Source organism: Saccostrea cucullata, unplaced genomic scaffold, assembly GCF_032062105.1.
Source record: "Saccostrea cucullata isolate Sc308-1 unplaced genomic scaffold, CSIRO_AGI_Scuc_v1 ctg822, whole genome shotgun sequence".
In the NCBI taxonomy this organism is placed as follows: domain Eukaryota; kingdom Metazoa; phylum Mollusca; class Bivalvia; order Ostreida; family Ostreidae; genus Saccostrea; species Saccostrea cuccullata.
The window spans coordinates 156,931-229,019 of record NW_026928146.1 but is presented as its reverse complement, the minus strand read 5'-3'; the positions used below and the strand labels follow the sequence as shown (position 1 = coordinate 229,019).

The 72,089-nt window shown below is 31.6% G+C and overlaps 3 protein-coding genes across 5 annotated transcripts in view; all 3 read right to left on the bottom strand.

Moving 5' to 3' along the window:
- Positions 1–20,955: 20,955 nt before the first annotated feature.
- Positions 20,956–22,781, bottom strand: LOC134276567 (uncharacterized). The gene is made up of 5 exons (XM_062758811.1): positions 22,722–22,781; positions 22,484–22,621; positions 22,258–22,410; positions 21,817–21,924; positions 20,956–21,194 (listed from the first exon to the last, which is right to left on the bottom strand). Exons 3-5 carry the CDS (start codon positions 22,343–22,345, stop codon positions 20,986–20,988), a joined length of 405 nt encoding a protein of 134 aa, XP_062614795.1. The 5' UTR covers positions 22,346–22,410; positions 22,484–22,621; positions 22,722–22,781; the 3' UTR covers positions 20,956–20,985.
- A 30,280-nt stretch (positions 22,782–53,061) lies between these two features.
- On the bottom strand, positions 53,062–68,817 carry LOC134276575 (multiple epidermal growth factor-like domains protein 10). Its single transcript, XM_062758815.1, has 8 exons — positions 68,399–68,817; positions 60,803–60,858; positions 60,563–60,709; positions 59,839–59,953; positions 54,060–54,124; positions 53,822–53,959; positions 53,589–53,741; positions 53,062–53,313 (listed from the first exon to the last, which is right to left on the bottom strand). Exons 1-8 carry the CDS (start codon positions 68,815–68,817, stop codon positions 53,180–53,182), a joined length of 1,227 nt encoding a protein of 408 aa, XP_062614799.1. The 3' UTR covers positions 53,062–53,179.
- Positions 68,287–72,089, bottom strand: part of LOC134276579 (uncharacterized) — an 8,951-nt gene continuing 5,148 nt past the window's right edge. Inside the window, exons 1-5 of one of the 3 annotated variants that reach the window (XM_062758819.1) lie at positions 71,590–71,868; positions 70,219–71,448; positions 69,886–69,948; positions 69,362–69,566; positions 68,287–69,020 (exon numbers count right to left, since the gene is read on the bottom strand). In XM_062758819.1, the coding sequence (XP_062614803.1) occupies positions 68,818–69,020; positions 69,362–69,566; positions 69,886–69,948; positions 70,219–70,836 (1,089 nt within the window). In that variant the 5' untranslated portion in view covers positions 70,837–71,448; positions 71,590–71,868 and the 3' untranslated portion in view covers positions 68,287–68,817. Of the gene's footprint in view, positions 69,021–69,361; positions 69,567–69,885; positions 69,949–70,218; positions 71,449–71,589; positions 71,869–71,921 lie in introns of those variants that run through there. The other 2 variants (XM_062758818.1, XR_009994079.1) reach the window with 2 other exon arrangements.

The window sequence follows — 72,089 nt, the reverse complement described above, 5'->3', positions numbered from 1 at the left end:
ATGTGTTTTAAACAGCGTGGTATGTTGATGTGATCTTTTTTTTCAATCAAAATGATTTGCTCTGATCCTATTTCTTACAGTTTTTATGACTGTTGTGCTTCAATACTAGTACTCTTCGTTATGTCCATGTAATTCATTTAAGCCATTCTCGTTTCTGCTTGTGCTCTTAGTTTTTTGACTTTTTTCATTAAGCTGAATATTTGTCTTATCAAACAGAATACAGAAAACAATCATCTTCGACATCTTTTGATATTTTTCATCAAATTAACACAACAAACAATTATTTGAAGATACCCTCCGGTGAAATAGGCAAAAGGAATGGACAAATGGCGTGTTCTCCTTTCATAAACATACAATTTCGTGATTGCAAGCAAATTTAGCTTCCTGTTCTGATGTCAAAATGCTATAACTCAAGACCCTATGTCAATTTTCAGGTTCTGTCTTTTGTTTCATTATTTTTTTAATCGAAACTTGACTATATTCCTTTCTTTAATATCATTGAAATTACAACATTGCTTCTAATTAAGTATTTTAACAACTTTATGAATGAATTCCATTTAATTAAATATATATATTTAGATTGCCGAGTAGAGAGTGAAATATTTGAAAACGAAAAGCACGAAAACTCACAATGGCATTTTAAAAAATACAAATAGGGGGAGAACAAGTATGGACATCTAAAACATCAAAAGTGTCACCAAAACAATACAATTAGGAAAAATACGTTCATCTTAAAACATCATAAGTAATATCAGGTGTCATAAGGACAATACAATCAGAAGAAATACGTACATTTTAAACATCATAAGAAATATCAAGTGTCACTAATACAATACAATCAGGAAGCAAAAGTACATTCCAAACATAATAAGTAATATCAGGTGTCATACAATACCATCAGAAGAAATACATACGTCTTAAACATCATAAGTAATGTCAGGTGTCGGACAATACAGTTAGAAGAAATACGGACATCTTAAACAACATGAGTAATATCAGGCATCAGACAATACAATAAGAAAAATTACCTACATTTTTTATATCAAAAGTAATATCAGGTGTCACTAAAACATTACAATGAGAAGAAATACGTACTGTGAAATCACAAATTTTTGTGGGGTTTAACTTACGTTTTTTTCGGGGTGTTAAGAGACCCACGAATTCATGTCCATCACGAAATGTAAAATGCGACATTCATAATTACTAAAGAATTCTACATCCAAGAAATCAAATTCCCATGAGCAAAGAGTTTTTCCTCAAGCCACGAAAATCTGACTCCATGAAAATATGTGATTTTACAGTATCTCTTGAACATCATAAGTAATACCAGGTGTCACTAAAACAATACAGTCAGAAGAATTACGTACATCTTAAACATCATGAGTAATATCAGATTTCACCACAGGATGAAAATCCACCATTCAGTCGATTGAGTGGTATCTGAATGCCCACTGAATGGTCACTGAAAAGTCACTAAATAGACCCTTTACCGTGACCTTTCCGTGATAATTCAGTTACCACTCAGTCGACTGAATGGCACATACATTTCAGTTACCTTTAAGTTAACATTCATTTGCATCTTTTATATTGAATAATTGGCTTATTTTTTAACTAAAGAAATTAACTTTTGCCTGGTACATGTATAATAGCATTAATTTTATCTAATTTCAAATAAAAATGGAAAGAAAAAATTAATGCAACAAAAAAAATTGTGCATAAGGTCATCATTGAACCCGGGTCTACTCTTCATTGCCCGCGACCTTATCAATTACGCTACGAATTCTTGTTGAAGAATGGATTTAAAAGCAATCGATTTGTAGAAATCGATGTAACAATACGTTTACCTGTTGTATCGAGGAGCTGCGATGTGTATATATCTTGTATATCTTTTTTATATTGTCCCCCGCTTGAAAAATGGGGATATTCATTTGGGTCTGTCCGTCTGTCCGTATGTCCGTCCGTCTGTCTTTCTGTCTGTCTGTCTGTAACGCTTTCGTTTCCACACGATATCTCGAGAACCCTTTGAGCTTTCGCTATGAAATTTTGCATAGCAACTCCCTATGGACCAAAGAAGAAACCTTTTGATTTTGAGGTCAAAAGAGCAAAGGTCAAGGTCATAAATTCGCAGATTCTCTCTGTTATAACTTTTTCGTTTCCGCGCAATATCTCAAGAACTCTTTGAACTTTTACAATGACATTTTACATATCAACTCCCTGCGGCCTGAGGAAGACCTCTATTGATTTTGAGGTCAAAAGGTCAGAGTTCAAGGTCTTAAATAATACATTCTGTCTGTGTGTAACACCATCCTTTCCGGGTGATATTTCAAGGAGATTTTGAGCTTTTTCAATGTAATTTTATACCAAATCACCCTAGACTTCTCTCACCCCTCTCAAAGTGTCCCGCCCCATTTGTTTTATTTATTACATGTCGCTATTTTTAGTACATTGGCATGAGAAGAGTTATTACATATAAAACAGGTTATCTGCGGACTTTATATTCTTATTACATCTATTAGAACTGTTTAATAAAGTCTAAATTAGACACCATCAATTGCGTAAAATTTTGACAAAATCGAACTTTAATATGTTTATGTATAAGTGACTTTATCTTCGCATATAGTTTTCGTTCATTTCAAGCGATTCCACGGTGTAGTGGTATATCTCTAACTTCACATGTGAAAAGTCCCGGGTTCGAATCCCGGACGATCTATTTTTTTCGAAATACTTTATTTAACTAAATGATAGTATCTAGCATGTGAAATGAAAAAATTATGAGGCTTGGCTTGCACAAACTCATAATATCATCATTTCAGTGTGATCAATATTCCATATAAAAAAACATACTCTATACACATAATAAAGAAAAAACAATCAAATCTTTATATCCATATTGGCATATTTTATTTTTTCTTCAGCATACATGTATACATTTAATAATTATACAAAATCAGTCCTACCCCCCTCCCTTCCCTCGAACTGCGCATGATTTACTTTTTTTCCCTAAGCGGGGACGCACATTCTCTGAATTAGCTTCTTCTATGTTAGTTGCGCCGATTTTGGGGACAGACTGATTAATAACACATCTCCTATCGGGATGATGACAATTATCAGCGACAGGCACCTGTTCTTGTGTCAGAGATTTGAGATCGTTGTAAATTCTCTATCTCGAAACTTAATTAGTAGAATAATTTTAAAACAGTATCATTCAAAAAGCTAAAAATCTAAAATATCTAGTTTTTATCTACAATAGGCATGTATAAATGATTTATTCTATTCATGCAAAAAGATTTTAAAATGATGTCTTTCGAAAGTTAAAATAATTATCCTGCGTTATTGACAATTAAGAAACGAAATTAATAATATTAGGGTACTTTCGGAAAAGGTGTAAATAATACAAATTCAGTCGCATCATTTAACACTAAATATTTCCATCAAAAATACACGTATAAGCACTATAGAATGTGTTATGCGGCATTATTTAAATTTTTATTCGACTATCGGATCATCAATTTTAATCACTTGAAGAATTTGGTTTTTAAAACTTAATTAGAAAATTAAAAATCATTTTGAATTAGTATCATTTATTTTTATAAAGTTATAATAATTATTTAGACATATTTTAAGGTACCCGAATTTAATCACGATTAGAAAAAAAGACACAATTAAGATTGAATAATAAATCTTTATTCAAAATAGTGCTTCAAGAAAAATATCTGATTATAAATTGAAAACATTGCTAAATTGAGACTAAAATGTCACTGGAAGGTGAGGGAAAGTTAACTGAAAGACGACAGAAAGGTCACTGAAAGTTGACTGAAATCTGTCCGCTGTATGGTGACTGTAATGTACCCGATATTTGACTGAAAGGGAACTATAAGGTCACTGAAATGTTTGTGCCAACCAGTGGCTGAATGGCCACTGAAAATTCACTGAAAGCCGCCTTTCAGTTTTAACTTAAAGGTCTTGTTTCTTCCTGTGCAATACAAGCAGGGTTCAAACAAAAATGGACATGTAACATATTAGACGTGATATTGGGTGCCATGTAGGAATGAACATCACTAGCTTCTGTTTTTATTACGATTGATATCCATAAAGGTTTCGTTCATTTTCTTAAGCTTGAATATGGAAACAGATATATGAGAACTGAGACACATTCTTAATTCTTATAAGGTTGAGTTTTTTTCTTCATCATATTTGAACTTGCCTATCGAAAGACACAGTTGCGGAGCCTGTCAGTTTGAATATTTATTTGTTTTCATAAAAATCTTTATTTCTGTATAGTCAGGAAGTCCGACAAATAAGTTTATAATCCCGTTGTCTTTTTCATAACTAAATCATTTACCGATATTCTTACATTTATCAAATGAACTTTATTTATACTATTTAATATTAAAGTGCTTTTCAAGAAAACACTGACTTACACATAGAGAATAATTTCGATTTTATCTGTTTCATCCCAGTTTTGATCCTATATTAGGGATGACAACGATTACTTGAGTATCGACTAACATTTCTTAAGTCGGTTATTCGTTAAACGTGTGTTATATAATAGTAATTTTAAATTCAGTGTAACAATCATGGATCCGTCCGTTTCATTTATTTACAGTTCAATGTTATTGTAAGACTTAGGGTAATGTTAACTGTTCAAAGGAAATTATTTGTATATATTATATAACTTTGTTAAATCCGGTAATCTGATTGGTCAATACGAAGTACTTATTTTTTTAATAACGACCGCTGAAAGCGAATAATGACTCGCACGAGCTGCCTCGTTTTCACTTTCGCTTTAGACAAACATGGAAGTTCGCAAGTTGTAGGTGAGAAAAATTTAAAACATATACTGAAGAACTCTGAGACTGATAATACAAAACAATTACTAGGATATTTGTGAATATTTTTCGGGAATAATTAGCACATACCATTTCATTGTTGAGTTCGACCTTTCCACTCGGCGAGCAGAGTTTTGACGCTGTTTACGCGATTACGGAGACTAAAGAAAATATAAACAGGCATGCCATGTAAGATTGTATCTATTCTTAGAAGACATAGGTATTTATATTTTGTCAGTGCATTTCGTGTGTAAGCGACAGCGATTCTCAATCTGGGGAAGGGGGTACTCTGTGTTATTCGGAGATAGATATCTTGCGCCATTATTATGATATGGGAAATTTATTGCCGAAACAATTTCCTCTGATTAATATTCATTGAATTCTGAAACATTTATATTCATCTTATTTATGGATAATACTATCTCTGTAAATAATAGGATGATATTCATTGCACTAATAAATCTGGGAAATTATTATTTATATAATATAATAAATATGGACTCAATGCACGGTCAATATGCATTTATAATGACCCAGGATGACAGATATTGACCTCAGATACATGAAGTATATCGACCTCGGGCTAGCGCCCTCGGTCGATATACTACATGTATCTTCGGTCAATATCTGTCATCCTGGGTCATTATAAATGCATATTGACCTACATTGAGTCCATATTTGTATATTGATTAATGTTCGCCAAACATGCCTCCTGAATCTACAGTTTCATGGCATTCGTCAAAAGATAGGATGAAAAAAAAAAAACAGTTGAATGTACGTTATCAAGATTACATGTATGTGAAATTGAACTTCTATTCTGCAATAAACAACATATGCTGATTCCGTCAAAAATATGCAGTATTTCCTAGTAAGTTCTTCATGAAAATGAAGCAAAAAGGCATGGTTTATGTACAAGCGTTATTAAAAGAACGGGAAAATGAAAGCATGCATTTCATATTCTAAAATCAGATAAAATGTACAGTAAATATTTCATCTGAAATCAAATTCATTTTGAGATACTTTTTATACCATGCGGTACTGTGAACGATTCAGGAAATTCGTTTTATAATGGTGATAGCGTAGGTTAAATATTGTAAAACTACTCTATAAAAAACAGTGAAAATGACATGAAAAATTAATTTAAAATTCAACGAATTTTTAACTATCGTTCAACTAAAGCTTCCGACTATTCGACTAAGGCGTCCGAATAAAATTGACATCCCTATCATATATACATGTTTTTACTACAACAGAAAATTAAAACTCGCTTGAGATTTAATTAGAAATATTTAATATATTAGTATTCATTAACAAGGAAGCATATATTTAAACTATCACAGATGTGAATAGATATGAGTCATTTCTCGTCCGTATTTTTGATTTCTTTACACAAATTACACTCTCACTCCCCATCACTAAAGCAGTTGTAGAATTTATCCTCAAAATCCATATACCAGGTATAAATCAAACATATTGATTTAACGTGACATTATTACTTATTTTAAGAACTGTATTATGCGGTGTTGTTTTCTCTTTTAATTTGAACATTATGATAAATAATAATGTTATAGAAAGATAATATATAAAGAGAAAAAAGTCACATTTTCATTATTCTTTAAAATTACCTATAATGCTTATTTCTTAAAAAATAATTTTAAGATTTACAAACTAATAAGTAGACTCGGGGCAAATAATATTAATTTTTGTATTTTTTTTTTCATCTTGACACATTATTGTATTGTCTTAGTGACAACTGATATTACTTATTATGTTTAAGATGTACGTATTTCTTCTGATTTTATAGTCTTTCTGACACCTGGTATTACTTATGATGTTTTAAGATGAACGTATTTCTCCTAATTGTATTGTCTTGGTGACACTTTTGATGATTTAGATGTCCATACTTGTTCTCCCTTTAAATGTATTATTTAAATGCCATTATAAGCTTTCGTGCTTTTTTTCAAATATTTCACTCTCTACTCAACAATTTTAAGATATATATATATATATATAATTAAATGGAATTTATTCATGAAGTTGTAAAAATACGTAATTAGAAGCAATATTGTAACTTCAATGATGTTAAAGAAAGGAATATATACAAGTTCCGATTTAAAAACAATAATAAAACAAAAGACCGAACCTGAAAATTGACATAGGGTCTTTAGTTATAGTATTTTGACATCAGAACGAATGCAAAATTTGCTTCCAATCTACATAATTGTATTTTTATGAAAAGAGAACACGTCATTTGTCCATTCCTTTTCACTGAAGGGTATCTTCAAATAATTTTTTGTTTTGTAAATTTGATGAAAAATATCAAAAAATAACGAAGATTTTTCTCTTTTCTGTATTCTGTTTGATAAGACAAATATTCATTTAATGAAAAATTAACAAAACTAAGAGTACAAGCAGAAACAAGAATGGCTTAAATGAATTACATGAACATAACGTAGAGTACTAGCATGCAAGCTCAACAGTCATGAAAAACTGTAAGAAATAGGAGAAGAGCAAATCGTTTTGACTGAAAAAAAGATCATGTTAACAAAGTACATTGTACAAAACACATATATGATACATTAAAATAAAAAAATGAAATGTTAACAGTGGGTAATACTATTCAAAATCATACAAATTTCAGTAAATCTAGCATTAAGTGGTGTGCCGACTGATGTTTCTCACTCAACCTGTTAGATCATTATTTATTCACTGATTTTCTTTCGTTTGTTCGACTATCATAAGGAACAGAATGCGTGTGATACTCTCAACTGGAAGGCTCTCTTATGCAGCGCACCCAATCCAAGCTCTGATGGATTAAGGTCTTTGTTTGATACTCAATTTGCTGACTTTCACTTTTCATATGTTTTGTTAGTCCATTATTTATACACCTAATTGACAACGGATTTTTCCGTTAATTCCTGATCATGACAAGGAACACACGGAGGGTGTGATCGGTCAGCAGGGGATGCTCACTTCCATTGCACCTGATCCCACCTCTGATGCTTTAGAGGTCTGTGTTTGCTTTACTCCTATTATGTATTGTTTTATGGACTCCGATATTGAATACTGTTCGTTATTTCCATATCCTTCTTCAATCTCATCCATTCATGCTGCAATATTTTAATATATTTTGTTTTATAAGATTTTCCGGATATTTATTGATACGCAAGAGCATGCTTTACAATGCAATGGAAAAAAAACAAAGGGAAGCTATTGATCAATAAACGGATCTTGCAATGATTTTTAAAAAGATTTTGACAATTTCTACGTTTCTTAATTAGTGCCTGCAAAGTCAATGTTGACAATGTATAAGAACGATACATTATAAAATTATTCAACAGAGTAAAAGAAACATTAGTCCCGACACTAACCTTTCTGTAGGAATTTGCACGACAAAAATAATACACGAACGAGGTCATTAATATTTCTCAGGCTTCGTGAACGATGTCTCACCTTACACAAACAATAAAACATACTCCAGGAACGATTCTTCTCAACCTTTACGCTTCTAGTCACTGTAATATCACTTTCTTTATCATTAATATTGTTTATCTATAATAGGTATTTTCTCTGCCTTATTTAATATAATTGTGTGGATCATTTACATTCCTGGAGATCACAGTGGATATGACCTGTAGACACATTTTCAGCAAATATATAATTTTTAGTCCCCTACCGGTGAAACCGGGGGGGACTTTAGGTTTCCCCCTGCGTCTGTCCTTCCGTCTGTCTAGCTGTCCGTCTGTCTGTCTGTCTGTCTGTATGTCCCCGTCTCTTTGTAAGTCTGTCTTACTTTGTTTTCCGCAATTTTTTCTAAACGCTTGCAGATATAAAATTGAACTTTGGTATGTGAAAGTATCTTCATGAGTTTCAGATCAAGTTCGAATGTCGTTTGGCTTCATTGATTTTTGACAATATTATGGCATTTTTAATTTTTCATAATCATTTAATTAAGATCGGGTTCGAGATGCGTTAACTTCCGATTGCCGACATAAATATGAAACGAGAAAAAAAACTTTGGATAAATAAGTTGAATTTTCGTCTTAATAAGGATTATTTTATAAGATTAAAGGCATCCACAACCTCAAAATCAAGCAGTTTTACCTTGGTTAAACTTTTGCATATTACCGAATAAAATAATAAAAAAGGGGGAACTCGGAAGGGGGGCATGTATTGTTCATGCAATACTCTCAGAATGCTTGTTTATTGAGTCACAGGCTGACTGATGTTTTTCATACCAATTCTTAGTATTTTTTCACTGACTTGACGATGGACGGAATTTTCCATTATTTCCGATCATAACAAGAAGCACAGGTTGAGTGTGACTTGTCAGAAGGGGAGGCGCACTCCTAAATGGACTTGATTCTACATCTGATGTTTTGGAGGCCCGTCCTTCATATGCTCTTATTCTGCATTGCTTTTTCTGACTTTTAATTTTGAATACTGTTCGTTATCTCAATTTGTTTCATGTTTCCTTAGGTAACAGGATCCTACATCTTCTGTTTTCATGGTTCCGTGTTTTAACGTGTTAGCTGTTATATCTGTATTTCGAAATTATAAATCACTATTGGTATATCTTTTGCTTATGTAAATTATTGGTATTATTTCTATGTATGTAATGATAACCGAATCTCTCTCTATCTTCCCGCACTTTTTACCAAGTTATGCGTCAGCGTATTAATATCTGGCTACTGATGACCATGCGATCTCTATAAAAACAGTGAACCGAATAAAATCTTTTTTTCTTTCAACATTCTTTGAACAAGGATAACATATTGATGATTTGTTTTGAATTTTGAATTGGATTGACGAAATTCACCACTGCTCATATCCCTTTCCATTTTAAAACTACAAATAATCTCAAAGAAGGTAAAACTAAGAAGATGCCCTTTTTAAAGTCAATCATCGCTTTGTTCGAATTATGTCTTTAAAAAATAGATAAATAAGGGTTCTCCATGAGCCTTTTAACGTGGAGGCCCCGCCACAGTTCAATTCTTCAGCGCAAAAATTCCGCAATACTTCCGCCAAAGTTAACAGTTCAACTCCACAATTAGTTCGTCGTTGTTAGTTCGATAAATATATAATTTTTTCAATCAATTATTAAACCTCTAAACCTAGAAATTATCTATCGGATACTGTTTTTAGAAAGTCAATTTACTTTAATGAGGGACCATTATTCATTGGCGTCGGATGCAAATTGAAGTCGGGGGCTAAGTGTAAGAAAAAAAATTATACCATAAAAAAACCTGACAAGCAAAAACAAAAAAAAATGTCCGTCATACACGAAAATCCTATTTCGGGGTGGGGGTTTGGGGGTAAGGGGTAAGCTCAAACTTTACTATCGAAAGTTTTTTCTAAACAACACCACTTTCCACAATATTTTAACCTAAACTACAACATGTCAGTGGAAAGCGGGGGGGGGGGGGGGGGGGGGAGGCTAAACCTAAGCAGCATTTTTCAATGTCTATACAAAGTCTATCTTTGGAAAAAAGGTGACCGGCTAACAACCCCCCCCCCGGTTTCGACGCCTATTTTATTTGTCATACACAATCATATTTATCTTCTAGACCTCGCTTGACACTTGAAGCCTTTTTTCAGTCTTTATGATATTTACAAGGGAAATTTAAAACATTATTAGTTCATGCATAAATAGTTGTACATTTAACCATGTCTTTAAAATTGCACTTGTACAAAACACCGTTTGTTTTTTATCTAATCTTACAGAACACAGGATGAAAATCTACCATTAAGTCGAAGGAGTTGTAACTGAATGCCCACTGAATAATCACTGAATGGTCGCTGAAAAGATCCTTTCCCGTGACTTTTCCGTGATCATTCACTTACCATTCAGTCGACTGAAGGGCACATACATTTCAGTTACCTTTCAGTTATCATTTAGTCGCATATTTTTATTGAATAATCGGATTATTTTTTAATTAAAAATTTTATTTCACGCTTTCCTGGTGTAAAAGCATAAAAAGGCATTAAATTTGTCTTATTTCGAATACAAAACGGGGGGGGGGGGAGGAATAATGCAAGAAAAAAAGATCATCCGCAAGGTCAGAATCGATCTACTGTGTGAGTGTCCGTGACCTTATCAATTACGCTTCGACCTCTTGTTGAATAATGAAGAATTAAAATCAATCAATTTGTAGAAATCGATAGAACAATCGGTTCAGCTGTTGTATCGAGGAGCTGCGACGTGTATTGTATATCTGTTGTATATTCTATGTTAGTTGCACGAATTTTTGGTACAGACTAATTAATAACACATCTCATATCGGGATGATGACAATTATCAGCGACGGACACCTGTTCCTGTTTCTGTGTCCGAGTTTTAAGATCGTTGTAAATTCTCTATCTGAAAGCTTAATTTTAAATAATGTTATTTTGTCTCATTACATTTACATGTTAACCGACATTCGAACAAAGATCCTAATCCATCAGAGCTTGGATCGGGTACCCTGGATAAGAGAGCCTCCCAGCAGAGAGTATCACAAGCATTTTGTTCCTTATGATAATCGAAATAAACAAAGAAAATTAGTGAATAAATAATGATCTAACAAGTGGAGAGGGAAACATCAGTCGTCACATCACTTAATGCTAGATTTACTGAAATTTGTATGATTTTGAATACCCATTGTTAACATTTTATTTATTTTATTTTAATGTATCATATATGTGTTTTAAACAATGTGCTTTGTTAATGTGAACTTGATTTCACGTTTTCATGACTGATGAGCTAAAATACTAGTATTTTTAGTTATATCTATGTAATTCATTTAAGCCATTCTCGTTTCTGCTTGTACTCTTAGTTTGTGACTTTTTCATTAAGCTGAATATTTGTCTTATCAAACAGAATACAGAAAACAATCATCTTCGTCATCTTTTGATATTTTTCATCAAATTAACACAACAAAGACTCATTGGAAGATACCCTTCAGTGAAACAGGTAAAAAGAATTGACAAATGACGTGTTCTTCTTTCATGAAAATACAATTGCAAGCAAATTTGGCTTCCTGTTCTGATGTCAAAATGCTATAACTCAAGACCCTATGTCAATTGTGAGGTTCGGCCTTTAATTTCGTTATTTTTTTTTAATCGGAGCTTGTCTATATTCGTTTCTTAAAAATCATTGAAATTACAACATAACCTCTAATTGAGTTTTTTAACAGCTTCATGAATAAATTACATTTATTTAAATATATTTTTTTTAGATTTAGATTTGGTAGAGAGTGAAATATTTAACAAGAGGCCCATGGGCCTTATAAGTCACCTGAGGATTATGCAACAACTTTCCAGTGATTGAATTTGATTCATATTTTAAGCCAGATGCTTTGGTATTCACTATTTTGAAAGAGGCACCATTGTTCATCATAACTATACATTAAGCAGTTGCTTCGTTTAGTTTTTGGTAGAGGTACTCTTGCTCATCATAACTGTGTACTTAGTTTATTTAATACCTAAGAGCAGAGAAGAACATTTTCAAAGAATTCATGTATTTTACATAGGTTATCAATAGAGTGCGATCCTAACACCTGAACCCCTGACCCTGGGGCCATAAAATTCAAAATTTGGTATAGATGCACTCTTGCTCATCATAACTATGCACTTAGTTAGTTTATTTAATACCTAGGAGCAGAGAAAGATTTTTCAAATATTTCATGTATTTTCACTATATAATCAATAGAGCCCCAGCCCAACACCAGAACAATTGACCCTGAGACCATAAAATTCACAATTTTGGTAAAGGCACTCCTGCTAATCATAACGATGTACATGTACTTAGTTTGTCTATTTAATACCCAGGAGCAGAGAAGAAGATTTTCAAAGAAATAATGCATTTTCACTATTTACTTACTGAGTATTCGCCCCGCCCTAGTACTAGAACCCTCTGACCGCAGGGCCAAGAATTTTACAATTTTGGTAGAGGTCTCAATAAAGTTAACAATCATGCATACAGTTTGACAGCTTGATGTCCAGGAGTAAAGAAGAAGATTTTTAAAGATTGCATTAATCTTAGTGGTTTTGGCCCCAGGGGGGCAGGGATCATGAAATTCACAATTTCTTGTTCTTCTTCACCCATAGATGATTTGTGCCAATTTTGGATGAAATTGGTTTAGTGGTTGCAGAGAAGCTGAAAATATTCAATTGTCAACGCACGACAACGGACGAAAACGGATAGCAATTTAATAAGTCACATGAGTTTACTCAGGTGACCTAAAAACGAAAGCCTTTCTCATGATATTTAGATTTTCATTTGTTTGGTTGATTTCATTATAAATGCTGCTCATACATACGTTTGCTCATATATTGATAAATATACTTTCTTTATTTAAATTAATGTTCAAAAATATGTTTACTCATAATTATATGAATAAATTGCTTTTGATGCAAAGATAGTATTGATTATTTAAATTGCTTAATTAGATTGTACAATCATTCTCGGACAACACACGTTATGGAAATACTAAACAAAGAACTAAAATTAAGAGCATACGTCTTAATCCAAATAAGCAATTAGGAAGTAGTCATGTGTTTATATTCCTCGATTGTTTAAGGAATCACTTTCTAGTTAGGAGAGTATGCCAGGGCATCAACAATAGTGGGAAACATGGGATAATTTACATAACGGGCTTTCCCACTATTGTTGATGTCCCTGGCATACTCTCCTAACTAGACAGTGATTCCTTATATTTCCATTTCATTGTAAAATAAAATTATAGATTTAGACTTAAAAATGTAGAGATAGATTTAAATTGCACAATGACTCCCATTTCAATAGTCTTCGCCCACTGACGCCAGACACAAAGGAAGCCGCACGAGATTTACATGCATATTTGGCCTCCTTAGCGTGAAGCATAGAGACAGATGCGCACGAGATTTGCATGCGTTTAAGGCCTTCTTAGCTCCTGACCTATCGACCTGCCTAATTTGCATTCCGGTAGAATTGTCAAGAAATCAACTCCGGTAACTTTAAAAGGGTTATCACAGAGAAAAAAAAATTACAAATGGAAATATATATATATATATATCAACACTTATCTAATGATTAAATTTTAGCTTACCCTGATCAGCATAAGTATAAGAGACGCAGAATCATAACACAATCTATTTTCTCTTTTATTTTAAGGAATAATTGTGGTTTGTCTTCTATGGCAAAAGCATGAATTTGTCATCAATGGATCTTATTAATCAATCAAGTTTGAATAGGTTTTCAATTTGACATTTTCCTATCCCATTAAAATTAAATTGTTATAAAAAAAAAATAATAAGTCGTAAAATTATATTTTATTAATTAGGTTCATTGGTTAAATAATTAAAAAAAGATTAGTTTAGCCTCCTGGTGTTTTTATAATGTTTATTAATATCTTTTTCTTGCGTCAAATGCTTTTCTATAACAAGAGAAATAACTCTACATTATTACTTGAGCCTATTGAATTGCATTGATGGATTGTATTTTATGAAAAGGTTATTGGACAAAATCCTAAAAATAATTCGTCTTTCCTCATTTTCATTATATTATCTTCAAATTTTTCTTCAAGCAAAACATTCTTGGAATGTCATAAGATTATCTCCACTTTCACGAATGTTTATATAATCAAAGTACTGAAAGTTCTGGTAAGCGCAAAGCAATGTTTGGTACAGTTTTTTTACAATGAAATTTCCAATTCTTTTGGAATATGTTATATGTAGACAGTAAGATCAATTTTGGCGATCACGGCTGTTTGATGCGTATTAACTTTATCTATAAAACTTACTTCAGCTTCTTCAAACTGCATGACCATACATTTGAAGGTTTGAGAATTTCATCTTCATCCCAGCGTTTCTATTATGACCATAACTCACTTCTTGTTTTCTTTTTCTTTAATGTCATTACGATTATAGAAAGAAATGGGTACGTTATGCATGACAAGGCGGCCCTGTAAAATCGACAAAAAATAAACACACGTTCATTTTTTTAACTGTGAAAATTTATTGTTAAGGTTCCCTTTGTGTAAAGTTGTTATCAATTTCCTCAACTCACGTTTCCTTTTGTTCATATAACGTTCAAAACCGGTCTTATAGTACGGATTTCACCCTCAACAAATCCATTTTATGATATGGCCACATCTGAGTATGTAAACGAAACTTCGCAGAAAGAACTAGTATACCCCGGTTTCTGATATTCAACAGAAAAAATGACTTCCTTTAAGTGCGGCCACACCCGTTTTTACAAAAAAAAATGAATTTGAAAATCCTTTGTTTATGACACACAAACTGATTTTTCCTCTTGAAATATGTATCTTTTAAGAAATTTACTTTTTAAGTCTGCGCAAGTGAGTTAAGGCTAGATATGGGTTTTCTATGCAAATGAGCTAATAAAAATGCATAAATTGTATATTTTATGTACGTGGAAGCTCAAATTGATTTTCTTATACATACAAAGTACCCAAACTATATTATTGCAAGTGCACATTATGACGCCCTATAATGACGTCAAAGTTCTTTCCCATTCAAGGTAATAAAACACATCAACAAAACAACGTCGGCGCAAGGGCATATCCTATTTAATTTAAAATAAATAAAGTATAATATTAAGGAAAATATTCTTAAAATTAATAAAATTGCTGAACAAATCCTATCCTCTTCTTCAATCGATATAAATATTACTAAACTTACACTGGACTGTACATTTTTACCCTGTTTTAACTAAGAACTGTGCAAACAGTAACTAAACAATTGCAATGTCGACATTTGTGCAGCAATATCTTAAATTTTTGGAATATTTTGTTTTTCTTTATATCTTGTTTCTGTAAAACAAAGTAAGGTATGCCCTTGCGCCGAATCAATTTTGTTGATGTTTCTTATAAACTTGTGTAATAAAGGTCGATGACGTCATAATATGACGTCATAATGTGTACTGGCAGTTGCATATCGTGGGTACCAAGAATGTATTAGAAAACAAATCTTAACATTTTCTTTGCGGTATGTATAGCAATAATGGGTCTTACTTAATTATTTTCCATAAAAAAAAAATCTGTACGTAGCCTAAACTCACTTGCGTGTATCTGAATGCTTTATTATTATTTATTCATGTTAATCGTCTTTTAAATTTAATTCTGTATTTTAAATATCATTTAATACAAAATATGCAATTTCTCTGAATAAACCCATGGGTAACAATGAATGTGTGTATAGGCTTTTGGCGATACATACTGTAAACCAACTTTTATTCGCGTGCGAGAAATATTACCGAGTGTCGCGACCTACTTAAAGTTACGAATATTAAAAGCTTCGAACCGTTAATTTTACTTTGTTTTTAACCCCCCCCCCGCCCCGCTTGAAAAGTGGGAAGGTATATAGCAATCGATATTTCCGTCCGTCTGTCCGTCCGTCCGTCTGTTACGCTTTGGGGTACTCATCTCTATCCGCAGCTCTTCTTATACCGCTGAATGAAATTTGACGATACTTTTACAGAATCTTTGTTATATAAAGCAATTGTGCACCTCCTATTTTACTTTTTGATCGAACCCATATTTTGAGTTTTCCGGAAAGAAACATTGACACAGCCATTTTTCTGCAGTATTGAAGGTAACCCAACTCTCATCCATAACTCCTCCTATACATTTAACCACTGGACCAAATTTAATGATACTTTCACAGATTCTTTTTTACATAATGGCATTGTGCATATCCTACCGGTATTTTAGTTTTTGATCTCCCACTTATTTCGGGTCTTCAAGAGCAAAACAGGGGCTTTTTCATTATAATCATATGGAAGGTGGGGGTGTCATTTAGTGAGCTCATTGCTCACAGTACCTCTAGTTTGGATTATGAATCAATGTATCAATATATAAGTCCAGTATTTTTTCTTGTTTGTTGCATTTTTGTAAATAACATGGATACAGGCATCATTCAGTACATAGCACTAATAAACTTATATTGTTTGTAAATTACTAAACTTTGAACGTACTCAGCGATCTGCTATTTTTAGAATTCAATTCTGGATGAAAAAATCGTGATATTTTAAAAGATTTTCACACGAATCATTTGAATTTATTGTTACTGTAACTATATTTCTACCAAATTTGGATAACATACATGTATGACATTAAAAAAAAGATATGACAGAAGACCACGACCTTTTTAAACAAGCATCGTATCACTTTTTTAAAACTAAAGTAATTTTTAATTTTACAATTGAGAATTTTTCAACAAGTAAACTTGAAGTATATATATCAAGAGTATATAAAAACTTCTTTTTCAGTTACACGTTCTTGAAATCAGCAGTTCGTGTGAAAATTTATTCTAGAATTGATTTGTATATATATTCATAATATAAAGAAAATATCTAAGATATATCTTGATAATGTTAAGATATTGTTGAATTGCCAAATCCACACATTTGTTTCTTTTTGCCCTGCAGTCTGACGTCAAAGGCGTCATAGACGCTGCTTTGAATTCTCAAAGCAGCGAGATCAAGGACACATTAACTACAGTGCTGCTATCCCACAAGTTGACATGAGATTGGATCGGATAGGATTCAGGATTCAGGATACAGGGTAGAAACAAATACATTTGTAGAAGAAAATCCAATCCAATCCTTTCCTATCCTGTATCTTACAGTCAATCAGATAAAAGCAAAGGTTAATTAATATTTCAGAATAAATTCCAAAAAGAAATAGAACATAAAATGCTTACAAAAATATTTATAAAATAACAATAGAAAATAAAACATTTTTCCTTCTAAACACAGATTCATATAAAATTTTGAGTGATACTGCGTACATCCTTACCTAGAAGGATCACCAGAAGGATTTTCAAATGTAAACAATGAAGAGTTCAGGAATCATAAGAATGAAATTAACATGCAATTCTATGAATAGCTATGGTGTCATCTAATATATTCTGAATATCTGATTATGAATCTATATTGAAGATTCAAATTTGTACATTGAATAACATTCATTCTTACATGTTATTATTCTTGAAAAAACTAAAAAGTCTTTGATTTATTTAATTTTGAATGTGCCTCTTTAATTCTATCGATGTCGCAATGTGTGCGTACCTGATAGATTCGAGATCAAGTGACGAAAACTACAGTCGGTCCCCTTAAATAATTTGTGATTTTCACAAAGTGGTTTATCAATAATTAAATTCAGCAACGGAACATTTCTAACCATGAAAATGATTAGTTAAGATTGAATCTAAAATTTAAAAAAATACAGAATTAAATAAAAGAGTCATACTGTCATATAAATAGCAATATTGTCGGTTATATTCACTGGCTTAAGTTAACAGAATTAATAATTTTCCTGCTAATGATAAATAGCGTACTATAGATTGATTGCGAATGTTGTTAATTTCTAATTAAAGAGAGTTAACCTCATCTAAACCGACGCCTGATGGATATAACCCTAAGAAAAAATACTATAGTGTACTATAGTTTATTATAGTTAATTATAGTTATAACGTTGACACTTTGAAATTTTTGATTTACTATAATGATAACTTTGACACTTTGAAAAACATTGACGAAAACTTGACACTTTGAAAAACTTTGGCGAAAACTTTGACACTTTGAAAAACTTTGGCGAAAACTTTGACACTTTGGAAAACTTTATCGAAAACTTGGATAATTTATCACTTTGAAAAACTTCGACACTTTGAAAAAGTTTATCGAAATCTTTGATACTTCATTAAACTTTAGTAAAAACTTCGACACTTTGAAAAACTTTATCGAAAACTTCGATACTTTAACACTTCGAAAAACTTTTTGAAAACTTTGACACTTAGAAAAAGTTCATGGAAAACATTGTCACTTTAAAAAACTTTATCAAAAATTTGGCACTTTGAAAAGTTTTAGCGAAAACTTTGATACTTTGAAAAACTTTGAAGAAAACTTTGACACTTTGAAAAACTTTGAAGAAAACTTTGACACTTTGAAAAACTTTGAAGAAAACTTTGACACTTTGAAAAACTTTGGCACTTTGATTTACTATGGTAAACTATAGTTAACTATAGTTAACTATAGCATTATATTGTTAGGGAAGTAACTGTAAAAGTAAAACCTTCCGCGTGGTTTTAATTTACGCCAAAGAACAAAGTAAGAAATTGCCCACGGAAATATGTCCCATCGTACTCGAAATATTTGTAAGGAATATAGTGAGAGCCGAGATACGCGTGAATGAAAGAAAAATCGGGTTTCCGCGGAATTATGACCCAGAAGAAAAATATTACCTCTACAGTAACTTTGTCTCTTTTCTGTATTGGCAGTAGTAGCAAGGAATCTCTTTACCAGCGCCTATCGTGACATGGTGCATAAAAAGATTTGTGACTTACTCGGTTCTTTTACAGAGATAATGGCCAGGGGATCGAACAACTCGATTAATGCTAAATTTACGTCTTGCTAAGTTGATCAGCACCAGCAGTAGAAAGGTCAGTAATTATCTTAGTTTTGCAGTAAGGACAACATATTGTCAAGAATTGTTTAACTTTGTCAGTAAAAATGGGAATGTCAGTATGTTTTTGACTAAGTAATGCAAACAACTTCATGAAAGTAAAATATTTCATGTATCTCGGGGCAGGTTTAATTGGTTTGTTAATATTTCTGAAGGGTAAGATACAGCTTTTTGGTTTATTCAGTGTATAATAGAATACATTGCCCTTATCCAGATCATACGGAATAATTTATATTGCTATTTTATTGATTTCTTGATTATTCAGAATTCTTTTAGCGGCAATATAGGAATATGTTATCGTCAGCAAATTATTCGAACACGTTGAAATATATATCGTAAAAAACAAGTAGGTACCTTTGAACTAAAAGTACTTACAAAAATAGTGGTTAAACTAGAGCCGAGCTCGTTGCAAAGCAACGAGTAGGTCTTCAGTCCTGTTTGACCGGAAGTAACTTTCATTTTAAAAAAAAAAGAGTAATGAAGTCCAAAAATGGGTAAATCCTCCAAATCTATGTTAAGTATTGCAAAATTAAGCCATTCTTTGGTACTTCCGGTTTGACCGGAAGTGATGACGACGGACGGAAAATTAATATTAAAGCTTTTAGTGACACGTATTACCCAAAAAACCTGTCAAAAACGGCAAAAATATGCATTTTTTGACTACTTCCGGTTCGACCGGAAGTGACATCGCCGGACGTGTTTTGACGACCCCAGTAGATAAAACTTGATATTTTGAACAACTTTGCTTCTTTGATGTATAACAAATTCTCAATACTTTTTGAGATATCTTTAAAAAACTTTTGGCCCCTTTAAGTCCCTTAATTTAGGGGTCAGCCCTTTTTTCTACATATCATTTGAAAGATCTTCTAATTCTGCACAAATTATGTTCTATATATTTTAACAAAATATTTTTAGTTTAGAAGATAAAAAGAAAAATATGAGTAATTTTTGGTTCTTTTAAGCGTTCTAATTTTTGACCCCTATATAGCGCCATTTTGAATAAAGAAATCGAAAAACAAAAACCGATGTGCACAACTTCAATCATTCTTTTATCTAAAATCAGTAGAATTTCTGCTCCAGCTTTAGCCGTCTCTGAGCCTTTGTCTGGAAACGAAAGCCTATAAATTTTCCTTTAAAGGGAAATAACTCAAAACCGGAAGTGGCTTTTTGAAATTTTAGACAGCATTCTGATAGAATTTATTAACGTCTATAACGTCTGAAAATTTGAGCGAAATCCGTTGAGAAATGAGCAAGATATGAGGCCTCAAGGTTGCGGTCTAGGAAGCAGAAGAAAAAAAGAATAATAATCTTTACCAACAGAATCAGTAGAAGGTCTTCCGTTGGAAACGGAAGACCTTAAATATATTAATATATCCGGGATTAAAAGTTTGCTAGCCTGGTACCTAGAGTGTTTCCTTTTCACATAAGTTGATATGCTATCAAATAAGGGACGTAAATATCAGTAGCACTTTGTTCAGTACTCTAAATTTTGGATTTGTATTTAGTATGATGATGCACATACAAATGTTGTCCAGCAAAACAGTTAATACACATATTCATATTTTTAATTATTCATTTTTGCAAACATGCATTTCATAATTTCTTAAAAGACACTGATTTTCTATATTCTGCATTAAAAAAATACACATATATATTCTATAAGCAATTCAATTGTACATAAGTTCAAGTTAAATAATTTATCTGTTCGTATTTCAAATTTCCATTGCTCCTGTATTTCTACCATGACCACTTTCTTCAAGAAAAAATGTACCAGCATAGATAAATAATAATAAAACGGCGACCACAGCAAAACCAATGATACCTGCAGCCATTGGAGAAATGGTTCCTGTCGATGACAAGCTCAAGAGATTTCCTTTTAAATCTTGTTTTACGATGTTACGGTTGGTATATACTTCCGAACCTGTTACATGTCATTGCAAAGTTACGAGTAAATTGCCTGAACTTAAACAAATCACAACACTTTTCATATATAGAAAATTTTACAAATGCCCACGTAAAAATGAAGAAATAATAGATGAATTTAAACATAAAGTTATACACATGTTATAAGACGCTGATACTTAGCCTTGAAAATATTTTTTTTTGTTTGTATCTTTAATTGTTGTTGTATATATATTTCATTTTAAATTTTAAAACACTGTTGAAATAAGAAAATTCATATATCTAGAGAAGTGAAGCAAGATGATAATTAGAATTAAAATTTATTACTTAAATTTATTTCATTTCATCTATATATTTTTATTTGTTTAATGGCAAATTTATTTTTTCTTTATTTTTATTATTTGTTATTTTTTTAATTCTTATTTTGGTTACTCCAAATTTTCATTCAGAAAATAATTTTAATTTTAAAAAGTGTGGACTTGATTTACACTATGAGAACATGTACAAATATATAAAGCATGCTCCTTCTTTAAGTCTATCTATATTTAAAATAGGCTGTTGCATTTCCGCCACTTTATACAATTTACGTTCTCAGGTAAGAAATACATTTCAATATATAGAAAAGTAATTCATATCTGTACCTTTTTCACTTATCGTAAATAATACAGGAATTGTTTTGATTCCCAAGGATTTATCAACGATGATGAGAACTGAGGAACTCTCGGATGGACGTGAAAGATACCCAGTATCTAAAAATCAAACGTTACCTTCACTTATCTTAATATTGCATTTTCAAAGTGTTATGTTAGTTTGTTAGGTCCTATGGAAGGCACTAGAAAACATGCATTGTTTATGAATGTTTTAAAAATTGGGATATTTTATTCCGAAATTATTTGATTAAATTTAATTTGATTTTTTTTTTACTACTAAGGAATTTGCATTAAAATTGAATTAATCTTGTAATCTATGCACTGGACATAAAAATGCTTTATTTAAAGTAAAGGTGGGGAGAAATATATATGTATCCTCAGATAAAAAAAATAATCCTTTCAGACTTCTATGTTACACTACATGTACGGTACCTGCAATGACTGATCTGGTTAAATTATGTTTACATCCTTTTTCAAAATGACACATATCCTGCTCACAATTACAGTGTTCTTGACACATATATCCAAAATTAGGATATCTGCAACTTTCCTTGCAAAAGTATCCATAATACCCGACGTCACAATCTACAAAATGAATTAATCTACTTTTATGTTTTAAAATGAACATAGGAATTTATAGCATAAGATGATGGCATACCTTGAGGATTTTTCCTACAGCCCAAAGCATGGTCACAATTTGATTTACTGCATCTACACGAGAACTGGCAGTCTTTTCCAAAAGATGGGTACGGACATAGATCATTACAATCTGGTCCGTGAAAGCCCAAAGTACAGGCTGTTGAAAGGAAAATTACTTGAAATTAAGATAATGAAATTTCAATTTTATGATTTGATTATGTTGCTTAATTAGGAACTAGAGTGTAGTTTTAACATACGGGTACAATTGCCTACAGCCTTCTTCCAAACATAACCAGCGCAGCAAACTGTGGTACCATCAAATCTATGATAAATTATATTTTTATAATGATAAGCAATATATTAAAAACTATTCCATTTCTTCTGTAATATTTTGATAATTTATTAATATTAAAATTTCAGTGCAAATAAATGGATACATGTTCAATAGTCGAAGGGACTGAAATCTGATACAAATATTACTTACCCAATGCAGTTTGACAATGTAGAAAATCTTATCAGTTTCAAAAATTCTAAAAGAGCTGAGACTATAGGAAGATGTCTCATAATTCAAAATTGGAGGCTGGCTTATGACATGTTTTCGTCTGTTTAAATATTTTAATGAAACATGTACATGTAACTAACATTTCCTGAGTACCACTTAGTGAATTAATTTGAACTTAAACCTAATGTCCTTTTTTCCGTGCCAGTCATTCGTCCAATCCTTACATCTTCCTGATTTTATATAATTGTATAAAATATCATATTTGCATGATTATTTGGAGATGCTTATAATTTCACATTATTTGTTATGTAATCTTGTGGAAGGAAATTTGTTTATGTTTTATCAGATGTTACATAAATAGTGTGTGTAGCAGATGATAACAGATTAATAAAAACTTATCATAGCATGCATATATTTCTAATTAATATCTGCGTTTTCGCATGAATTTTTTATTCATTTATTTTTTTGTTGAAGGACAGTGTTTTACTTTCATTCAGATGCATTTGTTTTGCCAAGATTACATGTTTATCAAGGATAAAATTTAACATGTGACAGTCAAATGTCTTTATGCTTACTTACTTACTTAGGCCTCTTTTTGCCAGGTGGCACATAAGGCAGCCACACAGTCTCTCCACCCAGTCCTATCCTTTGCTTTTCTTTCTACTTCTTTCCATGTCATCCCTATTTCTTTCTCTGATGTTCTACGCCATGTTGTTTTTGGCCTGCCCCTTTTTCTCTTGCCGTCTGCTGTCCAAAATATGCTCTCTCTTGTGATGTTATGATGGTCTTTCCTGAGCACAAGTCCAACCCATCTCCACTTTCTTCTTACAATCTCCTTTATGCTTAAGTGTATAAAAACATCCCTTCTACCTAAAGGAATATTTTTTCCTTCACCTAGAGAAAATGGATCACAAAATATTTTGTTCTAGACTAGAGAACGTTTCTAGTCGAGCCTTTTCATTGTAAGACATTAAAGTCAAGTTTTGATTATTGTCCAATTAATTGAACCTTGAATTTAACATTGATGTCTATGGCCAGCGCTAGATTTTTTAAAAAGATATTTTAAATAGAAATACTAATTTGTAAAAGGTAATTTGATATCAAACAAATCTCTTGTTGTAAATACGCGTAAAATCTCTCTTTATTAAACTATGAAAGACAATGTAAATTGAATCATTTGCACGGATATTTTGAGAAATTAAAAGTTTATCTCTTACTTCAAGGACACATAACTCTACCAATTTAATAGCTTTAAAAAATGTCTTATTTTCATCCTTATATTTTAAGTATGCGAAGTTGAAAACGGTTCATTATGAAAAATATTAGACTCGCTGAGGCTCGCAAACCACAACGCAAGTCCAATAGTTATCATTATTATCCGTTTGGGGATTTTATCTTAGTTAAAACATTTTTAAAGCTAAAATGTTAAAGTATTGAGATAAATTCAATAGACACTTGTTTTGTCTTAAAGAATGCTATTTTTTTTTCTTCTTATTGTTTTCCTTCACTTATTTACAATCACCTTTTGGGAGCCCAAGTAAAGTTTACAGTCTAATATTACATCAATGGATATGCAACGGTCAGATCTGTCAAGTATTATAACAATAGACTTCACGTAGGAAACGGCCCTGAGTCTTCAATTTAAGTAATCGCTAACCTAAATCGCATTCAGTAACCACGATAGAACCAGAGAGTGATGTTGAAATTTTTAAGATTCAAAATTCTCATAGCGATAAATCATATCATGACACTGATGCTATTTTGAATAACATTCTTGATCTGGACAACTCCAATACAAATTTTGAATTGTGCGCTTCTCCTTTATTCGTAAAAATCCTTAATTTTTTGACATATCGGACTTTGAAGGTGATGACTTGTCATTAATAAAGGATTCCATGGAAGTTATAAACAGGACGTCGACAAAGGAATGTGTTTAAACGCGTTTTCAAAACGCCTTCAACAGGCGTATCTAATAGGTTAGTCCAGTCTACGAAGTCCAAAAACACCGAAGATAAAGCTAAATTGGCTGTGAATGTATTTGATGGATAGAAAGAAAAACTAAACAAAAGTGTACAGATTACGGTAGGACTGGATTCAACTTTTGTGGGGAACTTATGGCCATGGACAATATGTCATTAGATAAAGCTATGCAGTTTTTTATCGCTGTAGTTCATAACAAATCCGGCGGAGAATTCCACCCGGACACCCTTTGTAAAATTGTCATTTCTATACCACATATTCGGCGAGGTAGCAGGAGGTTTATTAGCTTTCTAGATGATACTGACTTTCTTAATATGCGATCAGTATTAGATGCCAAAATGAAAGAATTATCAAGAAAGGGAATCAGGATCAATCGTAAATAAGTAATTATTATTTCAGGGGAACAGAAAAACGAGATGTGGGAGTGTGGGATTCTCTGAACTGACTCTGCAAAAAAATTTGTTGATACTCTGTTATACAGTATCGGATTAAACTTTGCTCTTTGTGCCGGGCAAGAACATCGGAATCTTCGAATTGGTACCACTTCTCAGTTATTACTACACATCTCCAAAGATGATGAGAGACGTTTACTCCAATACACAGAGGATGTATCCAAAAGCAATAGAGAAGGCTCAAATCAAGGCAAAATTGTGTTAAAAGTCACCAGGGCATATGAAAATGTGGATAAACCTGAACAATGCCTTGTTCAATTTTTTGAGAATATAGTTTAAGGTAAGAATATTGCTATCTGAATATTACTTCGAACAACTTATGTTTTTTAACAAATTATGTATACTTCATGATGCATGCAGTGTTCTGAAAAAAATGTTTTGTTAAGTTGAATATTCCTCTTTTGCGTACTGTTTATATTATTTTCCAATTTTTAGACTACCTGATGGAAAATCTACGATCCAACAGAGGGCTACCAAACCCGTATGGTCCGACGACGGGCCGATTGGGGTTCATCAGCTTCAGCAAGTTGTCGGAAAAATATGTAAAGCAGCTGGCTTCAATCGCTACAAGACTGTAACAAGCCGGTGTTGACGAACAACTAATTGAAGAAAAGACGGCCCAGCAGTCATTTCAACGTTGATTCAACGTTGAATCAACGTTGCACTTCAACGTTGAATCAACGTTGAAATTTGGTTGCATATGAAAGTTGAGGCAACGTTGAAACATAACGTTGTTTCAATGTCATTGAATTTTTGGTTGATTTATGGTTGATTTTTGGTTGCAAATGAAAGTTGATGCAACGTAGAAGCTTCAACGATGTTTCAACGTCAAATATCAACATTGAACATTGTTTGTAATTAGGTTGAGATTTGGTTGAAATTATTAGGTTGTAAAAACGTTGATATTTGGTTGAAATCACGTTCAATTCATATTACGTTTTACTTTACAAAAAATACATTTCAAATTCTAATCTTTTTTTTATTCAAGTTGCGTAATATTTATATAAGTTATAATCCAGTATCACGATTGTGAGAAAATTCATTTTAGTTTGTATTTAAAAGACAAACACAAATTTGGATTCAATCACTGAATATCAAAAATCATTTCTTGACAAAATTTATATTTCTAGTGAAAAGGAGGTCACATTTATCACATCAAGGTTCTTCAAAGTACGCGTCTGTCTTCTACTATTTAGTTCCACAAAGTGGCGGATCCATTGATTTTAATCACGCATATACATCTGTAGTTAAGTCCCACGAATGAAAGAAATGAACAGGAGAATCCACCCTCTAGAGCAAAAGCCTTTAAATAAAAGAAATAAAGATGTGAAAGAAATTTGTTTGATACATTGTACGTAACACGTTATTTCAAACGAGAAAAATAATTTATATACATGAATAATTTAAAAAATCAGACAAAGGAATATTTCCCGGTACTTGAATTTAATTAACATGATTAAAAAAGAATTATAGTTAACTTAATATTAAAATTCGTATTAGTATGCTTATAAAAAAATTATTACTAATGAAAATGTTATAGACATACAAAGTCATAGTGTACTTACAAAATGATGCATTCCTTGCATTGATGTATAATTTTCACGGGCGAAGAATCTGATGCAATCAAGGCTGACTACATACAATCAATTAGCTGCACCACTGGTTGATTGAACCATACGATGAACTACAATTAATTAAATTGTATAATATATTCATGATATTAGACTACTTATATTTAAAAACCAAATGAATATCAACAATACACATAATAAACGAACCAAGGATGTGCATTTCACGTAGATTTCACATATACTTATAAATCAAGAATTAAATGATGTACAGATACTAAATAAACTGAATTTCTTAAATCCATGAAAAGGAAATAATACTTACTGAGAAGAAGTTAATATTCCAGCTTTAACCTTTGTGTATGTAGCTTGAAAACATATTAAATATGAACAGCAAGGAGACGCGCACTCCTTGTCCATCAGTTGAATTCAAATTTTGACCTAGATAAGCTGCAGCTATACTCTGCCCAGCAAGAAAATTGCATAACAAGGTTATCCTGACACTGAAACTGACCAACTATGCGAGAGGCACTCCTTATCTGATATCTCGAAGGTTTTTGGGGAGTGGATCTTAAGTAATGCTATTTGACCGGGGTTAATTGTCAGTGTGAAAATTGTTATGTGTTTATTTGAATTTTTCTTTTACATATTTTGTAAAAAAAGATTATAGAATAAATACAACTCTTTTGAGTATAAATCAATTCATAATGCATGTGTTTCATTTATTATGTATAATTATATATACGAGGGTTGTTCCAAAAGTTCGTGGACTCCTCTCATATCTTTTTTATTATTACGTCATATGCTAACCAAATTTGGTAGAAATATTTTAACAATAAATACAAATGATTTGTATTTAAAACTTTTAAATTATCATTATTTATTTCAATCCTATCCAGAATTTAAAACTGCAAAAATCAGACCGCGGAGCAAGTCAAAATTTAGTAATTCACAAACAACACACGAAATAAATATGACAATGTCTGTGGTCATATTTTCTTTAAAATGGAGCAAAAACGGGAGAAAATTCTAGACTTTTAAATTAAGAACTGTTATATTGATACATATTCCTAATTGTGGCTTAATATTTTGATTCGTTGAAAAAAAATCAATTTGAGAAGATAGCTAGTCCTCATTGAAAGCGACAAAAATGATGACGGTGTTGAACGTCATGGAGCAGCAGATATCGATTCAATTTTGTGTTATACTAGGAGAAAATCCTGAATAAACTCTAAAAATGTTAAAGGAATAAAAAAAAATATGTCACAGTTAAGTCGTGTATGTGTTTATAAATGGTACAGGCGGTATTTGAGTGACAGAGACTCTGTATCGGACGAGGACAATCTGTGAAGAAACGGTTTATCTGATAAAATCTTATCAAAAACTTTAAAAATATGGAACGTCATAGAATGACATAGGCGCTTCCAAGTTGCTGGCCTTGTAAAAGTGATAAAAGAAATTAAAGCATTGACAAAGGAAATTATACAATGGACAACGCAGCTAGGATAAGGCTGCCCGTAAAATATCAAACTGTACTTGCTTCTCTGAACTACCTAAATATGACGTCATAATAGAATATGACGTCAAGTCACTGCATACTTGAGCTGACAAGACGGGGAAAGTGTCATAGCATGTAGATTTAATTTGGAGACTTGTTGTTTAATTCAAGTGTAAGGATTGTATTTTAAGCTCGAATTTGCTGTTATGATTTGAACATTTAAAATTCAAAATATCCTTAATCCTTGAATTTGTCAGATATGCACATATTCAAACAATGGCAAAAAAAATATGTGTGAAACGCTCCCCTTACACGTCCGTAGATAGAGTTAGAAGTTATAAATCGTGTTTATATCGGACTGGCACAAGTGATAAACAAGGACAATTTAAAGATATTCTGTGTAAATCTAGAAGAGAAGTATGTCCTCTAACTAAATTCTGCTGGGGGATTGTGTGTAGTTTTGCCATTTTTGTATAAATCGCGATAAAGAGTGGAAAATACTCATTCTTATGTTGGTAAGTTGAATTTCTCGTAAAATATTTTCTAAACGAGTAAAAGTTAAAGCTGCCCCCAGCACTTTCTATGTACCAGAAATCACGATGAATTGATCTATGTAACAAATTTTGCACGATATTTTTGTTTTGCACTTGTGCCGCAGCGATTTTTGTGCAACAATTAGGAATATCATACATCTCCGTCACGTGATCAATACAGTCATGTGACTTCACAAAAAAGCGTTAAAATAAAACCTGATTATTCTATTTTCTCAAGTTGACTACAATTTTAAACAAGGATTACATAATAAAATTAAAATCTAGCTCAAAGTATAGTGTATATTTTCAAGGCATTTTAAGCCATCGGACAGCCTTATCATAACTGCGAATTGTTAGAAAAATTAATTTCAAGTGCTAGAAATTTTTTTTTTATAAGTGATTATTGAACTATACTGTTGAAATGTATAGGAAAAGTATTCTAAAGAAATTCTTGACGCTATGTTTTTGACGTTACATTGCCGTTAAGTATGCTCCGCGGGTACAAAACATGTTGATTTTAAAATGAAGTGAATTAATTTCTAATGAGCCGATTATTCATATGTAGTGGCACATAAATGTTATATTTTACCATAATTAGGATGATTGTTATTACGATCTTATTTGAGGAAATATTAAATTGCTTGAAAAATATCTTCTTTAAACACATTTACGTATATATAAAAAAAATCTCAATTATTTTAAACAATCATACAATGTGTTTTCCAACGAGTTATCATTATCTTTCATCCTATATATCAAATTATTTATACCATGTATAGAAATTTGATATTCCTTCTTACCCTCCGCATATCTGTGATGTTGAAACTAGAAACAAGTGCAACAAAAAGTATTCAAAAAACATCAAGGTGGAACATAGAGTTACATCCATTTTAGATCTCTAACATTTGAACATGCACTTCTTTGTTTGATTTTCACTCCCAGAACGGTCGGAAATTGTTTGCTTGTATATACATGTTTCCGTGTCTTTCAAATATTTAATCTCTATTAATTATAGTTTTCAATAATTATGTTGAATGTGTGTGATTAATATGATAGAAGGATGTTTTTTTTTTTTAAATATAGTATTGTGATAATTGAAGGTGGTGATTTTTTCTTAGTTATTTACATTTTTAAAGATCGTTACATCTACTTTTACTTTGATTAGCCTCCCCCTAACTGATTTTGTCCAGTATTTTTTTTTGTTTCCGACAGGCGTGGAATTAAATTCGAATGATAAAAATGCTACTTTTATTAATAAAAACATACCTATTTTATATTACTTTGAAGTTAACTTAATGTTTCATTTCTAAAGAAGAAAGAATATTTAAAAAATAAAACACCGTACCATTTCAGATAGTTAAGGTCAATATCTAGTAAATAACTTAAGACTAAATTTTTCATGCTAGATCCATTATGACGTCATAATCAATTTCAACATTCTTTTTCTCGTACTCTACGGCTTTAGCAGAATTATGTAGAAAATAGGGTATTTTCATGTCATTCAATTTGAAATCATATGAAAAGTAAACCGGATACCTATACTGAATTTGATATTGATTTAAAGAGGAGGCCATGAACAAACAAATTACTGTTTTCTGAGAGACTGTAGGCAATCTGGATACATTTCCTTTGCCGAATACGAAAAAAACTTCTATATTCATGACTGGTTTTCTTAATTTTTCATTGAAAATGACAGTTTAAAATACAGTTTTTCATCTTGATTACCTACAAATTATGCCCCGAAACACCTCATTTGACAAAGCTAAAGTTGTAAAGCATCAATAAAGGAATTTATTTCTCAAGTTTGATAAATCTGTAGGCACCTTTCATTTACTAGATCTTGACCTTAACTATTATTTTTTGTGAGTCTATCACACAATTATTTTTATATTAAAAAGAACAATATACATTTATTGACTGAGTTCGAGGGCAACATGCGTTTTGTCGGACCCAAGAACCAAACTGTCTGCCTGAGGCCGTTATGATTATGAATATGATTTCTCACAACCTAGTACGATTTAAAAAAGTGATAATAAAAACTACAGTAAAACACCACCCTTCCGCCGAGTCTGATTTTAGATATCTTCCTCCATAATGGAACCTTTATTTAAAATGAGACTTACAAGCTTAATTAGTATTTTTTGAACTAAAGAAAACTCAAGAATTAAATGGTCCAATTTATTTATTTAACATGTATTTTAGCATACGTAGTACAGAATCAAGCATAAACATTGACTTCTTAAATTTTTCAAAAATCTATTTAACAAAGAAATATCCATAAAAGTTAAAAAAAAAATAATTACAGTGTCTGCGAAACAGTTTTTGTCAACAAACTTCTTGGAGCAGATTTGTATCTTCTGGTATTTCAAGTACAGTAGCGTTGTTGGTAATCCACCAGGCACCAAAAAGTAGTATTTTGAGAATCTTGCATTTTTGATAAGTGTTACAGTCGCAATAAAAAAAATAAATTAAATAAAACCTCAAGGCTTTTTCGAGTTTTATGTGATTCGGCTTTGTAATCTGTGTACTATTTTTTATCGCTTATTTTGTTACGGATATTCTGAAACATAATAACACTGCACTACTCCTATTTATAAGATATGAATAACAGTTGAAGATAACGATAAGTGATCGATCAGAGATATATAAACAATACAACATTGTGAAGAGAGCATGAATCAAGGGAAAAAATTATTTTAAAAAAATGACTGACCAAATGCATAAGTTCTAAGGATTTAGTACCTTGTACTTTGCATTGTAAATTCTGAAATGAAAATTGATAGTTACATTGTAACTTATACGAGGGGTTATCAAAAAGTTCGTGGACTGACGCTATAAATTAGTACTACGCAGTCTATGCATTCAAAATTTATATGGAACATAAAACAACAAAAAATAAAGAACTGTTGAAAATTTTAGCCTGATACGTTCATTATTTGCCAAATTATTTTGAAATGAAAACGACATTATATGATCACCCGGCGCTGTTGTCGTTTGTTTTAATGACGTCCGATAACGTTGTCTTTTCATTGTCTGCTTCTTCTACCTCATACACTTTTTGATAAGATTCCTTGGAGCTGAGTAAGGACTTAAACCCGCCTTGTTTATATGATTCTACAATGCCATGAACAGTGACCTTCAATGAATATACTATTCCAAATGGATTAATACACTGGAAGAGATCATCGCTTGATTTTGTCGGCATATTTTGCTTTTGGAAATTCATTATCTATAACACATGATCAACGTCATATTTAACGTGATTGATTTTTCGCACGTTGACTACAAATCAACATTAACCGTGTAGCCCTTTTCTCTCTGAATCTTTTTTAACATTAAAAGACAGGCACTCTGGATGCATATTATTTCTCTGTAGCCAGTTTAAACATATTTTAGGTCTGTGTCAGTTTTTCAGGGGCAAAACTCTATAGAATGATGAAAACGGAAATTCCCTGCCCCCTTGTGACGTCATTTTCAAGGCCTCATTTGTTTGGAAATTCCGTGTAAAATTTATGATCAAAGTTAATAGAACTTCCAGAATGATGCAAAAAGTTTCAAATTTTAAGGAACAATTGTGTCCCAACACATACCTGAATTAACGAGATTTTTGGATGTCAAATGATCATATCAAAAGAGTTTTTCTCAGTTAGACATAGGTCGCAAAAATGTCGTGTTCGAGGTTGCGCCGCCTAGACATACCATTGCTTACAAAAACATTGTTAATTAATCAAAAAATAAAATGTATGATTCATAATTTACTCTTTAGATAGAAAAGATGATGCTAACTAAATATTTCAAAACTCATTGATGTGTCTAAAGCGGTTTTAATTTTATGACGTTAGTCCTCGAACTTTTTGATAACCCCTCGTATATGCACAGTAAGTTTTCTTTATAAAGTTTTAGATTTTAATTCTTATGTCATTTAGCCATTTTCTAATTAAAGGTCCATGTATTTATTTTCATGTTTTTCTAATGCAAGGAGAACATACGGTGCACGTGTTCATGGAAATGATTTGTTAAATGCTGTTGTTCACCTTAAATTTGGTATGTGAAAAAATTAAAGCCTAGTAATAAAGCTATTCTTTACATCTCATGCTTATTTGAGACACATGCAAAATCAAAGACATGAAAAAATATTCCCACAGAAAAAAGTTGATTCAAGCTACGCCGTATTAAACGTAGAATGAAAAGTTGCTTAATGTGAATCATTCCTTTAAAAGGAATACTTGTTGAAAGCTTACTACACAACATGTTCGAAGTGGCACTATAAAATTTAACAAAGTGATCATAGAAATCTACATTTATTAGAATGCCTTGGCAGCAATTTTAACAATTATTTTGATATTTAATTTTGAAATAAAGGAAAAGTTCAGTGTATAGAAGAAATATATAAGGTCATAAGAATAACCTTTAAACAAATTTCATATGCAAGACCTTTATAAAAAAAAGTTTAGACACACCTGAATCTCTGAGCAGAAGTGTTGGAGAGGATGATGTATATATAAATAATTAGAAATAAGCATGCAACAATTAAAAGCCCAACGATACTAAAAATTAAGGATGATGACGCGTTTTCTATCTTCACGTGATCCGTTTTCTTTGAGCAATTCTTACCGTTGTTTGTTCCCTGTGAGGCATCTGTAAGTGCAAATTTAGCAATATATTCTCTAAAAAAAATCAGTAAGGGGGGAGGGCTTATTTTTTCTTGATAATTTTTAAAAATAAGAAATACTTCAAAAACATGTACATAGGTTTCATTAAGATCAAATGATTTGATAATGTTCACAATAGTAATAACGGAAAATTTTAAAAGATAAAATGTAATCATAGCCAGGAAAAATACCGTCATCGGTTGTCGTTACACCAATATCTGTTGAAAAACTTTCAAATAATTGTGAGGTTTCAGTTGGAACGAAGGAACTTGAATATGCTTCAGAGGAGTTACGATGCGTAGTATTCAATTCTAAAATGTAGAGCATATGGTATTTCAAGCTTATTAAAATCGTAGGATTAAAACAAACCTTGACTTAATTCCTACGTAGTATACATCAGTACAAATGCAAGTTTTATAAAAATTCTATCAATACTCTGATGTAAATATACACTATCATGTTGATATACACAAGCTCAGTAATGAGCAGATGTATGGTAAATAGGAAGTTGACATCAAACTAAAACAATAAATAAATCTCACCATATGACATGCCTCAACAAACTTTCTAACATCTCCTATGAGAAGTTCCTTCCTGAGATATCTATTACAAAACTTTATGTTTGGTATGGGCAGATGCACAGTTAAATAAAAGTTGACATCAGACTTAAGAAAATTTCACCATATGGCATGCCTCAGCAAAGAATAGGCTAAAATTTCAAGCATCTGCAATGAGTTATTCCTGAGAAATCTGAGACTAAAATTTGTTTCAAAAATACAAACAAACACAAGGGTAAAACAGTATACACCCTCACCTAGAACTGGGTATAATAACGAGGGGAAAATGTGTTTTCAATATTCAAACTTATAAAATAATAACATTTTTTGCAAAAAGGAACATTTCTTGGTAAGTATATGCTTTGACCTATAGGACCGTTATTGGTTTCAGACTTTCCTGTTGATGACTTTCAGCCAAATGCCTCTAGTTTCCTGTTTCCGCATGTATCTCTTTATTTCTAGTCAAATGAGTGTTCATCTGACCCTCCCTCAGTTTTTACAGATACATCTCTTGTACATGTAAGAGGCTTTTTACTTGTTGCCTGGGTAATGACAATGGCACATAACGCCTTATTTCACCTTACCACACCTTTTTTCTAATCTGGCTATTTTCCTCTTTCGTTTTAATCGCCAATGCATGCATTTTTTCCCGAGGAATTAACTGTATCCACTCCGCATAGCACAGATTCTCTACCACTGACACAACAGCACTATGCATAAAAATGCAGCAAATTTTGCCCGTCATTAATTTTATTTTCGTAACCTGAAGTTCCGAGGAAAACAAAGTGAATTAATCGTGTCCCCGAACAAAATGTGCCCGCACTGAGGTAAAATTCCGGTTAATTACGTTTAGTTACAGAGAATTATACATATAGATAAAATAGTAGCTCTCCACCGGCTAGGTAGTGGCGTCTCCTTTAGAGTGTACAAATCTCGAGAGGGACTTTAAAACAACATTCAATCGTATATCTATAGCAAATATGCATTTAATCAAGAAAATAGTTGTAAAATATAAAATTCTGTATAACTAAAAAAAAAAAATTTACGTTTTTATGTGAAAGATTTGAAAAAAAGTTAGCCTGTCAATAGGTGCATTCAAACTAGGGCATATACGCAGTAAGAGTACGTTCATAAAAAAATTAACCATATGATAAGAATAGTCTTATTTTTGTGGGTTTTTAGGGCAAGGATGTCCCTAAAAATCTTATTTTGAATTATTCCTTATTTCTTATAGACAAAATAATGGAAAACGAACAAAATATTGATCACAATTAGCACCTGCAATTCAATACCTTGCCTTAAATTAATAACAACATTGTGAAATTTTTAGTAAAATTACTTTTATATCATGTAGAGACTTTCTCTGACGTAACTGAAAAATATGACATTAAGCAATAAATAAATGTTAATTTGAAAAAAAAAAGCAAAAGTTACTTTCACATCCTGTAGATGGATTACAATGCTTTTCCTCACAGTCACAGCGAAATTGACACCCTTTTCCATAGTTAGGATACCGGCAAATCAACTGACAGTAATCACCAAACCTTCCCTCTTCACACTCAGCTATAAACAGATTTAACTTTGTTTTCATATTGTGCGGTGCAACATGCATTGCAGAATTTTAGAAACCGTTTAACGAAAAGTACCTGATGCTTTTTTGCAACCATAAACATGATGACAACTTTCATTAGAACAACGACACGTCTCCCGGCATATCTCTCCGAATGTTGGAGGAGGGCATTTAAACATACAGTTTTGGCCATAGAAACCATTCTTGCAAGCTTAAAAGAAATTCAGAACGTTTCAAGCTTCCTGCATTAGGATTTCAAACTTTAAGTTGTTTAATACTTTTAGTTTTAATGATAAGTATTTTTTTTTAAAGTTTATTTTTTTATTCACATATTAAGACAGTATGATTCATCGTTCTTTCTGTAACAAAGTTTTATTTGGAAAGTATGTGTACAAAAAATATATATGCATTTTATACTTTAAGTATTGTGCTTAAAATTATATTCCTGATCTGATTGCAGCTTATGTCACACATGTTCCTTATGTGTTTACCTACGCAAGAGCTTGCTCTACGTATGAACAATTTCCAAAACGAGTTAGATTATTGACAAGCAAGTTGATGAAACAAGAATATCAGCTGTCTTGTTTAAAGTCATCATTTTGAAAGTTCTATGGTCGATACAATGACCTTGTCAGAAAATACAATTTATCACTGAGGGAAATGCTGACAGACGTTTTTCATACCGATTGTTAGTTCATTATTTATACACTGAATTGACGACGGATTTTTCCGTTATTTCACAATCATGACAATAAGCCAAGGCGGGTGTGACCGGTCAGCAGGGGTTGCTCACTCCCCCATGGCACCTGATCCCACCTCTGTTGTTTCGGAGGTCCGTGTTTGCTCTGCTCTTGTTTTGCATTGTTTAAGGACGCTGAGATTGAATACTGTTCGTTATCTCCATATCCCTCTACTTATAATAAAACAGAATCTTACGTATTTTTTGAAACTTAAGGTCAGACGACACGTTCCTCAAATATATGTTTTGTATCTATTGGTGTTATACAAAAAATATTAATATTTGTCATTCTGTTATGATTTCTAAGTTGTTTTCAAAATGTTTTTAAATATAAGTACACCAAAAATTGTGATATAGGCCTTTCAGAAGATTACTTATAAGGGTTATATAAGAAAAATGACCCTATGGTATATTGTCCAAATGCCTGGTAAGGTACCCTAATTTTTTGTGAGGAAACTTGTTTAAGTACATGTACTTCAATAACAAATTCTTAGGAAAAATTATATATTTTTGAGGAACATGTCGTCTGACCTTAAAAACATCAAATTATCTTCCATCTATGCGCACGTAATCTTTTTTCTGAACTAGGTTTTTGTAACCTTAACGTAACGTCACGTCTGCATCAAAATAATGCTGCCTAAGGTACATTTTTGTCACAAGGAACATATGTGTAGAATATGAAGCTAAAAGCAACAGTTCAACAATTAATTCCATTTTCTTTTTCTCAAAATCTAGGTCAAATCTCAAGATCAAAAGCCATGACATCTTACTTGAAGAGGAAATAATAATCAAAGCCCAGAGAATATGCCTAGGAAATGAAAAAAACCTTGGTGTCAATAATAACATCGAAGAAATAGGCAAAACCTGGTTTAAATTTAGGAAAAGGGTCAACTGTTTAGGTCAGGGTCATCATATCACAAATGTCACAACCTAGAGAAAGGTCTTGTCACAAGAAATACACAAATGTTTGTGGAAATATAATAGGTCAATGAACAAGTTAATTTTTTGCCGATTATACAGGCATGTAAATTTGATGTATACAAATGTTCAAACGGATTAACAAACAGACGAACAGCTAGATAAAAAAGAGACAAAAACCTATATTCATCCGAATATCCTATGACAAGAACATGAAAAACACAGCTCTGTTACATATGTCATTCTAGAATTCAGTTTTGCTACGCAAATATCGTTTTTTTATTAATATAAAGCGAAATACTTTGATAAAGTTGAATGATATTATTTTTTTTTCTATTTATAACAGTGATGAAACATTAATATTACAAGGATTACCCCTATTTTAGGTTATAAGTAATAAAGTATTAATCGAGGCCATGCATTAAGGTCGTTAATATACATCATATATTATACAATGTGTTCCAATTGAATAATCTTTGTCTTAAAAACCAAAACAAACAAAACAAAACAAAACAACTAACGTGTGCAGTTATGAACTGTCTTATTCAGAACGATTCCAACAAATCCGGCACAGCATTCCAATCCATTGCGCCTGTTTAAGTAAAGTGTTATTTAAAATTGTGTAGATTAAGACTAATGTGAACAAATTATTGAATACTAAACACTATAAAATTGGATAATGGAAAAAAAATTATACCCGTTGCAAATCAGTGCTGTTGACATCTTCACCTGGTGATGAATTAGCAATGCACAAAATAAAATCCAAATACACATATTATTTACCATGTTGAAATACAGCGCTTTCCCATGTGATCAGATTGAAATGAACTAAGTTTCCTGTCGACAATTACAAGTCATCATTAAATTCTGCTTATTATCTGTATTCATATTCATCAAAATAGAGCTGTGTTCCAAAGTAAATTATTTGTCGAAAACTTCCGTGAGAGTATTTTTGCTTCAATACATATAAAAGTATAAAATGATTGAAACACGTACACATGTACATCGAATTTACAAGGATGCAGATTTATAATGAAATAAAAATAATAAAACAAGAAAATAAATTTAAAAAACTTCAATAACGCTGGTGCATATTCAGTGTTAACTTTAGTACACTGTTCATGTATGAAGGGCATCATAATAATATGATACTTGACTACCTGTAAGAAAATAAGAAGTTCTTCGAAATAAATAATACATACCAATTGCAATGCAGCCATTAAATGTATCATTTCACAGATATCCAAAACAACTGATGGAAGATCCATTAAGTCTGCAACAAATACATAACACTAGCCAACAATTTTTTTAAATGTGTATATATTTAGTGTAACATGATAGCAAAAATGTTTTTTTTTTTTCATTTACAGAAAAATTTAACATAATCTCTAACCTTTACGGTAACAATACATGTACGTTGAACATCAAGGATTTTGGAAAAAAAAGCATTACTTACCCGTAAAATCTATTGGAAATGATATTTGTATAGCCTTAGTAAAGTATAAAATAAATACTTGAATAGGTATGCTCTAAACCAATTGTTCTGTGTCGTGGATTCCATGCTCCTGTAACGACGAAAAGTGACCCCCGTAGAAAATTGACCGAGGGTCATTTTTCTACGTAGAAATTTGACCCCCTGGTTTTGAATGAATTTGAACTACCCTATAAACATTGGATTCCGAAACTTCGTAAGAATCCTTACAAACAAAGATACATTGTGGGTTCCAGTAATTGTTCAACCAAGCCTCTTTCGTCACTCCTCACTTAGATATTGACACTTGTAAGGGAAAAACTTCAAGAGTACTGTGCAACAATATATTCAAGAAGAGGTGCATTTCAGATGTGGATACTCAACATAGGCGTCAGAACCGGGGAGGGGGCGGGGGGGGACATTATATAGGCATTAAAAATTGGTATTTAACGTTTTTGTTGGTTTAGCCCCCCCCCCCCTTCAATTTGCTTCCGACGCCAATGCTAAAAATTTCCATAGAACTTTTGGACAATTTGAAATCAGGAGATTTTACCAAAATCAACAGCTTAAAAAACTTACGACTTTTCAAATTTATACACATCCATTCTCCAAGATTAATTAAAGTCCAGGTTTTTTATATCATTGACAGCTACTTTTTCAATAAAAATGGAACTCGTAAATTTACTAACCTGGCCATTGGTCATTTGCAAAATTATTTTGTCAAAACACATTCTGATTGCACACACAAGTACTCCAAAGTTGATATAAAAAAGATGCTCTAGCTTCTTATTGATAATGTCGTCTTGTAAGACTAGGTTTTCCAACAATCTTTTGGAATTCCCATGGGTACCAACTGCGCACCGTTATTATCGGACCTATTTTTATATTCGTATAAAGCAAAATTTGTGCAAATCTTAAGCATGAAAAGAGGAAAACACTTATTGTGGCCTTCAACTCAACATTGAGATATATCGACGACGTAATATCAGTTAACAATTGTAATTTCCATTCTTACGTCGATACATCCTGAAGAGCTTGAGATAAAAGATACCACAGAGTCTGACACATCTGTTTGATACTTGGAAATTTTATTTGAAAAGACGTTAACGGTAATCTAATTCAACAACCAAGCTATATGATAAACGTGATGACTTTAACTTTTCTTTCGTCAACTTCCCTTACTTTTGCAGCAATATACCTTCATCACCTGCATACGGTGAGTATATACCCAAGTTGATTCGCCAATGAACAATTTCTTAAACGAGGTGAATTATTGACAAGCAAGGTGATGAAACAAGAATATGAGCAGTCGCGTTTAAATTCAACATTTTGTAGGTTCTATGGTCGATACAATGACCTTGTCAGCAAATACAATTTATCATTAAGTTTAATGCTGTCTGACGTTTTTCGTGCTGATTGCTAGTCCTTTATTTATACATTGAATTGACGACGGATTTTTCCTCTATTTCCTGATCATGACAAGGAGCACAAAGCGGGTGTGACCGGTCAGCAGGGAGTGCTCACACCTCCATGGCACCTGATCCCACCTCTAATGGATTTTGATATTGAATACTTTTTGTTATCTTCATATCCTTCTTCCATACAGATGTGCGTATATATGTAAGCTTAAAGGCCAGGAGCTAAGGGAATTGAATTTTATATAGTTAAAAAGCGTAGCTTTTCTTGCTTCTATGTTATGTTTTTGAATTTGTAAAAAGTTTATAGTTATCAGAAACATATCATGCTTTTTTCGGAAAAAAACCCTTTGAATGATGAAAAAAAAAACCAACCAAAAATTAATCATAAATTTATGTTCCACAATGAATTAATATTCATTTGAATTCTGCAAGTAAAAAAATAAACCCATTACAAATACATTGATTGTGATGCTACTATATGTTGGAAAGGATTAAAGTACAATCATAAACTCCCCCTACTTGCATTTGAAAGTAAGAAAAACTAGAGGTACTATAAGCAATGAACTCACTAAATGATACCCCCGCCTCCCATAATATCCATGTTTTTCTATATATATTGTTTTACCGTAATGGGTAAAGAGGAATAACTCGTCGTATCAAATGTTATTCAGAAGCCGCTATGTGTGACGTCATAGGTAAGAATATAATGGCAATATCCATGTTTTGCCAGGGGAAACCTAAAATACGTGTCAAATAAAGAAGTAAAAAAAGGATGTCACAATGCCAATATGTAATAAAGATTCTGAGAACGTTTCATTAAATTTCACTCAGTAGTATAAGAGGAGTTCCGGATAAGAGATGGGTACCCCAAAGCATAACAGACGGACGGATGGAAGGACAGACGGACGGATTACTATACGATTACTATATACCCTCCTACTTTTCAAGCGGGGGTATAAATATCAGGAGACACATGTATAATGTTTTATTGTATAAAAAAGTAGGGGGTCAAATTTCTATGGGGGTCATTTTTCAACGTGTGTGGAGTCGTAGAATTACTGGTCTGGAATGTTTTTCTACAGTCGAAAAATGACCCTACTTGCCGTAGAATATTGACCCAGGGTCATTTTTCTACGTAGAAAAATGACCCCCTGGTCAATATTCTACGGGGGTCACTTTTTGTCGTTACACCTGCACAGCATTCCAATCCATTGCGCCTATTTAAGTAAAGTGTTATTTAAAATTGTGTAGATTAAGACGAATGTTAACAAATTATTGAATACTAAACACTATAAAATTGGATAATGGAAAAAAATATACCCGTTGCAAATCAGTGCTGTTGACATCTTCACCTGGTGATGAATTAACAATGCACAAAATAAAATCCAAATACACATATTATTTACCATGTTGAAATACAGCGCTTTCCCATGTGATCAGATTGAAATGAACTAAGTTTCCTGTCGACAATAACAAGTCATCATTAAATTCTGCTTATTATCTGTATTCATATTCATCAAAATAGAGCTGTGTTCCAAAGTAAATTATTTGTTGAAAACTTCCGTGAGAGTATTTTTGCTTCAATACATATAAAAGTATAAAATGATTGAAACACGTACACATGTACATCGAATTTACAAGGATGCAGATTTATAATGAAATAAAAATAATAAAACAAGAAAATAAATTTAAAAAACTTCAATAACGCTGGTGCATATTCAGTGTTTACTTTAGTGCACTGTTCATGCATAAAGGGCATCATAATAATATGATACTTGACTACCTGTAAATAAATGAGAAGTTCTTCGAAATAAATAATACATACCAATTGCAATGCAGCCATTAAATGTATCATTTCACAGATATCCAAAACAACTGATGGAAGATCCATTAAGTCTGCAACAAATACATAACACTAGCCAACAAATTTTTAAATGTGTATATATTTAGTGTAACATGATAGCAAAAATGTTGTTTTTTTTTCATTTACAGAAAAATTTAACATAATCTCAAACTTTTACGGTAACAAAACATGTAAGTTGAACATCAAGGATTTTGGAAAAAAGCATTACTTACCCGTCAAATCTATTGGAAATGATATTTGTATAGCCTTAGTAGAGTATAAAAAAAAAATACTTGAATAGGTATGCTCTAAACCAATTGTTCTGTGTCGTGGATACCATGCTTTCAGAAACATCCCCTTTTTAGGCAAAAGTTATGAATTAACTGTCCATTTTATTATCATTTTTATTGAAATGAAAAAGCAAAGGAAATTATTTCATATTTAAAGACTAAAAATTTAATAGTAAACAGAGCAAATGATTCCAATTTTATAGAAATAAACTTAATGTTTTATGTTCTGGTTTTTGAACACATAGAATTAACCAGATAATCGAAAGCGAAAAGGAAAACAATAATCATTCATCAAACAAAAAGAAAATGGGAAAGGGAGAGCATTTTCAAAGTGTGTGTTCAAGGTAAATTCCAGTGGATGATTAAAATATTTTTTTTTTAAACTAACATGTAGGAAATATATTAAAACAGCACGTTCAAATTTACTTAAAGTATAAACACTTTTCAAATTTAAGTGCTAGTGAATTTACTCACCTATCAAGGGATTGCTAAAAAATTAAACATTATAAGGTGCCAGTACGGAAATTTATTGTTATGAATGAATGAATTATGAATCGTGCTTTGCTTATTCACAGTTTCCCCATATGACCTGAATATTTCAAACTGATTTCAGAAATATTTTTCAATTTACATTATGTTATTAGCATGCATGATTATAAATATTTTTAAAAGAGGAAAAACACAAACAATATGAGCAGAAATACACTAACTGGACGCTGATGTACCGGTATAACAAAGTATGAATTATAATCTTTATAATTATATATATATCTTCATTGAATAACTTTAAGTCATACGGCTCATTAGTATAAACAAAAACAAATATGAAGAACGAATGGTGAGAGTCTGTGGTGGTAGGAGCCCTAGTGTTCATCTGACTTCCATGCACCACAGATCGATACGCGGTACGGAATACATTTTAAAAATCCGTTATTTCATGAAATATAACTATAGTACATAATATATGTATGCATATTAATTAAATTATTGATTATTTCTTTATTCCATTGCATGTAGAATAATTTTTCCTTAACCAATGAAAACTCTGATATCGTGAGAGTCGAATAACTGAGTAAACTTGTACATATTTGGAGATATAGCCATCTGAAGAAATATATCGTTTAATTTACCTTTTTTCCGAAAGTTTCATAAACCGGATATTCAAGCAAAGAATGATATCCATCTTCTATACATGGATCACTACAAATTGGCATATTCTGATACTTCTTTTAATTTTCTGATATCTTCCTGTTTCAGTACTTAAGTAATAAAAAGATAGCCTTATCCATGTAACATTTTTCTTAAATTTGGAATAAATAGGTTTTGTCAAATATGCAAGGATTTTGGTCTTTCTAGATCACCACACTGTAGTTTTCTGAATCTATATCACCACTCTCTGAAACTGATGACGTAGTTCACAGAAACAAGACGTTATTTTTCTTGCGCGTTAAAAAGTCCCCTTTTATTTTGCCTTGTTTTATGGATATATGTTATACAATTGATCTCTAAAGTTTTCTTTTGCTATATTTTACTAGTTATGAGGGGCATATAATAGATTTTTTTTTAACGGTAACTTGATCCGAAGAGTCGTATCACGTCTCATTGACAAGCGCAGATTATCAGAACAAACTTGACGCTTCGTGTCTCGTTAGATGATCCTCACTAATGTAGATTTTCCAAAGGGTTTGGAAAAGTTTTCGAATTCCATGGAGTTCCAATCATCTCCATACAAAACTGGAAAATCGTGTTTGGAAGTTTTTGGAATATTTTGGACTTTGAAAAAAAAAAACAATTAGACTTAGACAGTTTTTGGATTGGAAAGTAGTGGAATTCTTTGGAAAAATTATAAAATAAGAAACTTAGCCATTTTCTGTGCTGAAAACTTTGGAAAATTACTTAAATTACTTATATTTTTTAAAACTGTCGACAAATAGTACAAAAACATCGGGATCGAAGTCGGGCTCGATGAATAATTGGTTTTAACAAAACGCCGGGAATTATCATGCCAAGTTTGTGTTTACATAGGATCCGGGCCACAATTAAAGGGTGAACGCCAAATAGCTAAAACGTGTAGGAAATTCACATACCTCCCTTTCAATGATAAAAATAAAAACAGTTCTCATGTTTGTGATACTTTTTGGCTATAGAATAAAAGTTTACAATGATATGCAGCAAGATGCATTTCAAGCAAATATTATGCATAGAAATATGTATTGTATAGATCAGTCATTTGGTTTATTTACACTTTTATTTTGCAAGCGAGAGCTATCCTGAGGTCATGAAGTTTATTAATAACCAGAAAATTCCACATTGAACACCCCTATTTCTAGATTTGAATATTTATATGACACATTGCTCTATAATGTGGTCAAAGATTTTTTTGGAAATGAAGCTTTTTTAAAAAAGTCACAAAGAAAATAATACACATGTATTTACTATATAAGTCTATATGTTAGCTAATTGTGACAATGAAATTTTGACAGGAGGTGGGTTATGCATTTTGAAAAAGTTTCATAAAAATAAAAAAAAAAGATAAAGCATTTAAAATTGTAGAAGTTGTGTATTTGAGTTTATAATTGAGGGTGAGTGGAAATTATGTTTTGTAAAAAATGTGCTCTTTTCACTAAAATAGAAATGAGGGGGGGGGGGGGTGGTGATGGGTTTGTCATTTCAAGAAAGAGGGAATGGGGATATAGTTTGAGGTTTTTGACAAATACATTTGATCAGTAAGTATGTATGTATGACATGTGTGCGTATGTGTATGATGTGTCTTATGTATGGGGATTGTGGCCTGGTGTTAATTTTTGTCTTCGTCTCGGTAACTCATGTCTGGTAGTAGGTGTGATCCTCTGGATTGTCTCCCTTGGACTGTCGGCTGGTTGGTTTGGGATTAAGTTGTCCTTTGTTGTAGGTGCACCTGGGTTTAGTCTTTCCTTTTGTAACTGCATGTTGTTTCATTGGCGTAGTTTTTCTCTGCCTTTCTCGCCTTTTAAATGCTTTTATCTTTCTGTATTCTCTACGATAGGCGTATTCCTGGTCAATGCGCTTAGGGTACTGATATGTGTGGCCGGACAGTGGCAATGCAATCTTTGCTGCTTTCATTGATGTTTCTGTTCCCGGACTTTTGTTTTGTTTTTAAATCTCAGCTGAGAGGATTCTCATGTATTTACTATATAAGTCTTTATGTAAGCTAATTGTGGTCCGGGTCCACATTTGTATATCCTTTCTTAGTCAATGTAAATATGTTGAAGGATGGGTCAAAGCTGTAAATATTGGACAAAAAAGACATAAGCCATAGATGTTAACCTATTGTGATGAAAAATAGGGAGATTCAGACCTCAAAAGCGATAGCATTGCGCGTGTGTTGTTTAACGCTTGGATTATCGATATCTTTCATGTAATATACATGTATATTATAAGCCTTAAATGAAATCAGGTACCTACACTAATTAATCTTAAATATCAACAGCAAAGAAGAAGATAGAAACACCTTAAGTTTGACTTAAATTGTACAAATTCAAATATTTTTCATTCTCATCATTTTGCTTGGATTGGCTGCTTTACTTAGTCTTTTGAAGAGTGATCTTTGCTGATATAGCCTAGAAGCAATAATTCTGAATGTTCATTTAGTTTTTAAACAAAACAAATGATGACATGGTTTAATCTAGATCTAAAACAAGTTCCTATCTTTCGTTATATAAATCAGATTTCCCGCGATGATCGAAAACGAAAGTAGAGATGTGCCACATGGCTTGGTCAATCGAGTGATTTCTATTGACATTATTGATAAAGTTGTGAGCTTCTGTGCTTTTAAAGACGATGTCAAATGTTTTCATCTAATTCTTAAAAGCTGTATATCCTTTTTCATGGCAGGGATGTTGATTAATTTATCGTTACCAATGCAATCACTGGTAGTCTTGTGTTGTTGTCGTTGTCAAATCCGTGCTTGAAATGTATGCATGATTCCGAGTCAAATCACGCGATATCTAGCGAGATTTTATTAGAGTGGCTTCAAAAATGGATACCCAAGCGAACCAAAAATACTTTAGACGCAGCTTTTGTAGAAAAGCGGAAGATTTCTGAATTAAATCGGTAGGCCGGAGATGGACTGAAAAAGCGGTAGACTCCCGCCTAAATCGGGAGAGTTAACATATATGCATAAGCATAAGAACTATTTTAGTCTATATGTGTCCCAACGGAGGCAGCCAACAGCATGATGAATATTTAAAAAAAAATTGCTCTGTGTCACCTCTAAATTGTCGAAGAAAACTCAACTCAGCACAACCATATATATATATATACATATATATATATATATATATATATATATATATATATATATATATATATATATATATATATATATATATATATATATATATATATATATATATATATATATATATATATATATATTACATTTCCAATGTCTTTGTCCGAGATAAAATTACCAATTGTAAATGTAATTTATTTCCTCATGAATGTCTTGGCGCGGTTCCAAAACAAACCACGTGCAGGGCGGGACAACACCTAGAGAGAAGCAGGCTTGGAGTCTGTGGATTGGCGGAATCAAAGCATGTAAATATAAGGAATAACTGTCAGATTTTTCGAATTCATGAAGATGATCAATGGATTGGCTTGTGTGATAATTTTATGCATAAACGCCTTCGGCGTTTATGCAAATTATCACACAAGCCAATCCATTGATCACTTCATGAATTAAAAAAATAAGACAGTTATTCCTTATATATATATATATATATATATATATATATATATATATATATATATATATATATATATATATATATATATATATATATATATATATATATATATTGACCCTGAGACGTGCTACTACCCCAAAAAAGCGTGTAACTTTCGTGCGCTTTTCGTTTCGTGCAAACTCTGTACCGTTTCGTATAAACCGTGCAGCGTTTCGTGCAAACCCTGTACCGTTTCATGTAATTCGTGCAGCGATTCGTGTAAGCTCCAAAGCGTTTCGTGCAAACCGTGTAGCGGTTGTGTGAGAAACGTGCGACTTTCGTGTAAGATCCGCGTGAGAAACGTGCGACTTTCGTGCAAAAATCGTGTTAAGATTCATTCGGAAGTCATTTTATTTTAAATATGGCTATAGATGGGTCAGGATATCAAATTGTTTTAGTATTTTATTATTGAATTAGTTATGCTTGTGATATTTTTGGAATAAAAACAAAACAAATGGAACAACAAAATGAAATTACACGGTAATGTATACTGTAATATTATATTTGTTTGTTTTCTTTTCCTTCTATAGAAAATGTGTTCAAATTAATGAACTATGTACAGCAATTTAAGGGCATTGAATTCAATAATCTATCAATGCGATCATGGCTTCTTAAATATATTTTCTCAAAGAAAGAAAGAAATACCGGTATTATTTCTTTTAATTTAAAGCAAAAATATATCAGGACTCCGCTCTTCTCTTAAAGTACGTGTAAGAAAGTTTTGAAACGATGTGTCATTTAATACATAAAACTTGTTGCTCATTATTGTCAAATAAATGGATTTTATAATTTTAATTCACATGCACTGACGACCACATGTTTAGAAATTAGGGGGGGGGGGGTAAATTAAATTACTAGTACAATCTTTCAATTTTTGTTGTAACTTTTAATCTTATGTTATTTTAAATAAATGCTTATTTTTCTATTCATTTTTAAATCCTTTGTTTAATATGTGCGCAGATACACCCCTTAAAAATGTATTGGAATCTTCTTTCCGCCTTTCAACTGTGATCAAGGTAATTTACAACAGCGATCACGGGCTCCGAGTGCATGGCAACTGAAAACCTGTTTGGTATATGTACATCTTGAGTTCACAGCTTAATGACACCTGAAAATTGGACTGGATTTTATTTTTTTTTTTAAATGGTTCTATAAATATTTAATGGGTACAACGTACAAATCAGCGGATTTCATCTTTTATTTGTAAATCCAAATTTCTAGCCGTAAACAGTAAAATAAACAGAACTGATTTAGTAGTCATGTAAGAAAAGCTTAGGAGTAAATCATGAATAATGTATATTATTTGTTTTATAAGTCACGTACTTTTTATTTCATCTTAGATATTTCAATTTTCTTATATTATATCTGAATGCCGGTGTAAAGATCGATCTATATTATATGTACAGTGGTACAATGTATAATCAAATGCGGCGACTCTTAATTAATGTACACATATATACAAACGTTTAGTCGCGTTATGAAATGAAGGATTTTACAGTATGATGGGTATACTGATGTTATTTGATAAGCTTCATGTAAAAAGAGAAATTGAATAAGAATAGATTAAGACATCACATTTAACGCCCCCCCCACGTTACCGGTTTCCCTCCTATAGATAATGCTTACGTAAGATAAAAAAAAATAATCGTGATAAATGTATGAATAATCGTTAGTAGAGTACATGTATATCAGCAAATTTAATTACTAGATCAAAATCAAGAAAAATAATCCGCCTACGGAAATCAAACACAATATAATCAATATTATTTAAAATCAGTGAGTTCATTTTCCTGCAGTAAGAAATCGAATTTATGCTTGATTTATTAAGTTATACTCGTAAAAATATTACATTGAAATGAATGACTAATATATAAAAATTGTATTTTTTTTAACAGTCATTCATGATATCGGCATTCCGTTTTTAAACAGTTGGATAAATAAATAAATAAATACGAAATGAAAATATTTATTAATTAATTACAACTGTCAGAGTATTAAATATTTCTATCGGTTTATATAATACTAGGGTACTGATAGTTAATTTAAACAGCTGCTAAATGTGACTTTGTGATAGATTTCCATTTAATTAATGATAAAACCGTAATAATGCCCGAGATATTCCGAGTAGAAAATCCAAACCGAAGCCAAACGTGCGAGAATCGTGTACAAAGCGTGTGAGAAACGTGTACAAAGCGTTTCGTGCAGCGTTTCGTGTAAACCGTGCAGCCTTTCGTGCAAAGCGTTTCGTGTAAACCGTGTAGCGTTTCGTGCAAACCGTGTAGCGTTTCGTGTAAACCGTGCAGCGTTTCGTGCAAACCGTGTAGCGTTCGTGTACCGTTCGTGCAGCGAGCGTGTGGGGTAGTAGCACGTCTCAGGGTCTATATATATATATATATATATATATATATATATATATATATATATATATATATATATATATATATATATATATATATATATATATATATATATATATATATCAGTAAATGTGATTATACGTGTCTTTTGATCGAGTGGGTGTTTGAAGAACCAATAACTTGATGAAGGTGTAAAAATAATAGAATTGATATACCATTTAAAGAAGAAGGTTTAGTCAGTTCAGGAAGTTGATAATCCGCATCATCTATTGATTGTAAAAACAATATTAGTAACATTTCCAATATTTCATCGCATTACATCATATTATTTTTTGAGTACTTACTGTTTTTTTTTTTATATACATGTACGTAAATTTTTAGTAGAAATTCAGTATCGAATAATTGTTGATGTCTAAAATATCAGTTACCCTCTGAATTTGTTGTATTTCTTCCACAGCCAGACACATGATTACAAATATCTTTTCTACATTGACAGTTATACTCACATTTTCTGCCAAATGTTGGGAATGGACAAGGTGAAGACCAATTCAAACCATAACATCCCTCCATACATTCTTGAGAACAAAAAAAGGCGTTGTTAAGAAACCTATGTGCAATAAAGAACTTAAAGTAAAACCTAATCATTTTTTTTATATTCAGCGTACATACCAGTGCATTTATTAAGCGTTTTATTCCAGATACATCCAAAGCAACAGACAACAGATTCCGTAGGTCTGTTGACAAATACTTCATGCAATAAAATCAACATATTTCTAGAAACCTTCTGAAATCATTCAAGATAATATGCAATAGTAAAACAACCAGTTTAATCCATTTGAATATTTAGGATAATGAAAAGACATTACTTACCCATCACAACTGACTGAAGTATATATCTGCCACATATAAATGTAAAAGATAAATACTGGAAAAATTATTTTCCAGTGCAGTAGCTGAATTTTAGAGTAAACATTATTTTATTTTAGTCTCTTTTTAGGAAAAGCTCATTCATAAGCTAGAGACTTTTCCGTCCTTTTCATGTTGTTTTTTTTTTATTACCAAATGTTATTCAACACATATTTATCATTTTCTTTAAAATTGTTTAACAAATGAGTACATTAAATGATTAAAAAAAATACTTGAAGTTCTTTCAAAAAGTAAAATGAGAAAAATTTGATGCGGTATTTCACAAATTTGGCGTGAAAATTAATTTTCTGGGAGGGAGGATACTGCTTCATGTTTAAAAAAGAATCAAGTACACTCAACCCACGTTATACAGTATAACATGTTAAGCTACTAAACTTATTTCTTAAATATTTATTCAGACTTTCTTTAGTGGTAATATTATAATATTTCATCAGCAGAAAATATATGAACAGGTTGAATTATATGTTGTAAAACAAACAAGTATGTACCTTCAAAACAAAAATACATTTATATCCGTGATTAAATATTTGCACGCTTGGTATCTGTAATGTAACCATTACCTTAATTGATATAAATTTCGGTTGTACTTTGATAAGTACTCTTAAGTATTAATTTGTATTCAGCATAATGATGCACACGTAAACATTTGTTGTCCAGTAAAATAGTTAACACACATATTCATATTTTATTTTATTTCTGCAAACTATTGCCTTTTATAATTTCTAAAAAGAAACAGCATTTTCCATAATCTGCAGTTAACTTTTTATAGATAAAAAAGTATATATTTACATATTCTATAAGCAATTCTGTAGTACATGAGTTAAAGATCTTTTGGTATTTCAGATCTCCATTGATCCTATATTTCTACCACTTTCTTCAAGACAAAATGTACCAGCATAAATAATTAATAATACAACAGCGACCACAGCAAGACCAATGATACCTGCAACCATCGGGGATAGGGTTCTTGTCGTTGACAAGATTAAGAGATTTCTGTTAAAATCTGGTTTAACAATGTTACGGCTGGTATTCTCCTCTGAAACTGTTAAATATCATTGCAAAGTAAATTTATATTAACATGTAAGTTGCATCAAATTAAACAAATCACCACACTTTTCATCTACAAAGTTTCTCAAATGTCCACATAAAACTGAGGGAAAAGGAGATTTATTTAAATATATTTTACGACGCTGATCTTTATTCTTGAAAACAAAATATTTTCTTGTTTCTTTGTATTTTTTTCAATAAAACAATGCTTCATTTTGAATTATTAAAAATATGTTCAAATAAGAAATAATTTGTGTTCATCGGGATTAATATTTAAGAAATAAGGTATCATTTTTAAACATCTATCGGGATAGAAATACGACTTGGTCACGAGATTAAATTCCATAAAGCCTGAAGGGCTTTATGATGAATTTAATATCGTACCAACCCGTAGTTATAGCCCAATAGATGTTTTAAAATGATACCTTATTACTTATATTTACATTTGTGACATTCAATCTTTATATTTGCCTGGTTGTGACTTCTAGCGTGTGAAATGCATTATTTTTCAAACTCAACGGCAAGTATGTAATCCACTGAAAGCCCGTCGACCCTTTATGACGTCACTGAGAAATTACGTCAAACGATTATCCATGCCCACATCTATGACCTCTTGACCCCGTACCTGTATTTATACAGTTGTAAATACACTTATCTGATACTTTTTGATACATTCTTTATAGATATTCATTATGTTATGCATTTTTGTGGATATCAAGCAGATATTTCGTTTCTTGTAATTTTTGTATTATTCTACTTTTTTGATTTTATATGTGATATGTTTGCGGATTACTTATGTTCCTTTGCATTGACAAATCCCTCCTTTGCGATACTGTAACTTCATTTGCAAATTTACATTGTAGCATCCATTTTGATATAATGGAACTGTACTAACAATTTTACAATGTTTAATCCATTTTTGTATAAGGAAACTGTAATTTGCATATCAACATTTTGAAATCTATTTTGTTATGGAACTATTTTAAAAAGTTTGTACAAGTTTATGATTTGATTTTATCAAAATATTATTATATTTTGATCAATAAACTTTTTTCAACACACTTGGGAGTTTGTCTTATTTTGATGTGTAGGTAGGAAAAGAGGAGGCATAAATACAGTTATAGATACGCATTCCTTTCAGTAGTGTTATATAAAGGAAAACATTGCAAATGTAAATATAAAATAATTTATATTTTTAATGAAGTGAAGCAAGATAATAATGAGATAATGAAAGTTTTATTTAAATATTTTTTTTTAATTTACTAGCATATTTTTTTCGTCTTTATTATATTTCTTTCTTTTTTTTATTTTGGATGCTCCAAATTTCAATTCAAAACATCATAATGGAAAATTAAATTATATAATCACGGACCTGATTCAAACTTTGAGAAAATGTACAAAAAAAGGACTATACAGCAAGCTTCTCTCTTGCATTTTCCGTAAGATTTGACTTGAAACACAATAACATTCTTTTAATTTTTCAGGAGAAAACTTTGATTTTTCCTAAAGTAAATACCTTTTTAACATGATTAATTAAGCCTATGAATATATCAAATAATCTGATACCTTCCTGCTACATGTACTCAGTACAATCAACGTTTGAAGGAAATAATACATTTTAATATATTTAATAATAGTAATTTCTATTTGTACCTTGATCACTTGTTGTTGATAATACAGGAACAGAATTGTTTCCCAAGGATTTATCAAAGATGATGAGAACTGCAGAACTGTCAGATGGACGTGTAAGATATCCAATATCTAAAAATTAAAGATTAACTTTATTTAACTTAATATTACATATTCAAAGTTTTATGTTAGTTTGTTAGGTCCTTAGAAAGGCTTTTGAAAACATACATTGTTTACGGGTGTTTTCAAGATTTTAATATTAGATATGTTTGACTACGAAAGACATTTGCATTAAAATTGAATTAATCTTATAATCTTTATGCAATACAGCAAGGGATAATTATATGAATACTTTAGTAAAAGAAATAAACCTTACAGACGTCTATATTACACTACATGTACAGTACCTGTAGTGACTGATTTTGTTAATGTATGTTTACATCCTTTTTCAAAATGGCACATATCCTCTTCACATTTACAATGTTCTTGACACATGTTACCATAACTAGGATATCTGCAAAGGTCCTCGCAAAAGTATCCATAATACCCGATGTCACAATCTATAAAATGAATGCATCCTACTTTATATTTCAATATCAGCCTTAAATTTATTATATTAGATAATAAAATTAGGGGATACCTTGAGGGTTTTTCCTACATCCCAGCTGATGGTCACAATTTAATTTACTGCAATTACAGGAGGACTGGCAGTCTTTTCCAAATGATGGGTACGGACAGGGATCATTGCAGTCTGGTCCATAAAAGCCTAAAGTACAAGCTGTTGAAATGAAAATTATTTGAAATTTAGATAATGAAATTTTTATTTTATGATTTGATTAGGTAGCTCAGTTAGGAACTAGATTGTAGTTTAAACATACGGGTACATTTGCCTGAAGCGTCGTTCCAAACATAACCAGCGCAGCAAACTGAAGTACCACCCAATCTATGATTCATTTGTATAATGATAAGCAATATATTAAAAACGATTCCATTGTTCTGTTATATTTTGTTAGTTTGTTTTAATATTAGTATTTCAGTCAAAAAAATTTATACATGTTCAATAGTCATAGGGACTGAAATCTTATACAACTATGAATACACTTACCCACTGCAGTTTGACAATGAAGAAAATTTTATCAGTTTCAAAAATTCTAAAAGAGCTGAGACTATAGGAAGATATCTCATAATTCAAAATTGAATTTTGGCTTATAACATTTCCTCGTTTGTTTAAATATTTTAATGAAATATGTACATGTAGCTAACATTTCCTGCATATGACGTAAGTAAAATAACTTGTACTTTAATCTAATGTTGTATTTTTCCGTGCCAGTCATTCGGACAATCATTACATCTTCCTGATTTTATATTATTGTATAAAATCTCATACTTGCATGGCTATTTGGAGATGTTTATAATTTCACATAAGTTGTTATTAACTTTTGCGGAAGGAAATTTGTTTGTCTTTTATCGGATGTTACATAAATAGTGTGTGTAGCATATGATAACAGATAAATAAAAACTTATTATAGCATGCATATGTATCTAAGTTGATATCTGCATTTTTTGCATTATTTTTATGCCCCCGTAAACGAAGTTTCGGGGGCATATAGTTTTTGTCGTGTCCGTCTGTCTGTCTGTCTTTCTCTCTGTCTCTCTGTCTGTTTGTCTGTTTGTCCGCAAAAACTTTAACCTTGCCCATAACTTTTGATTTAGTGGAGCTATGACTTTCATATTTCATATGTGTATTTCTTGTGACAAGACCTTTCTTTGGGTACCACCAAATTTGACCTTTTGACCTTGACCTTGGAGTTTGACCCACTTTTACATGAAAATTTTAAAATTTTACTTTGGTCATATCTGTTGAACAATAGACACCAGGACATTTATACTTCACATATGTAATGTTTGTTAAGGTCAAGATCTAGTAAATAACTTGAGACTAATTTTTTGGTGCTAGATCCATTATGACGTCATAATCAATTTCAACTTTCTTTTTCCCGTACTTTACGGTTTTAGCAGAATTATGTAGAAAATATGATATTTTCATGTCATTCAATTTGAAATCATATGAAAAGTAAACCGGATACCTATATTTAATTTGATATTGATTAAAGAAGAGGCCATGAACATACTAATTACCATTTTCTGAGAGACTGTAGGCAATCTGGATACATTTCCTTTGCCGAATACGAAAAAAACTCCCATATTCATGACTGGTTTTCTTAATTTTTCATTGAAAATGACAGTTTGAAATACAGTGTTTCATCTTGTTTACCTACAAATCATGGCCCGAAACACATTATTTGACCAAGCTAAAGTTGTAAAGCATCAATAAAGGAATTTATTTCTCAAGTTTGATAAATCTGTAGGCACCTTTCATTTACTAGATCTTGACCTTAAAAGAACTTTTAAGGGATACCAACAACCTTGACCCTTTGACCTTGACCTTGTAGATTTCTGTACTTGTGAAAAAACTTTAAACTTGGCCATAACTTTTGTACGGTAAAGGATGGGGCTTTCATTCTTCATACATGTAATCCTTGTGAGAAGACCTTTCATTGGATACCAAGAACTTTGACCCTTTGACCTTGACCTTTGAGATTGACCTACTTTAAAAAAGCAAACCTTGACCATAACTTTTAAAGAGTTAGGGCCAGTGCTTTCATACTTTACATATTTGATCCTTATGACAAGACCTTTCTTTGGGTACCACCAAATTTGACCTTTTGACCTTGACCTTGGAGTTTGACCCACTTTTACATGAAAATTTTAAAATTTTACTTTGGCCATATCTTTTGAACAATAAATACCAGGACATTTATACTTCACATATGTAATGCTTGTTAAAAGACCTTTCACTGGATACCAACAAACTTGACCCTTTGACCTTGACCTTGTAGATTTCCTTACTTGCCAAAAAACTTTAACCTTGGCCATAACTTTTGAACGGTAAGGGATAGGGCTTTCATACTTCATACATGTAATCCTTATGAGAAGATCTTTCATTGGATACCAAGAACTTTGACCTTTTGACCTTGACCTTTGAGATTGACATACTTTAAAAAGGCAAACCTTGACCATAACTTTTAGGGCTGGTGCTTTCATACTTAACATATTTGATCATTATGATAAGACCTTTCATTTGATAACAATAACTTTGACCCTTTGACCTTGACCTTGGAGTTTGACCTACTTTTTAAGAAATTGAACGTTGACCATACCTTCTGAACGGTTAGGGCTAGGGCTTTCATGCTCTACAAAAGTATTTTATGTGGCAAGACCTTTCATTTGATACTAATTACATTGGCCTTTTGACCTTGACCTTGGAGATTTTTGTATTTAAAAAACTTTAACATTAGCTTACTTTCAAATTTCACAATTGTTTCCCAGTGAGAATACCCTAATTTTGGTACCAATTAATTAAATTTGCATTTAAGAAAAGCTTAATCTTTGCTATGTTGCAATACGGGGGCATCAGTGTTTTACAAACACATCTTGTTTTATTTATTTATTTTTTTTGTTGAAGGACAAGTTAGTGTTAAACTTTTATTCAGACGCATTAGTTTTGCCAAGATTATGTGTATATTAAGGATAAAATTTAATATGTGAAAGTCAAATGTCTATCTGCTTAAATGTATGAAACTACATCCCTTCTACCCAAATGAATATCTTTTCCTTTATCTAGAGTGATTTGATCACAAAATATTTTGTTCTGGACTGAAAAACGTTTCTAGTCGAGCCTTTTCATTGTACAATACACAAGTATACAATGAAATGCTCATCCACAGGAATTGTCAAGTTTTGATATTTGTTCAATTTATTGCACCTTGAATTTAACATTGATGATTCTTTTAAAGATATATAAAGATGGTAATTTTTTTTTTTTTTTTTTTTTTTTTTTGTAAATATGCTTTATATCTCTTTTTATTAAACTATGAAATAGATTGAATCATTTGCACTGATATTTTGACAAATTAAAAGTTTTCTCTTTTACTTCAAGGACACATAGCTGTTCAAAAACTTTTACAGTAAAAAATATCCGCTTTTTACATCTGTATATTGATATATCATTTCTAAAGAAAATATTTTAGCACGGTTCAATAATATTTAAAAATCAATGTAGTTTTCTATTAATTTCAGATAGATATATAACTATTTATAAAATTCATACAATAAATTTTTTGATACATGTAGTAACAAGAATTATTTCTTACAAAACACGTTGATTTGTAGGAATACCGAAATGGGAAGTTTTTGATCTATATAGGAGTGCATGTCCCTTGGTATTATACCAAATGGATTTTCATCATTCGTGTCTTCCCTCCTGGCCAGTGCAGTCCATTAAACAATGTTTTACTCGGAGAAATGAAAAAAAAAAAATCAGTTATTTCGTGGTTCAAACTTCAGACAAATAAACAATAGAGAGAATGCTATCGATTGGAAGCTACAAATGTCTTTTTAGGTAAGAAATTTGATATCTCCGAACTCGGTACGATCGAATAAATTAAAATCTGTAAAAGAACAATATCTAAAAAATCTATAGTTAACTTAGCGGCACAGCTAGTTTTCTTGATTAAGTTTTAGATTAATTTCATATGTCATTAACTCAATTATTTAACGAAAAAAATTTTTGATAATTTTCATGTTTTATCCAAATATAAATACACCATACAGTGGTCATCGAATGTTTTGTAAAATTTTGCTATACACCTTAAATTTTGTATGTGAAAAAAAAACTAATAATATAACTATCATGCTTATTTGAGACATAATGCAAAATGACACACATTAAAATATATATTCATAGAAAAAACGTTCATTTAAACACATTATATATGTATTACCTTTTTTTTTAAAAGTTAATACACTACTAGATCTTTTATAAAGAAGATAGGTGAACAAGGCGGGCAGAGTGCCTATAGCGTCCGATATTAAGAAATCATATTCAGTAATATGTGAATTGAGTATTTCAATTAACTTATTATTGAATTTTTTGAAATTATGAGGAAAAAATACTTTGAGAGAAAAAAAATTTCGCTAAAAAATTTTTCTTTAATAAAATTAATAGATGGTATTCGTGGGATTCGAACCCTAGCAATAAAAAAAAGATGTATAAATAGCATGATGCTTTGAGACTAACGCGTGAACAACTATGCTACATCACTCGTGATGATTTTGGGCATTTAAATTATGTTTGTGATATGACCCGCGCCTTAATGGATTTGAAGTATTTCCCGAAAAGATGCGAATGTTGTATCATAAAAGTGTTCTTTTAAGGTATAGTGGACCTTCGCTCCATGTTTTTGTAAACCAAAAAATATGTATTTTATTTCAAAATTTTAGAATAATTTTTCAAAAAATGGAGCGAAGACCCACTCATAAAGAAAAATTTTGTTAAAGTACGAGAAAATGATCGTTTTTGTTCTTTTTAGTGTGTGTAACCTTTTCATAGGCAAATATTTTCTGTTTTTACTTTAATACTAGATGAAATATCAAATAAAATTTGGATTTTATTGAGATTAAAATTTTCACTTCTTATCTGTTGCACTATAGGCACTTCGCCCGCCTTATCCACCGATCTTCTTTGATTACATATATGTTTTCATGGGAATATTTCCTGTCAATTCGCTGTAGAATTGTATCACAGAATGCAATCAACAAGGTACTTGTTTTGAGTACAATATATATGTGAACGAGAAAAAAATCCTTACTGGTCTAAATAAGTATTTAATTTTATATTATTTATTTAAATTATTCGTTTAGCTTTTTATGACTTTAGTGATGCATTGAAAACAATTCCGAATAAGGGGTGATATTCTCAAAAACTTCCGACGACGAGGGAACATAAACTTGATGACTCCAACATTTCAATCGTCAACTCCCTTTACTTACATGCAGCAATGTGTAAGTTATATGCTCGATACAATGACCTTGTCATACACTCACTGACCTTTTTTTCCAAACTGATTACCATGCTATTATTTACACACTAAGTTGTCCAAGGTTTCCCTAGACCCAAACTTGACAAGGAACGCTTGTTTATGGCGGGTGTGACCGGTCTGTAGGGAATGCTAACACCTCCATGGCACCTGATCAAACCTTTGATTTTTTATGGATGTTCTTGTTTTTTATGCTCATTTGTTTTTGTTTAATGGACATTTACGCTGTTCGTTATCTACATATATTTCATTTTCAAAGGTAAAAAAATAATTTTTGCATAGTATGTAGGAAAACAATTCAGTTGAGTTTAATCTTGTCTATCAATGCTGTTTCATTTTATGTTTGATTGAAAACTGAACAATTAACATATATAAAGCTTTCCATCATAATTTTCTTTCTGCAATATTTAATAAGTTTGCAATTGGTCAGTAGAAGTAATACATGTCAACATTGTTTTATTAGTGCATAGTTGATGTCGTTTTAAAAAAAGAATGCGTAAAAATAACAACCAATGCAAAAATGATACATGTAATAGTTTTTTTTAAACAGTTTTAATTGTAATACAGTAAGTATCATAAAACAAATAAAAAAGTTATATTTTTAAAAAAATATATATCTCTACACATATTCATACAAGATTTGCATCTCTTTATCAATGTTAGCATATTTAATACTATCAAAAAGAAAGCTACAGTCCCCAGACTCATTATTCCATACACTGAGGAGTTCAGTTCTTTATCTGTACTTGTACATGTAGCTATGTCAGAGAGTTGATTATTCATTGCGTCACTGTTCTTCATATGTTTGTTAATGAGGCCGCTTGCATTTGTGGCTAAATAAGAGTTTTAAATAGAAAAGTAATCTCTTAGGAAATGAAATGCTTTCCTTGGGTTGTTATTATTGGGATACATATTGCACCTGTCGCAGAAAAAAAAATGTTAGCTTCAGCAGATTACGTCATTTGTTTGAATAGCTGCAATGTTTGATCCTGTACTAATTAGCTGATTTTTTTTATTGTTTGTTTTGATATGTGTATGTAGACATACCAATTAACACACTTTAAGTATGATACAATTAATATTTATGTGTAGGAGAAAACCATCAAAGTTTTAATAAGAATCACAGAAGATTTATTCAAAAGTTATAATCATAAGTGTCATTCAATGTATCAGGTGTTGAAAAAAAAAATCATTCAGAAGAAAAGAAAATAAAGTAATATAATTGGTTTACCATTTGATAAAGTAGATATCGTTGATTCAGATTGTTCTTGTTCCGCAATTTCTATTTATTGTAAATTCAATAGCTTAAAGTAGATTTTAAAATTATCAATATTTGTCACTCAACAGTCACATTAAGTTAAATTGGGTTTAATTTAATACTGTTTTAATCAAAAAAGTATTTTTTTTAGAAATTAAATATTAGAAAATAATTGAGTAATTACCTGCTAATGTTGATCCATATATACCACAGCCAGTTATGTGATGACAACTCTCATTCGTACAATTACAATCCCCCTCACATTTCCGGCCAAATGTTGGATAAGGACAAGGTGACGAGCATTTCTCACCATAAAATCCATCCAAACATTCTTGTACATTTAAAGAAGTTTATTATTTAATGAAACATGTACAACACACTAATATGAAATAAAAACGAGTTATTCAGTATTCATAATACATACGAATGCATTCGTTTACCGTTTCATTCCACATATATCCGAAGCAGCAGACAAGCGGTCTGTTAAAAAAATAAATAATGCAATTAAATAAAAAAAACTTTGACATTTTACTTATAAAAGGTTTAATGTTGTTCCAAATAATTTAAAATAGATTAAATATGAAATCAGTCATCCTATGCCATTAAAATATTTTGAATAAAGAAATGGAATTGCTTACTCACCACATATGCTTGAAGCAGATACCTGCCCCATTATGTACAAATACAGTAACAGGAAAAAGTATTTTCCAAAGCATTGCTGCATTTCAGAGTCACCATTCTTTTATTTTAGTCGCCTTTAAAAAACACTAAGTTTATTCCTGCTGAATTTAATTTCCTTTTTTGTATTGTTTTCTGATTCATTTCACAAATGGTACCACTATGTCCTATTCTTCAAAAACTGATTAACAACTGAAAGGAGAGCACTTAATGAAAAAAAGATATTTAAAGAGAATAAGCATTTTTTTTCCCACCTTTGTCTATAAAAAATATCGTCCTCCCGTGAAACACACAAAAAACTGATATATTCGTGATATGACAGTCTAAAATATAGATTACGACGTATTAAATGGCATTTTTGTTTTATGGGGGATGTTATACACTTAACCACTGGTTGTGAGTGGGATAACTCTACTAATAAACCCGCGACAAGCCCTCTGGGAATAGTTCCTGTCAAGGATTTGGTGAAAGAGCTAACCTACTCACAGCCAGTGGATAAATGTTTTATTAGATTGATGTAAAATTACAATTTTTGAGGTTGGAATTTTTTAGTAAGATAATACTACAAGAATAATCTGACATCATGATGACGTCAAAATGCTACTGAAGTCATTAAGACATCATCAGTTAATAGATTTATCGCTGGAAATAAAAATTGGTGGCAAAAATTGCATGAAAATTTTCCGAGGGTGGATAGCAAAAACTATACCCTGGGGTATACATTTGCTATGCGTGTACTATCAAAGATAGCTATGTTACCTTCTTAACTTTTCATGGGAAACAATTTAACAGAAGAATAATAAAATATTTTATTCCAATTTCCGTTGCTCTCTAACAAAAACACAGTCAAGTTTTACCAAAGTTATCTCTCTTTGTTTTCCCGAAAAGTAATTTTTTATGAAAATCTATTAAATTATCTTTTAAAATGTTAAAATTCATTTGAATATGTCAACTTTTAAAAATTGACTTCGGGGTAGGCAGAGAACAATACTAATGTATAAACGTCTTTCTGCATGCACTGCATACTCACAAGAGACAATATCAAAAGTGATGCAGTCAACCAATGAAAATTCCAGGTGAAGTAAAGTCATGAGACCTTTTTTCTGCATGATAAATAAGATTGATTAAACATTTTCTGTTATTAATAATATCATCTTCACTGAGTCATATTGTATTTTTTTTTACTTCTTATCGATCCGAAAGTATGAGACATGAGTATAGAGATGAAATAATGAATATAAATTGATCTATTAGGGCTTACCCTAGCACTTTTGCTAGGAAAAACTGAAATCAACAATCAAGAATTGAAAAAAAAAATAAAGCAATATGAGCTGTACTTGTATTCCTGAAAATTATGTTTAAATTTTAAACACATTATGTTTAAATCATACGTACTTGAAACTTTTAAATCAAATAGACTAAAACTTATTTCATTGTTTCAAAAGAATGACCTCTGTACAATATTAATTACTGGTTAGAAAATGGGATTATTAAATAAGGCAATAATGTAATTTTGAATAATTATACCGCACTTTCTATAGAAAGTTCTGGAATTTTGTTGTTACTCATGTCCCTCCGTCTGTCAGTCTCTCCATCCTTCCGTCCGTCTGTAAGACTTTTCTTCCCTGAACTCCTCCTACATTTTACTCAGTAGCCTAATCATCTTTTGGGAGATGGTCGGTGGTGTCATGTAGATATGTAGTATGGTTTCGGAATTTTCATTTTGATCCGGGAGGGGTGGTCAAATGGGGGTCAAAAAATGACATTTTTTGTGCAAAAAGCCCCGTCTTCCTCAACTCCTCATACATTTTACTCAGTAGTCTAATCATCTTTTGGGATATGAATGATGGTGTCATGTTCATGTACAGTAGGGTTTCGGAAATTTGATTTTGCCCCCGGGGGTCAAATGGTTGGTATTGTCATGTCTCTGAAACGATTACATTAAGTCTATGAAAATACCAACAACGCTGATATCTTTCTGCTATGTAAAACAATTAAATTTTGTAGGTAACAGATGTTCGTTATATCATACCTCTTCCTTTGTCACTGAAAGTAGATAGTTTAGATAATGTTTCGTAAGGATAAATAATTAAATCCAACGTTGATAGGAACCGAGGACTTAGTGGAGGGATGTGTAGAATACGGAGTACGCAGCACAGTTAAGGTTACAAAAAGGAGGCGGAACCTAATTTGTACGGAAAACGTGACTATGACATCATTCACAATATACGTCATACAACATTTCTTTAAAATACCACAAAATGAGTTTACCTGCCATTTTAACCAGTAAGAAATCATCAGACTACAAAAAAACTTACTGCAGCGTGTTGATTTGTCGTTAGTTAAATCCCACATAACAAGTTATAAACAAGTCACTGGTCGCAATACACTTGTCAATATGACACGTTTCTAATCATTTTCTAGAGTTAAATTACATAGCTCAATACCAATATTACGAAAACCTGCTTTCTAAAATTGACGTCATCTTGCCTATACTATGACGTCATAATGCAGCACTGATTTAGCCAAGGTAGAATATTTTGTATGCTTCCTTATTCCCTCTGCGAAGACAATCTTATCAGTTTAAAAAATTCTGAAAGAGGGGAGACTATAGGGAGATATCTCATAATTCAAAAATAAAAGTTGGTTTTTGACGTTTTCTCGTCTGTTTAAAAGTTTTAAGGAAATATGCACTTGAAGCTAGAATTTCCTGAATATGACGTAAGTGAAAGATATTAGACTTAAATTAAATGTCCTTTTTCCGTGCCAGTCGTTCGTTAAATCATTGCATCTTCCTAATTTTATATTATTGTATAAAACTTCATATTTGTATGAATATTTCGAGATGTCTGTAATGTCACATAAACAATTTTATGTTTCATAAAATGTTTTATATACAATCTTTTTTACATTGTTTTTGACAAATTTAGATTAAAATTACAGTCGTTATTGATTTTTAATGTAAAAAGAATGGGGTCGACAGGATCGGGATCGAACTCATGTTTGGATCGGGTTCGGCTTGATCGGGATCGAGTGCTCAATTAATTTAATTTTGCAGAAACAATGAGGTTGCAATCAATTTACCGCCACCTCCCATCCTCCTCCCATTTAATACTAATATTTGAATTTTTGATGTATGAAATTTTTCCTCATTGTATAACATCAAGCATTTAGCATGCTATGTGGCCTCTTTGTTACGCCACCTTCTTGTTACACAAACTTAGTAATCATTATATAACAATAGCTGGGATAAGCACTAAGTCGCAATATATCATATCTAAGTTGAAATTAATCATTATTTGGCCTTTTCCCAGACATAATTTACATGATTGTATGTAATATTGTATATTTATGTGTTTTTGTTCACTTTCGTCATTTATCTGGTCAATAAATGACATTTTCACTCAACTCAAGTTCTCGTGTCTTCACTAGTGTTTCGAGTAACAAGAACAAGCTACGGAAAGGTTTTTCATAGTGTGAGAGTTACTTTTATTAGTGGAAAAGTTGTGGATATAAATATATTTCTTTAAGGGCGTGTGTTTTTCATTCAACCAGACCCATTCTATTTGTTTTACCTAAAGATTTTATGCATATTAGGAATAAGATTTGATATGTGAAAGTCAAATGTTTATCTGCTAAAGTGTATAAAAAGAACAAACCTTCAACCTGAACGAATAATTTTCCTTTATCTAGCGTATATTTATTTAAAACAAATATTTCGTTCTAGACTGAAAAGATTCTGGTGAAGCCTCTGTAAAAGGCTCAAGTATACAACGAAAATAACCTGGATACATTTTAAGAATTTAGATGGGATTAAATAAAATCCGTTTGAGTTAAAAATGTAGGGAGAAAACAGAGATATCCGAGTTTTTCATTCTGAAGACTCTGGTTTTCTTTTCCTTTAATTTTAACCTCAACCGAAAGTTTTGTATCCCATTCAAAGTCTTAAAATGTGTCGAAGTTATTTTCGAGGAAGAAATGAATAGTATACAATTAAATGGTTCGACTATAGATGTCTGAAACGATTGACCAAAAAATATGGTTTCTCAAAACGAACGATATATTTTTAAAGTAGGTTATTGATTAATATATATAAGCAAAATACGAACATGAAGCGGTCGTCCCTGAAATTGATTTAGGTGTCTTGAGGTTAAAAAATGTAGGATTGCCCCCAATACGAAACAAGTGCCTGTCGTACTATAAATATTTCTTGACAAAATCTATAAAGTATTTGATTTTGCGGGTATAAAAAAAGAATCCTTCACCATTCCAGCAACAATATTAAGATTTTTAAAGTTTTTATTCACTGATTTCATAAAAGAAATCGGTAAATGTACATAAGAATGAAAAAGTCAAATTTATTTTATTTAAACATTATTTCTTATATCTTATCCTACCACATTGACTTATATAAATGATTTTGTTTTTTTCACTTGTTAACTGTCGGTTTTTCCAAATGCCCCAGTTTGTATATTATACAACTAAGACTGAAATGAATTCTCTCTACATGAATCAATACTTAATTTAAATGAAATATAATTTTTCACCTAGTGTTATAATAGTTGTTATTTGTAATTTCATCAGCTGTAATTCATTTTTCTTGAACATTTGAAAAATGAAGAGGAAAGTATTTCTATTCAATGGAGTAATCGGGATGTGTAGAATTTATAGGTAAGACTTATGGAATACGTAAATAAAAAGAAATTTTCAAAACAGTCGTTTTCTACGTATATGTATCTTCATGTTATCAATGAAACTCTAATAAAAAAATAATTCAACGTGAATGGGTGTGTCTTTCTTTAAAGATTAATGAAATTGCATTCACAAATAGAATACTTCAGTATAAAATGAAATATATGTAGAGAACACACAGTATTCAAGAAAAACATTCCATTAAAAATACCAAAAAGGGGCATAGCAAACAAGGACCTCCAAAATATCAAAGGTGGGATCAGGTGCAATGGAAGAGAGAAAATCCCCTGCCGACCGGTCAAACCCACCGTGCGTTTCTTGTCATGATCAGAAAATAATGGAAAAATCCATCGTCAATTTTGTGTATAAATAATGGACTTACAATTACTATAAAAAACGTCTGTCAGCATTTGACTCATTGATAAACTGTATTTGCTGACAAGGTCATTGTATCGACCATAGAACTTATAAAATGATGACTTCAAACGAGACTGCTGATATTCTTCGCAGGTAGGTTAAGGTTACAACCAAATATTCTACTTGCCTATGTGATATGACGTCATAGTAAGCAATATAACGTGAGGTTTGGAGATAATAATTTCTTAAAATCGATATCTAAGATTGATTTGAAGTCGTAAAAATGAATCAAAATATGCAGAGGCATAGTGTAAACGGAATTTTGTCGTTCCTGGGCCTCTGTACTTATCACAGGGGTTACATACCAAACCCGTGACGTCATAACTGTTGATCATGCAGTAGCAGATCGAAACTGAATCGTAACGAGAATTCATGTAAACAAACACAAGAAATTGGAGTTTAAAAGCATTTAGAATGAATATCATGTGTGATTCTTGTGGGAATAAAGCGTATGAATTAGGTATGGTAATATAATTTTGCAATTTCCTCGTAGAATTATAGCAGGGAGGGTGTTAACTTGTCGATCAGCCTTTCGTCTGTCGTTCGTAACAAAAAAGATGCAAAAGTTCAACACTACGCCGCATACCTTGAAACTTAATTTTTGTTTCTATCTAAAGTTCTTATTCTTTTGTTTTCGGAAAGTGCTGCTAGAATCGTAGGGTTTACGGGAATCGATGCTTTTTACAAAATGTAAAAATTTTGGGAAGGTTTCGTCCGAAATTGTTGAATAATTAATTCTATAATAGGACAGTACGATTCTAGCAGCACTTTTCATGGTATGGAGATGTTTTTACATAACTATTATTACAAATTGAAACTAATTATCACCGGAGTAGTGTTAAACTTTTCACTTTTTCATTAAGGCATATTTTCTAATTATAGACGTCACGTGGTGACGTCGTGGTGAAGTGCCTCCTGTAGTATAAGTGCCATTGAAGTCTATAGAATGCATAATTATAGCAAAAGTTTTATCCTTGACTTTTCCGATTTATTAGTGTTACATAATTATAAAAAAGTGTGAATTCGCCGAATTCTGATCCATGTGCTGCCTTAACATACCCGCGTTGTTTTATCAGCTGTTTGTCAAAAATATACCCTGTTTTGAAAATTGTTCATACGTAGAGCATGCTCTTGCGTATCGAATCAACTGAGATATATAGACTCCGCATGCAGGTGATGAAGGTATATTGCTGCATAAGTAAGGGAAATTGACGATAGAAAAGATTGTCATCAAGTCTATCATAGACCTTGGTTGTTAAATTACCATTAACGTCTTTTTCAAGTAAAATATCCAGGTGTGAAACAGATGTGTCAGACTCCGTGGCATCTTTTATCTCAAGCTCACCAAGCTCACCAGGATATATCATATTCACATATGAGTGGAACAAATTCATTGTTAAATTACAATACGTCATCAATATATATATATATAAATGTCAAGTTGAAGGCTACAGCAAGTGATTTTTTTTTCTTATCATGCAAGAGATTTTGCTTCATATGAATACAAAAATAGGTCTGCTAATAAGGGAGCGCAATTGGTACACATGGAAATTCCAGTAGATTTTTGTAAGACCTAGTGTCCAAAAACCACATATTGTCAATCAGAAATTCAAGCATCTTTTTGTCAACTTCAGAGTAGTTGTGTGTGCAATCAGAATGTGTTTTAACAAAATAATAAACAAATGATCACGTAAGTAAATTTACGAGTTTATTTTTTTTTTGGAAAAAGTAGCTGTAAATGATACCCAAAAGCTTGGCCTTTAATTTATCATAGTTTTTAAAATGTTGATTTTGGTAAATTCTTGTGACTTCAAACTGTCCAAACATTTTTTATTTGGAATTTTTGAGCATCCACATCCGATTCACCACTTCCTGAATATATTGTTACGCAGTACTCCTGAAGTTTTTCCTTCACTACAGTCAATATCTTAGTGAGGAGAAAAGAAAGAGGCTTGGTTGAACATTTACTGGAACCTGCAATGTATATTTTTGGTAAGAACTCTTATAAAGTTTCAAGTTCAAAAATTAAAAATCTTCATGTATTTTAATCTACAAAATACTTAGTGACAGGACCTTGGCAGAATGACAATTAGTATGCCGTTGCAATGGGGGTAAAGAACAGAAAAAAATATCTTGATATTTTCTATGCTTTTACGACATGAACAAAATCTTGTCTGTAACCACATATCACTAAGGCATCTCGAAGGTATTTCCAAATAGTTCAGATGCTAACGCTTTAATGTTTTCTGAAGTGGAACTTCGCATTTTTGCATTTATTGCCTCTAAAGCATATCCATACTCAACTCTTTTATTTGCAGGTACATGTACACCATCTTCGTAAAAGCAACTGGGAACACCAGCTCTGACAATAAGTACGACATAAGCTTTCTGCTGTTTAATCATAAAACCAGGTGACCCTGAAGATCCAGGTGCAAATGTCGTGCTGAAAAGTATCTTCTGTGGTGGATCACGCAGTGTTGCGTAATAATCAATTCTATTAGGAAGATTTTGTCTACTCCAGTCACTTAGCCATTTAATGTAAATATCAACCTCGTTGTTTGGTTTGATTATGTTTGGATAAACTTGACTGTCTTCTTTCATTTGCACGCAGCCAATGTGGCCAATAAGGTGAATCTCTGATGGATACTGCATTTATCCAAATGAAGTCAATGGTGGCGCCAACGTTACGGTGCTTTCCTGGTGAACTTTTAATTCTAGAATAGCTTCATCAAATTCTTTATCCATATAGTGAAGAGTTGGTTCAAATCTAAATTTCTTCCTTGGTTCATCTGTCTGGGCCACTTTTGTCTTGCCAAACTGAACGCAGATTCTATCACATTCGATATACTTTTGATCTGAAAAATATACCTTTTGACATACACAGTGAGCTAGAGACTGGATAAAATTTTAAATAATGATAGTCTAAGAAATAAGCCTTTTATATATAGCTATAGTTCTACAGATTGTGTTAATCTTTGATAAAGATACGTATTAAAAGTTTAAATGAGAATTTAGAATTTTTTGGTCGACAAAATTGCAGTATTCAAGCGTAATACATGTGAAAAGAAGTTGCAGTGTACCACTGTTCTTTCTCTAATCAGTGGTACGTTGTAACTTCTATTCACATGTATTACCCTTGAATACTGCATTTTTGTCACTAAGACCAACCACACGAATTCTAACGAAAACTGCTAACCTTTGACAATATTTTCTAGAACATGTAAGCATGTCATGATATATTTTTCCCCAACACGAAATCCTGTTCCCACAGAAATTCCATCAACGAGTATTAGTCCTACACTCTTGCTGACCTCTACTTTGATAAAGCTTGTCATCACATCTGTTGGATACACTCCCTTGGAAAATGGATATTCAGGTTCTGTTCTTCGTGTTTTCTTTCCCTGAAATGTATTTGTTGTAAAATTAAATGCAACTGCAAACCTTATTTTTTTCTCTTCATTTTTACTTTTATATCAAATATACAATATGTTTCTCTCTCAAAAAATTGAGAAATATCATATACATGTATTCATTATTTAAATTACATCTCCATCGCATTTCTTTCTGTTTCGCTATGCATCATCAGAAACATGTCCCCATTGCAAAGGTTACACTGTGCCTATATTTCCGTCGATTGCAATAAGAGTGCTAACCAGACTATTCAATATATCACATTTTTTTATCCTCTTTGTTTTTTTAATAAAATGTTAAATGCCATACCTCTGAACGATTGTAATCCCTGCAACAACCCTCCGTGTTTCCTTCAGTATTGGCATGAACATCCTGAAAATCGTAAATTTCTCATAAATAATATTGGGAGAATCTCAAATAGGTATTGAGAAAGTCATTAAAGATTTCGTTGATAATATAATCCATCAACTTGAATCAAACAAAATTTTCACTTCTACGTCCTTATATTGAACAGACATATTACTATTAAAAGAACTAGTCATATTCAGACCTAAGAAGCCAAAACAAAAGTGAAATTAGTATATTGAAATCTTTGTCATGAGACAGCTTAATGTAAAATGTACTGATGGTAAATAAGGTAACCTTTTCCCAGAAGCGCAGGATTTTTTCTACATTTATTGAATGCGTGTCAGAACAGAATTTGCACTGGATTTTTCCCTTTCTATTATTATAGGAAATTTCACTGACAGGTATAAATGACCGATCTTCATAATTACAAATAATGCGTTGGCATTTGTATCCTTTGTGATAATAAATTTTCTCATCAAATGTTTCTGTAAGATTTTTACAAGCAGATTGCACAGCCTCTCCAATCTCATTTGAAATGTTTGTCTCTATAACTGAAGGTTTAATGCGCTTCAGTTGCACCTGAATGTCATTTTCACAAATACCAATGACGACAGTGTGGTTTTTATAATCAAATATTGATGCTGTTTGATATAGGCCATAACTCTCATTTTCCCTGGTGACATCCCATTTAAGGTAACTCATGCAAATAGCAACTATTCTGTAGTAAACAAACATTGCAAATGAGTGAAATCGAAAACAAAGTATTGATGTGTATTCCCATTTTTCCTCTGAAAAGTCCTGGTGAAAAATTCTCTTGTTCAAACATGGAACAAACCATGCTTTGCCTGTATCTATGGTGTCGTTTTTGGAATGTAGAGCAACAATCATATGGAGTTTCTCAATTTTGGTCATAATTTCAGTTTTGTGATTCAAATACGAGGGTACATCTTGCCACAGAGCAGTCAGCAGTTTGTCATTTAATTTCCCTGTCTTGTTGAACAAGTTCCATTCTGTATATTACTTTCTCTTACAGTCTTTATGAATATGATTTTTTTCGGCTATAAGTTTGTTTACTGCAATAGCAAACCACTGAATATCAAGGATAACCTTTTGTTTTGAATGTTCTTCAAAATAATTTCCATCTTCAAACCATAACAACAACCCGTTATTGTGAAAAAACTTTAAAAATTCCGATAATGTTGCTTTGTTTTCAAGTTGAAATTCAAAAGGAAGGCATTTAGTGTTTTTATCCCAAATTTCATCAAATGACATAACTTCTTTCTTTTTCTCTTTGATCAGCTGTTCTAGCAGGGCCCATTTCGAAGGCACTTTTATTGTATTGTTCAGTTTTTGTGTGGCTGCTTTAATAATGGATGTTTTGATAGACTCTAATGTTTCTCTGCCTTCATCACTCAGACTAAGAAGATCAACTTCATACTCAGAGTCGACTAGAGAACCTCTCAACCAATCTCTGTCCTCCTCTGGAACGGCTTTCCAGAACTCTTTAAAATATTCATCAATTTCCTATTGATAAGAAAAATAACCAGTCCTTAATAACTTAAGCGTTATAAGTGCATGTAGATTTCAATTCAAAATGGTGTATGTTTTGCATGTTAAAAAGCTTCGGTAAATATCCACATTAAACTGCACGTATAATGTACTTACATCTTCAGATTTTCCTTCCGTGTGAGTAGCTATAATTAACACAGGGGCCGTTTCTACTACCAAATGTCTTGATGGATGAAATCCAGAACTTCACGTAGTCTAAAAAAGACATCTAAGTAGATTGCATCGGAGAAGTTATTTGTTTTTTTTCATCTTTCAAACAAAAATACACTATTTATAAAGTTCTATATATATAAATCTGCATTTAGGCCTGCTTATCTATCAATAAGATTTAAAACAAGCGCGGTTTATTATTAAACTTTGCGAAAGTTGCTTCTTGTACATTTATCACTTTATAAAGAAATATCCTCTTAAAGACAACAAATGTTTACCTTTATAAGTCCATGTAGAGAAGATTGATCCCTGTTGGTTATTTTCTTCTGAACTTACGTGATCTCCAAGCTTTTGGTTCACACTTAAAACTAGAATAAAGAACACCCTTTCCGTAATGTAAATCTGATGGCATGCATAATTTGCAAATTAACCGGCTAAATCCAGCA

What these genes read in the sequence shown, in the direction of transcription:
- LOC134276567 (XM_062758811.1), bottom strand. Translation starts at nt 22,345, where the DNA reads ATGTGTCAAGAACACTGTAATTGTGAGCAGGATATGTGTCATTTTGAA. An exon ending in AACCAGATCAGTCATTGCAG is followed by an intron (nt 21,925 to 22,257) that starts GTACCGTACATG and finishes TTTGATTTTTAG; the next exon opens with ATACTGGGTATCTTTCACGT. An exon ending in ATTTACGATAAGTGAAAAAG is followed by an intron (nt 21,195 to 21,816) that starts GTACAGATATGA and finishes GACATGTAACAG; the next exon opens with GTTCGGAAGTATATACCAAC.
- LOC134276575 (XM_062758815.1), bottom strand. Translation starts at nt 68,817, where the DNA reads ATGCAGTATCCATCAGAGATTCACCTTATTGGCCACATTGGCTGCGTG. An exon ending in CGCTTCAGGCAAATGTACCC is followed by an intron (nt 53,960 to 54,059) that starts GTATGTTTAAAC and finishes TCATTTCAACAG; the next exon opens with CTTGTACTTTAGGCTTTTAT. An exon ending in ATGTAGGAAAAACCCTCAAG is followed by an intron (nt 53,742 to 53,821) that starts GTATCCCCTAAT and finishes TTCATTTTATAG; the next exon opens with ATTGTGACATCGGGTATTAT.